Source organism: Lactuca saligna, chromosome 8, assembly GCF_052625555.1.
Source record: "Lactuca saligna cultivar CGN05327 chromosome 8, ASM5262555v1, whole genome shotgun sequence".
NCBI classification, from domain to species: domain Eukaryota; kingdom Viridiplantae; phylum Streptophyta; class Magnoliopsida; order Asterales; family Asteraceae; genus Lactuca; species Lactuca saligna.
Window position 1 is genome coordinate 253,115,323 of NC_136424.1, and position 72,089 is coordinate 253,187,411.

At 36.4% G+C, this 72,089-nt stretch overlaps 1 protein-coding gene, 1 non-coding gene and 1 pseudogene across 3 annotated transcripts; 2 read left to right on the forward strand and 1 right to left on the reverse strand.

The window, feature by feature from the left end:
• Positions 1 to 17,260: 17,260 nt before the first annotated feature.
• On the forward strand, positions 17,261 to 19,318 carry LOC145010608 (flotillin-like protein 4; annotated as a pseudogene).
• Positions 19,319 to 24,558: 5,240 nt separating this feature from the next.
• On the forward strand, positions 24,559 to 31,556 carry LOC145009377 (cysteine-rich receptor-like protein kinase 2). Of its 2 annotated transcripts, XM_078968085.1 has the most exons (8): positions 24,559 to 24,822; positions 28,679 to 29,555; positions 29,714 to 29,827; positions 29,928 to 30,067; positions 30,215 to 30,425; positions 30,502 to 30,736; positions 30,812 to 30,962; positions 31,047 to 31,556. In XM_078968085.1, the coding sequence occupies exons 2-8, from the start codon at positions 28,796 to 28,798 to the stop codon at positions 31,386 to 31,388; spliced, it is 1,953 nt and encodes a 650-aa protein (XP_078824211.1). In that variant the 5' UTR covers positions 24,559 to 24,822; positions 28,679 to 28,795; the 3' UTR covers positions 31,389 to 31,556. The 2 variants fall into 2 exon arrangements, with proteins under 2 accessions (XP_078824211.1, XP_078824212.1); XM_078968086.1 differs by lacking the exon at positions 24,559 to 24,822 and having other exon boundaries at positions 26,359 to 29,555.
• A 32,074-nt stretch (positions 31,557 to 63,630) lies between these two features.
• Positions 63,631 to 63,737, reverse strand: LOC145013589 (small nucleolar RNA R71). Its single transcript, XR_013665139.1, has one exon. It is a non-coding gene; the product is annotated as a small nucleolar RNA R71 (small nucleolar RNA).
• Between the last annotated feature and the right edge of the window lie 8,352 nt (positions 63,738 to 72,089).

The window sequence follows — 72,089 nt, forward strand, 5'->3', positions numbered from 1 at the left end:
TGTGTTTATGTTGTTTAGTGTGTGTGTGTGTTAGTTAGTGTGTGTTAGTGTGTGTGTGTGTATGTTTATTTTTGGATAAAAACCTTGTAATTGTAATTAGCATCAATAATAAAAATAATAGGAACCACCACCGTAAGGTGGTGGCCGCTGCCATCAACCACCACTACCCGAGGTGGTAGTGGGTGGTGCCCTGCTAGCAACCCTAATGGGCTTAGAGATTGGTGTTGGGCCTATTGGGCCATGTTTGGGTGGAAGACCCTAATTGTTAGCATTTGGGCCTTGGACCTTTTTGGACCCACTTTTGGGCCATTGGGATTGGATTGTGAATTAAGCCTAAACTATTCCATGCCATTTATCTAGTAGAGTAAAGAACTTAATAGACTAAGTCCTTAATGGGCTAATTGAGAAAATACTAACATTTGAGAAATTATTCGGACACACACGGGAATTATTTAATAAGTGAAATATTAAATAATAATCATTGGTAGAAATTAATCTAAGCAATAATGGACTTAATGGATTAAGTCTTCGGTGGGTTAAGCCCTTAATGGGTTAAGTGAGAAACACTTAACCCTAATTACTATTTTATGAGAAACCCTAATTTCACTTGGGCTTTGTGTTAAGCTATCCAAGAATAAATAAATGGACTAGAGTAATTAGTTAGGCTCTAAGGTAAGGCCCATATGAAGGATTGGGCCCAATTTAGAAAATTCGGCCACAAATGATGGGACATAGTTTAGGCCTAGATGGTTGTATGATATTGGGCCCTTAGAATCAGACATGTTGGACCAGACCGAGCAATTGGGCCATAAGGGAAGTCCATGTGGAGGTTTGGGCCCAATTTGGAAAATTAGGCCATATGTTGGGCTTTGATCCCTAGTTGACTTTGGCCCTATGGATTGGACCTAAGGCTTGGGTAAGCAAGCTTGGGGTAATGTAGTAATTATCTAAAGTATGTAATTATAGTTATGTAGTGGAACCCAATTATTAATTGGGTGTGATTTTGATGTTGACAGATCGGGAATCTGTCATCTAGCAGCTGGGGTCGAGTCTGCGGGACTTCAGCAGTGTGGGATTGAGTCTGTGGGACTTCAGCAGTGTGAGGTGCATTTCCTTCCAGTAGGAACGGGTCTACGGGCACAATGTCGGTCCGTCTAGTTAACAGTCAGTCCCGGACTTCGGTCCGATGCAGTAGATCAGGGTGCTGGATGTCTTTGTGATTCAAGCATGTCTATGTGTTATGTGTTATGGACTTCGGTCTGATGCAGTATGGAGTATATGTGTTTATGCTAATTGATGTGTTATGCTATGCTATGTTCATTCAGTTCCGGACTTTGGTCCGATGCAGTCAATTCCGGACTTCGGTCCGATGCAGTTAGTTCCCAATCAGTTCTGGGATTCGGCCCGATATAGTTTTCGGACTTTCGTCTGATGCAGAAGGCAAGGCCCTGGATAGTTTCCGGACTTTGGTCCGATGCAGTTTTTGGATTTCGGTCTGAAGCGGTGGGCAGGGCCAAATATGTTCTTATTATTTTATTTTGTGGTATGTCGTAGTTTAGGGGAGCTCACTAAGCTTTGTGCTTACAGTTTCAGTTTTGGTTTCAGGTACTCAGTTTTCAAAAGAGGAGCTCGGGAAGATTGCAATGCACACACCATTTGTTCAGCCTGCGATGTTCATACTCTGATATACTTGACAGTTGTTATAATATTTTGAGATACATTGCGTATGATTTTTATATGAGGTTTATCGACTATGGTTTTTATTATTAAATTGAATGAATTTTTCAGACTGTATTTTTGGGATGTTACAAGTTGGTATCATAGCCTTGGTTTGAGGGATTCGGGCGCACTCCCGAGTGTGTCTGAACTCAAACTAAGGAAGTGGTATAAAGTTTTAAAGAGAAAAACCATGGTTACAAAAGAATTTTTAGAAAAGAATACAATTTTAGAAAAAGTATAAAGAAAAGAGTTTTAGAAAAAGCGAAAAGAGTTTTGAAAAGAGAAAAGGGTGTGGTGCATCCAATCAGCCGAGCTCAAGTAAGTTCTCCCAAATTACCCATGCAAGTTTATATTATGATTATCAATTTCAGTTTCAGTAAAACAACATGCTAGAATAGGACTAAGGATCTAAGAGGATCCCTTATATGCCTGCTATATGGGTTCCAGCTTTACGAGAATTGCATGCTAGTATTGAGTAGACAATAGTAGGATAGCCTGTTTAGGTTATGCCTAATAGTATGAGTTTAAAATTGTATGCTACTACAGTTTCTTGTTATAAGGACAGATTTTCCAGAGTAGTTTCCTATGTCTAAATACTGCTTGCTTTGTGCTTGGTGGCACGCTGAGTGATGGGAGTTAGCCATTAGGTGAATACGTCACGTCACATGTGATCAGGGTTGAATACTCTCAGAGTGCTGGATTTGGCCCTATGGCGCAGCTCTCGTTTGAGTCTAACCGTTGTAGGGACGAGTCTTTTACTCGAACGATTATCTAAGCCTCATCACGTGTGATGGTATTCAGATGATGGCGAATTGGAATTATAAGGAGGCCTTCAGTAGCTGAGGATTGGTTTGGGTGGAGTGAGAGATTTACTTAGGGCAAGCCTAGGATGAGATTAATATGAGCAAAAACAGCGGTAGTAGAAGGGACTTGGAGGAGTCAAGGCAGTTCTTGAGGAAAGTACGGATAGATATGGAAGGTAGTATGGTCCCGTACTACTGAACGCAAAGGATCCATACTCGAATCAAGGAAGGCTGAGATGAAACTAGGGAACTTGTAGTGGGTGACCTGCTAGGTCGGTACTCTAGTTACAGGAGAATTCTATGATTGATGATCAGTGTGAATGATATCTTTGATGTTTGTATATGCCTGTATATGATAGTATGCGCACATGGTTATTTGCTTGTGGTTGGGTTGAGGCGGTCTTGCTTTGTGCTGAAGGCCAATATACTCTATGAGCGGTCCGGGGAGACTGTAGGCCCACGAGACAGACCAGTCATGTCAAAAGCTCAGGATAGATTCAGACAGACTATAGGCCCGGTAGGGTGGTCCATTCAAGTCGATGGCCCAGTATGCATGTAGATTGATTGTATATTACTGATATGGTATTGTTAGTGTGGTATTAGTATTTTGGGGGTAGCTCACTAAGCCCTCGGGCTTACAATTTTCAGTTTATTGTTTCAGGTACTTCAGGAGATCATGGAAAGGCAAAGGCGTGACCGTACCGCTCCTCATCTTTATTTTATGATTTTTGGGACACTCTTATGGAAAATGATTTGAAAACATTTTGTAAACAATGCTATTTGGTTTTTATTTATGATTGAAAAAGTTTAAATTTGGCGTAAATTTTATGGATGTTACAAGTTGATATCAGAGCCTTGGTTAGAGTGAATTAGAGGAACACTCATGTGAATCCAGTCTCAAATCAAGGAGATTTTCGGAAAATAAGTTTTAAAAGGGTTCTCAAAATAAAGGATGGAGAATGCAGAGGGTACGATCAGCCGGAGCCTGTATGTAAACCCCAAAATACCATGTAGTTATTTGATATTCTGATATGTTAGAACAACATGCTAGTGCTAGGCTAGGGATCTTCAGGAATCGCAAGATAGATTTGCCTGATTGCATGATGCCTATTAGCCTAGGGTTTCTTGTATGTGGAATTAACATCATAATTGTAGATGTTTAGTGTATGCATCACGACTGTGCATAATAAAGACCTTGTAGCCTGAGAATGTTGATTCGGCCTTCGGGTAGGATTGGATATTCGAAAGTCTATTGGGTCCAGCGTTATGTGAAGCTAGCATGCACTAGCGTTGCAGGGGATGATGGAAGTTTCATGGATGTGTGAGTCATGATAAGTGGTGAGACTAGATGCGAGATATTTGGTATTCCCCTAGAAATGAGGGTTGAGCACATTTCCTATGTTGATGATATTGTTAGGGCATTGTGGTGATACTTGAGACAAATATGGGTAGGTGTGGAAGGTAGTAGGGCCCGTACTACTGAAAGCACAGGACCCATACATGTAGCAAGGAAATCACAACCCCTAGGGTTTTGGGTTTTGGTCACCCGACATTATGTTATTTATCTGATGGCTCGTATATATATTTTAGTATGGTGGTGACGAGACATGTTGCTTTGGGATCCGGATCAGGATCAGGATCGGGGTCGGGAGACGGAGGGTTGGAGGTGCCGGTAGCACCCGAGCCCGTGGCTCAGATAGGGACCGAGGAGTTAGATGCCAGGATCCGAAAGATCATGCACGATGAAATTGATGCTAGATTCCAAGCGCAGCTGCCAGAGATATTTGGGTTGATTAAGACCACGATGGTTGAGTACTTTGATGAGCGATATGCAGCTCTAGTAGAGACAGTTCCCACTGCAGCCACTTCAGCTGTAACTGCAGCAGGGGTTGGATGAGGAGCTTTCTAGTACCGGGACTTCAATAATACGAAGCCCCCGATGGTTGATGGTACACGGGATGCGATTAGGGCTATGAGGTGGTTATCTAACGTGGAGGGTTGTTTCTTCACGTGCTCATATCCTGCTGACCAGAAGGTCAGCTGTGACCTGAGCCTGCTGAGGCTTGGGGCAAAGGACTGGTGGAGGCTGACGACTGCGTCGTATACTGATGATCAGCGAGCTGCTGTTAGTTGGGAGTAGTTCAGAGATATGTTCTGCACCCGCTACATTCCACGCGTTGAGCGGGAGCGGCTTGCGCAGGAGTTTTTGACATTGAGACTGGATGGGGAGTCTGTGAAGGAGATTACCCATATGATCACGGAGAGGGCTATCTTTTTCGCAGAGTTTGCTTCAGAGCAGTCTCAGATGAGTTGTTATCTGAGTATGCTCAAGACTGATATTCGACAGTTTGTGTCTACACAGCAATGTGATACCCTCCTGGATCTTCAGGAAGCCACGAGGCGACGTGAATTGGAGATAGAGCTACAGCTGAAGGAGCAGTGTTAGGCACCGGCACAGTCTAAGCCAGTGCCTAAGCGGTCTAAGACCGCTGATAAACGGTCTGGGGGTTAGCAGAGCCGTACTTGTGGAACGTGTGGCAAGTTTCATTCGGGTGTTTGTAGAGCAGGAGGTGGGTGCCACAAATTTGGCAAGGAGGGGCACTATGCCAGGGACTGACGTGAGTCCGCCCCTCCCGTAGATATGAGGATTTGTTACCATTGTTATCAGGTTGGTCATGTAAAGACCAACTGTCCGCAGCTCACCACCATGTCGGCGCAGGGTTCCGCGCCCGCTACTGTGAGGATTGGAGATGGGAGGCCAGTCAAGGTGGAGCCTCCGAAGGCTTAGGGTCGCGCCTTCCAGCTTACGGCCGAGGAGGCCAAGGCAGCACCGGATGTGGTTGTCGGTACGATTCTATCCTCTGTCTCAGTTATTGTATATGTGTTATGCATTGATTGTACCTGTGATTAGGTACATTTTTAGTAAATTCTTTGCCCGCTTTGGTATTACTTGACTCGGGGGCGAGTCGGTCATTTGTATCTCAGACCTTCTCTAGAGGGTTCAGTGTACCGATATAGTGAGGGCACCATGTTGGGATCAGGGTTTTGTTCGGCAGCCAGGGCTCGACAGTATATTAAGCACGGGTGTGCCGGTTATTTGGCGTATGTAGTAGATACGAATGTTAGAGAGCATCTCTCAGTTTCTGAGGTCCCGGTGGTGAGGGAATTTGCTAATCTGTTTCCAGAGGAGTTACCCAGAGTGCCTCCGGAGAGGCAGGTTGAGTTAGGATTGATGTAGTGCCAGGTGCGGCCCCTATCGCCAAGGCATCGTACCGACCGGCGCCACCTGAGATGCAGGAGCTATCATCTCAGTTGCAGGAACTGCTGGGTACGCAGTTTATTCATCCAAGTAGTTCACCCTGGGGAGCACCGATCCTTTACATTAGAAAGAAGGACGGTTAACACTGGATGTGCATTGACTATAGGGAGCTGAACAAGTTAACGATGAAGAACCGTTATCCACTCCCAAGGATAGATGATCTTTTCGATTAGTTGCAGGGTACATCTTGGTTTTCCAAGATTGATTTGAGATCAAGATATCACCAGGTCAGTGTAAGGGAGGAGGACGTGGAGAAGATGGCGTTTCAGACTCGTTATGGTCAATATGAGTTCGTGGTGATGCTGTTTGGGCTCACCAACATGCCAGCGGTGTTCATGGATTTGATGAACCGGGTTTGCAGACTGATGCTCGATCGCTCGGTCATTATGCTCATATATGATATCTTGGTGTATTCCAAGACTCAAGAGCAGCATGAGGAGCATCTTAGGGAGCTTTTGGAGGTTCTAAGGCGAGAACGGCTATATGCCAAGTTCTCAAAATGTGAGTTTTGGATACAAGAGGTCCAGTTCCTCGGACATCTCGTTAACCAGGAGGGGATCTTGGTCTATTCGACTAAGGTGGAGGAGTTTATGCAGTGGGAGACTCTGAAATATCCCTCGGACATCAGGAGTTTCTTGGGTTTAGCAGGGTATTATCAGAGATTCATTCGTGATTTCTCCAAGATTGTCGTGCCCATCACTCGTCTAACGAGCAAGGGGATGGATTTCTGGTGGGGCCCTGAGCAGCAGAGGGCATTTGATACCCTTCAGCGATGTTTATGCGAGGCGCCGATGTTGACACTCCCCAAGGGAGTTGAGGATTTTGTGGTATTTTGTTATGCGTCCATCACAGGCTTAGGGCAGTCCTCATGTAGAGGGGATGAGTGATAGCCTACACATCGTGGCAGCTGAAGTCGCATGAGATGAGATACCCCATCGCGGTGGTTTTCGCTCTCATGATTTTGAGGCACTATCTATACGGGGTCCGTTGTACTATATACATGGATCACAAGAGTTTGATACATATCATGGATCAGCCAAACCTGAACATGAGGCAGCGCAGGTGGCTGGATGTGGTCAAGGACTATGATTGTGAGATCCTTTACCATCCTGGTAAAGAGAACGTGGTTGCGGATGCTCTGAACCGCAAGTCAGTTGGGTCCTCTACCCCAGCTAGGTGTATGAGGATAGTGGTGGATTCCCCGCTGGTGGGTTTGGTCAAGGATGCTCAGATTGAGGGTATGAGATCAGAGAACTAGAAGTTAGAGAGGATTAAGGGCAAAAGCGCCCGGTTTGTTCAGGATAGCCGCGGGTTGTTGACCCGTTACGGTCGGGTTTGGGTTCCGATGTTCGGAGGGGTCCGGCAGACAGTGATGGAGGAGGCTCATAAGTCTTGTTTTTCGATTCACCCGGGAGCCACCAAGATGTACCGTGATTTGAGTGCGAGTTATTGGTGGCCTGGCATGAAGCAAGATATCTCTTGATTTGTTGAGAGGTGCTTGACCTGTAGGATGGTCAAGGCCAAGCATCAGAGGTCGCATGGTAAGCTGCAGCCTCTAGAGATTCCCAAAGACGGCAAGGAGGTTTGATGCTATATGGGTCATCGTGGATCGATTGACCAAGAGTGCCCATTTCCTAGCCATACGGGAGAGTTCGTCGGCAGAGAAGTTGGCCGACCTGTACGTCAGGGAGATTGTCTCTCACCATGGGGTTCCAATTTCTATCGTTACCAATCGAGATGTCAGGTTTACTTCTTGTTTTTCGCAGAAGTTCCATGAGAAACTGGGTACGAGGCTGCATTTTAGCATGGCATTCCATCTGCAGACTGATGGGCAGAGTGACCGGACCATTCAGACCCTCGAGGACATGATGAGGGCGTGCGTCATTGATTTCGGTGGGAGTTGAGATTCTCACCTCCCGCTTGTTAAATTCGCTTACAACAACAGCTATCATTCCAGTATTGGTGCCCCGCCTTTCGAGCTTTTATATGGGTGGAAGTGTAGGACCCCAGTCTATTAGGGTGAGGTTGGGCACAGGGTGATAGGTCAGACTGAGGTAGTTCTGCAAACTACCAAGATGATACAACAAATTAGACAGCGACTGCAGACCGCTCACAGTCGGCAGAAAAATTATGCCGACCAACGCCGATCTGAGTTGGAATTTCAGGTGGGTGACATGGTTCTTCTGAAGGTCTCACCCTGGAAGGGTGTGATCCGCTTCAAAAAGAGATGAGAATTGGATCCCCGTTACATTGGGCCATTCAGGATTGTTTCCAGGGTCGGCAGGGTGGCTTATAGACTAGAGCTTTCGGAGGAGCTTAGCCAGATCCACAACATATTTCATGTTTCGCAATTGCGAAAATGCATTACGGACCAGGAGGTAGTGGTATCGTTGGATGATAATCAGGTCGATGAGCGCCTGAACTATGTGGAGAGGCCTATGGCTATTTTGGAAAAGGAAGAAGAAGATTCTGCGGAACAAGGAAATACCGTTAGTAAAGGTACAGTGGGAACAGCGGAAGGGATCCGAGTGGAAATGGGAGTCGTAGGCGGAGATGTGCGAGCATTACCCAATATTGTTTATTCCAGCGGACTTCGAGGATGAAGTCTAGTTCAAGTAGGGGAGAGTTGTAATGCCCCGATTCTCAGGTATAGCTTAAATAAGATTTATTGGGTTAAGCTCTACTTGACGAGTTGTTTGACCTACTCGTCGAGTAGCAGCTGGATGAGATCGCGTTTTAAGTGACCTACTCAACGAGTCCATATTAGGACTCTACGAGTAGGAGAAGGCAGTGCAAACCCTAAATCCCGGGGTTTTCACCCCTATTTAAAGGGACCTCAGCCTCCCTTAGGTCTCTTTACAGATCTAGAGAGTCCTGAGAGTCCTTATAACGTGTGTGAGTGCCTTTGTATGGTGTTTGAATCCTAGAAAGAGAATCTTGGAGGAAGAAAGCTAGGAAGTGCAAAGGAATTGAAGCAAGGAAGGCGTGGGAAGCAGGATATACCTCAGCTAGCATCCTTTGGAGGTATCAAAGTGCCATCCTTACTTCCCTTTTTCCCTTTTGTTGAGTTTCTAGGGATTTTTATAGATTTTCAAGTTGGCATGATGAGCTATGGGCTAGATTTGAGGTTGTAACTTCAGATCTGGACCCTCCTTGGATTCTAGAAGCATAAAGTCACAATTTTGGTTGTGATTAAGGTCCTTCTTGAGCATGAAGTTCCATTAAGAACTTAAAATAGGCATTTAGAGCCTTTATATCCATGCATGCACGTAAAGTTTGCAACTTTATGTGATAAGCATGCCCTAGAAGCTTGGATCTATGAGTTGGAGTCATTGCATGGCTCAAAACAAGTCTGTATGGAAGAAGGAGTGATGGACGCAGCGAGTCACATGAAGATGGCTGTGAACTAGACGAGTTGATGAACAACTCGGCGAGTCCGATGAAGATCATCATAAGACTCGATGAGTTGAAGAACAACTCGATGGGTCAGATGAGTTTTCTCTTGGATATGTAGGAGTGTGTATCCATCGAGTTGCAATGAGGGAACTCGACGGGTGGCCTTAAAGTTTGATCGAGAATTAAAGGAACTCGATGAGTCGCTCCGATGACTCGGTGAGTCGGAATGTACTTCAGGGAACTCGGCGAGTAGACAAGGGTACTCGATGAGTTAAGGTCAACATGGACTGTTGACCTTGACTGAGGACTTTGAATTTGACCAGGGGTTGACTAGTGGGTTATGGAGTACCTTATAAGGTTAAGGACTTATGATTATGATGTACTATAATAATAGGTGGTGGAGCCTGTGTCAAGTGATCCGAGAGTTGGATTTTACCTTTTGTGTCGACATCTGCGAGGTGAGTTATCCTCACTGTATCGATAGGGTCTATGGCACCAAGGCTAGCCGTTTAATTGTTATTGTTAAGGTATGCTACATGTGGTTATGATCTGTTAGATCGGAATCAGGGTAGACAGTATGTTATGCTTTTATGAGCCGTAGGGATTGGTATATTAGTGACCTGCTAGGTCGGTACTCTAGTTATTAGAGAATTCTATGATTGATGATCAGTGTGACATATATGTTTAATGTTTTTATATGCATGTATATGATAGTATCCGCACATGGTTATTTGCTTGTGGTTGGGTTGAGGAGGTCCTGCTTTGTGCTAAAGTCCAATATACTCTATGAGCGGTCCGGGGAGACTATAGGCCCATGTGGAGGACCAGTCATGTCGAAGGCTCGGGACAGATTCAGACAGACTGTAGGCCCGGTAGGGCGGTCCAGTTAGGCCGATGGCCCAGTATGCATGTTGATTGATTGATTATTACTGATATGGTATTATCAGTGTGGTATTGGTATTTTGGGGGTAGCTCACTAAGCCCTCAGGCTTACAGTTTTCAGTTTATTGTTTCAGGTACTTCAGGAGATCATAAAAAGGTGATGGTGTGGGTTTAGGGTTTAGGGTTTAGTGTTTACAATTTTCAGTTTATTGTTTCAGGTACTTCAGGAGATCATGGAAAGGTGAAGGTGTCACCGTACCGCTCCTCATCCTTATTTTATGATTTTTGGGACACTCTGATGGAAAATGATTTGAAAACATTTTGTAAACAATGCTATTTGGTTTTTATTTATGATTGAAAAAGTTTAAATTTGGCATAAAATTTATGGATGTTACAGATGTTGTGACTGCGTATTCATGCGATGATAGCCTAACCCTTACTATGAATTACGAGTCTCGATAATATTGTAATTGCGTATTCATGCGATGATAACCTAACCCTTACTATGAATTACGAGTCTGGGCGATGTTGTGACTGCGTATTCATGCGATGATAACCTAACCCTTACTATGAATTACGAGTCCAGACTATGTTGTGACTGCGTATTCATGAGATGATACTTTGGAAAAATTCCTTAGGAACAAACATATAAGGAAATGTGATGTCAGGAGATGAGAGGTAAATACGATGTAGGAGATGACCCTTAGGATAATTCCTTAAGGAAGGTACTTAACAGATAATTAGAGATAATGGGGATGGGTAATTAGAATGATTGTTTGATGATTGAATATATATATATATATATATATATATATATATACATGTGTGTGTGTGTGTGTATATATATATATATGATATAACATTGTGGGTTGAAAACACTATATGCTCACCAGGCTCCCAAGCCTGATCCACTCAGTTTTCTTTGTATCACAGGTATCAATACGAAGACATATTTCACTGAAAATTTAAAGGAGATGTAAATCATTAGTGTAAATAAATGTAAGTTCTGTTTATGCTTTTGTGTCTGTATCGGAACATGACATCCCGAGATTTTGCTATATAATAAAAATACATTCTCTTTGAGAAACGTTTTGATAAATTCTTATCATATTTTGTTTTGGGAACAAATTCCGCAACAATTTTCTTTAAACATTTACTCTGATTTTAAAAATAAAGCATAAACAAATCGATCTTTTATAGCCATGAAATTGGGGATGTCACAGTAAAAATGGTTGAATTTGTTAACTAAAATACTCAGAACAACACTCTTTAAGGGTGAAAATGTTAAACATGCATGCTTGTTGAATAAAACTACAATAAACCATGTTTAAGGACTATATTTGTCAAACAAACAAAAGTGTTGGGACTTTTTATGACATACACAACTTTCATTAGGACAGAAAGAGTCATTATATTTCAAAAATGAACCTTTATGGACCATAAATGAAAATTTTCTCATAATGGGCCTTTAAATGGGCTTTACGGTTTTCTTGGGCCCAAATTGAAAAATATTGAATTTAGTGGACCAAAAATGTCATTATATGTAATCTTGAGCCTAAAATGAAAAACTCACGATTTAAGGGTTAAAAATGACACTTATTTCTAAATTGGGCCAAAAATATAAAATTTATGGAATATGGGCTGAAAATGTAATTTTTATAAAGTAAGGGCTGGAAATGTCGTTGTTATGAAATAAGGGCTGAAAATTTCAATGAATGTATTTTTGGACCGAAATTATAAATTATTTTATAATTGTGCCGAAAATACAAAGTTTCATAATTTAGTGAGGTAAAATCTTACTTTTATCAAAAAGGACCAAAAATATCATTTTATGTGAAATAAGTCCTTAAATGTTTTATTTAGGTCATAAGGGACCTAAAGAGTCAATTTTGTTGAAAATCAGCCCAAATTGTAAAGTTACAACTTAATGGACTAAAAATTTCCATTATAACAAAAATGAAGCATTTTACGTCTTTTTGATAAATATTTAAACTCAAATAAAAATGACGTAAGGAACAAAAACAAAATACAATGATTACGTGTTTATTGGGCCTAATAACTACTATACATGTTTATTGGGCCTTCATGGTCCAAATTCATGTTTGTTGGGCCCAATTCATTATTTACATGTCTATTGGGCCTTAGTGACCCAATTACATGCTTAATGGGCCGAAATCATCTTTTATATGTTTATTGGGCCCCGGTGGTCAATTTACATGCTAATTGGGCATGGACTATTCATTATATGCTTAATGGGTCTCAAGTGTCCTTTTACATACTTAACAAGCCTGGAAATAACTTACATGCCTAATGGACCACAATTGTCCTTTTCCATGTTGGTTGGGTTTTGTCTATTCATATAAATTCTTAATTGGTATGTGCAAGAATCTAAATTCATATACATCTTATATCATGAAATTAGAATAAATGTACATTAACAATTGGGATCTAGCGAGACATGTCGGTTGACATCACTGGGTGTATGATCGTAGCATGTAGTTATAACCAGAGTCTCCTGGAGGGAGAGCGAGAGTTTGTGTATAGATCTATATGGGGGTGACTCTCCCATACTTGAGTTGTTCGCTACAGTTAGACTAAGCCAGTCTAGGGTGACAACCTAATTCTTTATCAAACCAGCATTTGGAAAATCCCAAGACAGGTGAATTAGTCATTATCAAACATGGTTATAACGACTCACATAGAGATCATTATCATCATTACATTACGGAAATCAAAATACAAATCATGGCAATACAAATCATACAATACATCAATACATGGTCCTTGGGATTAAGACTACAATATTTATATAATCAGAAAATATCGGATTTTCTGGGGAAACACTACTATTCAATTACCTTCTACTTACAACATAAAGAATACAAAGAAATTTGGATTGCATACTTATACATGTTTTTACTATAAAATTCACACATGCATCTATACTCGATTTTCACATTATTTTCAAACTAATTATAGAAAATATCGGATTTTCTGGGTTTTACAAATAATACAAAGATTTTCATTCAAACATGCTTATAAACTCACCAACATTATATATGTTGACCGTTTTCAAAATATATTGTATTCTCATGTAACCGTTAAGCAGGGAAATCTTCAAGTGTAGGAATTTATTTTGGTGTAATGTCAATCATCGTACAATTAATATTTTGGAATATGTAACCTAATACAATGTACTTGACGTGAACAATACTAGTTTTATTATGTAATGTTTGGTGATGATTGTGTTATGTTTCATGTATGTTCATTGTGATGATATTTCAATTTATAGTCACACAAGCCCTCGCACATTTCCGTCATCTGGTTTGAGGGTGTGACATCGAGGTCTTGTATCTCATCACTAGCTGAGTATGGATGGGGTTCCATATGTCATCATTAGTAGAGTAGGGGTGGGGCCCATGATAGGCGAGCCCTTAGGACTAGAGCATATAGTATTATGTATGATTCTTTATGTGCTATCATGATTATATGATATTGTCTGTATGTGTATAGCGGACAGGTCCCAATGACAGGAGGGGCTTGGGAGAAACAAATTTATATACCGAGCAGGGCTCGATGCCAGGCGGGGCCTGATGTCTGACAATGTCCGATGCCGGGTGGAGCCTAATGAAGGGGCGGGGGTCCAATATATGTGATTATGTGTATGGTGTGTGGTAGTATGTGAGACTTACTAAGCTTTGTGCTTAAAAATTTCAGTTTGGGTTTTAGGTACTTCTAGTTGCAAAAAGAAGGGCTCGGGATGACTGCATTGCACACACCATGATGTTTAGCCTGGTATGTTTACTCTGATATCTTGAACTTATGTTTTGATATGGATATACCATTAATAATGTTTTCACTTATGTTTGATGAGATGATTATGATAACTATGGTTTTATTTCATAATTAAAAATGAAATTTTTGGTCATGATTTTTGGGATGTTACATAACTTAAAAAAAGCAATTAGATGTTGGATAACTGATGTAAGGAAGGATGGAAACAAAGATTTGGATTCCTTGAAAAAAAGAATGGTTGAGATCGAAAAGGTGGCGGAATCTAGACTTTTAACTTTTGCATAAATTGAAGAAAGGCCAATTGGAGGAGTCAAAATTGCAGAACACGCTAAAATTATTGCTTTAGACCTGAAGCAAAGAGAAAAAATAAAATGGGAGGTTGAGGGAGATGAAAACAAACGTTTTTTCATGGGTATGTGAACAACAGAAACCGAAAAAATCACATCCATGGGATTATGGAAAACGGAGTCCGGATTACTGATCCACCTGAGATTAAGCAGGAGGCTGCTAAATTCTTTGAACATAAATATAGAGAATGTTGGCAATACATGCCTTTGTTTCGGAGGTCTGGCTTTCGTAAGCTTTCTAAAATAGATACTCGATTCTTAGAAGGTGGATTTTCCAATGGTGAAATAAAAATGCAGTGTGGTCGTGCGGCAATGACAAGTGTCCGGGGCCTGACAGTTTTACTTTCGAATTCCTCAGAAAATACCGAGAATTGCTACAAGACGATATCGTGAGGTTGGTTAAATACTTTGAAATGGGAGGTAAAATCACTAGAGGCTGTAATACTTTGTTTATATCCCTTACCGCCAAGACTAAAGATCCAATTCACTTTGGGGATTTTAGACCTATAAGCCTAATTGGATCTATATACAAGATCATTGCAAAATTGTTGGCACTTCGAATAAAGAAGGTAATTAGCAGTATTATTGATGAGGTTCAATCCACGTATGTTGAGGGAAGAAATATCCTTGAGGGCCCTTTGGTGTTTAATGAACTTTTCTCTTGGGCAAAATCAAAAGGAATGATCATGCTTCTTTTTAAGGCGGACTTTAACAAAGCTTTTGAATCTGTGAATTGGGTTTATCTACACTCATTTATGGAGCAAATGGGTTTTGGAAATAAATGAAGATATTGGATTCGTAATTGTTTGGAATCGAGTCGAGCATCGATGATTATTAATGGAAGCCCAACAAATGAATTCTCTATGGAGAAAGGAGTGAGACAAGGCGACCCGCTCTCTCCCTTCCTATTCATCATTGCGATGGAAGTGTTGAACATGGTGATGAAGATAACGATTGATAAAGGAGTTTTTAACGAAATAAAATTCCCAAATTCTAACATTTGTTTGTCTCATTTATTTTATGCAAATGACGCTTTATTCATTGGAGAATGGTCGAGACATAACCTTGCTAACTTAGTGAGGATCTTGAGATGTTTTTATGTTGTGTCCAGGTTGAAAGTTAACTTTAGTAAATATAAAGTATTTGGTATTGTAGCATCTCCTAGCGAAGTATCGAAGTGGGTTGATCCTCTTGGTTGCGAACCATTATCACTCCCATTCACTTACCTGGGGATTCCCGTGGGTGAAAACATGAACTTGAAAAATGTCTGGCGGCCGATTATTGAAAATTTCGTTCCAAACTCTCATTTTGGAAAGCGAAAACACTTAGCTTCGGAGGTAGATTTACCCTAGCAAAAGCAGTACTTGGTAATCTTCCTACCTTCTTTATATCCATCTTTTCCATTCTAAATGGTGTCATTGAGACCTAGTGAAATTCAGAATGAGATTTATATGGTGAAATAAATTGCAGAAGAAAAGTATCAATTAGGTTGCTTGGGAAACACTTATTGAGCCCCAAAAAGGGTGGGTGGCACAGGGCTTGGATCGATTAAGAGTCTGAACATTTCTCTATTAGATAAGTGGATGTGGCGATTGAAAAATGAAAACTTCGCACTTTGTGCGAAAGTTATTTGACGCATTCATGGATTAGATGGAAGACATTGGTCTATTTTTTCCAACAGATCTAGAACGGGAGGTTTGAAGAATATAGTCAAGATTAGGCATGTGTTAAAGAATCTCAACATAGATCCTAATGGAATTGTGTATTGGAAATCAACTGAAGGCTGTTGGGTCTCCGACTTCATAATTGATAGTAAGTTCTCGGTGAGATTGTTATGAGAACGGATTGAAATGGCAAGTCACATTGTCTGTGATGGACTGTTCGAATGGTGTAAAGTGATACCAACTAAGATCTTATGCTCTATCTGGAGAGAGAAGTTTGGTAGAATCCCATCATCAGTCTCGTTAAAATCAAGGGGAGTTCCAGCTATGATGATGTGTGGTTCATGTAAATTGGATGATGAGACGAGGGATCACATCCTTCTCTTATGTCCATTAGATAAAGCTATCATGAATTCGATTTTATCTTGCGCGTGAAATCTCATATGAAGGATTTGACTTGGCGAGGAATATGTTACTTTTCATATCTCGATGGTCTAAGTGCAAAAAGAAAAGAAGTATGTTGAATGTGATCTTATGTGGAGGATTGTGGTATATATGGTAGGGAAAAAATCAAAGAGTTTTCAAAAACATTCCCTTTGTACCGACGAATACCGTGGAGAAGATAAAATTAATAACTTTCTTTTGGTGTAAACATAGAGGTTCCTTTCAAAACATGGATTAGAGAGTTTGGAATCTTGGTCCTTTTCTTTGTTTGTAAATTTCTTGTTTTTTGTTTTTTTTAAGTATTGTACTTTTCCCTTCGCATCGTCTTGATGTGAGGTGTTATTTTAATATATTTCCCGTTAAAAAAAAAATTCAAAAAAATAAGCAGTAAGCAAACCATATATGAACTTAAAGCTCATTCTATAATAAGTTTTCATAATGACTTAAATAGAAGGGTCCTCGCCTTCACCCACCAAATGATATAGACCATTAAATTCTGGTGAAGGTTATTTAAAATTGAACTTATATAGAATTTTGAGGGACTTGAACCTCGAAGGCGAAGTCATGAGGTCAACAACTTTTCTATGTAAACTATGTCAATTTAGACAAAATTGCAAAAAATACTCCACGTGGTTGGCAAATTTAGGTGTTTTTTGCCCAAAATGAAATGTTGGTGCACCATTGGTCCAAAATTGGATTTTTCCTATTGTTTTGGTCCCTATCAACATAAAAAGACTATTATACCTTTATATTTTTTTTTCAATTTTTTTATATTTATTCAAATGTTTTTCATTAATTAAAATTGAGAAAAAGGCAAATCTATCTCTCTCCCTCTCTTACTGGTGTTTCCATTCCACAAACAGACCTAACAATTCAGATAGTCGGCGGTTCACAATGCTGCTAGTGGGTATCTGCTCAAGTGAGTTCCATTCTTCCCCATTCGTCGGAAAGTTGTCACTATTGAGAATCAAGCTACGATTGATGTTTCTGAAGCTGGACAAGAGTGTTTTTCATATTTAGCACAAAAAAATCCAACATGAGGCTGCAAATCAAGCTAAGATTGATGCTTCTGAAGCCAAGATGAAGGTATTATGTTGCTTATGTTTTGAATGGTAGATACTCAGTTTGTGATTCACAATTGATTGTTGTTTTAGGGTGAAATTGGATCCAAGCTTCGCCAAGGCCAGATGCTTCAGAATGCAGCAAAGATAGACACAGAGATGAAGATCATAGCAACACAATGACAAGGACAGAGGAAGAAGGAAGAGACAAAGGTGAAAACGGATGTGAAGGTGTTTGAGAATCAGAGGGAGGCTGAAGTCGTTGAAGCAAATGCAAAGTTGGTAATGAAGAAGGCAAAGTGGGCCAAGGATTCACAAGTTGATTTTCTATTTGTTTGACCTAAAAAAAGGTACAAGGTAACAAACATAACACAAATTAATCGAATGCGATTAATCACCTATGTTTCACAAAATTGAATTTCTATCTGTTTGACCTAAAAAAAAGGTACAAGAGGAGAATTGGGAACTTTACATAAAGCAGAAGGTAGCTTAAGCAATTCTGTACGAGTTGGAGAAACAAGCGGAGGCGTAGAAGGCGATAACAGAGGCGACACTCTACTCCCGCCAACAAGTCATCGATGACGAATTATATGCAAAACAGAAGGAGGGGGAGGGACTTGTTGCTCTTTCTCAAACTCAAGGTACTTAGATACCGACACTTTTGGGTGCCATGGGAAGTACCTATGGAGCTTTAAGAGATTATTTGATGATCAATGGAGGAATGTATCAAGAATTCGACAAGATTAATGGGGAGGCAGCTAAGGGTTTGTAGCCGAAGATTAGCATCTGGACCTGGACAAGAGTATTTTTCGTATTTAGGGCAAAAGATATATATATATATATATATATATATATATATATATATATATATATATATATATATATATATATATATATATATATAGAGAGAGAGAGAGAGAGAGAGGTTGTGTTATTTTCTTTTTATTTTTTTAATGAAAATAGTAATAAAAAGTTAAAAATAAATAAAAAGAATTATCAAAGGGCATATTCATCATTTTTGATTGGGTCTGGACTAAAAACACACAAAAATGGCAATCATATGGACCAAAACCACACAGGTATCTAAAATTGGACCATTGGTGTATCAACATTTCATTCTGGACCAAAACTACAGAATTTTGCCAACCATAGGGACCATTTTTGCAATTTTGTCGTCAATTTATGTTTTTGAGTTACGAATAACTATTTTAATATAAATTAAATTAGACCTATAGGTTGTTACGAGCCATGTGGGATGATATGAAGTCATACATGTTAAAGATTTTGAGAGTCTTCTAAAATTAGAAAAATGTGAGTACATGTACTAGTGTATCTGAAATTCGGTTAAAAAAATCATTGTTTCAACAGTTGAAACTAAATCAATGGAAAACTCGTCATGTGACTCGAGTTACTTGGAAAAACTATCCGTACATGTGGTTGTCAATTATTGTGGGTTGCTCTATTCGTAGTCTATACCCAAAATACCTCTCATATCCTTATATGAGACAATTTTAGGTTCGAGAAAGGCTGTTCACGGTGCTTGACAATCAAGTTGCCTCGACAACTTGGATCTAGATTGTATGTCTTTGCAATTTTACCAATTAGCTCGAGCTACTGAAGGTTTACATGAAATCGTTTTTCAACTACTAAAATCACATTTTTTTTGTCGATGTTATCCAGTTTTCAATCAGGTTAGTATATCTACCCATATTCGCTAATTTTGAAAGACTATAAGATCTTGAACAACCACTTTAAATTTCTCAAAACTCATACATATGAGAGAAATAACAATATAGAATATGAATATACACTGTCCTTAAGAAAATCTTGATTTTTTTATTATCAAAACACCTTGTAGGATCCCATGAGAAGGTTAGCCGCTGTAGAATAATAATATCTTGAAGTTTGTACGAATGATAAACACATGTATTAATAATCCAATATTTCATTAAAAATATAGAGTACAAAATATGAATATGTAGAACTATTGACAAGGGAGAAATCCCGTTCATCCTCTCTAACTAGAGTGACTTAATTTGTGAGGTGCGATCTAAATGACCTAGTTTCCCTCTCTATTTAATAAAAGAAATATTCTAACATACTTATCACTTATCATTGTAAAACATTTTCTGCTCTAACCATCTCCTTTTAAATGCTTGGAAATGATGACTGATACAAATGAAATGATATATATGGTTAGAGTATATAATATCTGACTATTAGATGCGGTAATAAATTAAAATGATACACAGTTTGAACCAAATATTGAAATTTCTTTAAAATTTGAAGTGTTTTTGATCGCTAAATGTGGACAATGAAATCTATGATGTCAAGTTCTTCTAAGTACCAAGAATTATGCTTGTAGTTCTATGATACTAGAGAGTGAGATCCAAATCCACAAGGTTGATCGGTAAGTTGCTAAAATCAAGTTCAATGTTCCGCAATAATTACTAAACTGAAGATCCCATAATCATATCACACTTTATCTTCATAAGTATGAAACACCTCTTGTGTCACAACTGGAAATTTTGTGTCTTGTAATCACTATACTTAAGTAAAATGTTGAACTAAAAACTTAAGAGTATGTGTGATGCCTTCAAAAACTTCAATAAAATACATCATACAAGTACTTCAAATAGTCAACAAACAATTGGAAACCCTAGAAGTTCTTGTTTAGGTCCATTTTGGACTAGGACTTCCTTATTGGGCCCAAATGGACCAATAAGCTTCCAATTTGACTAGCATGGGCTTAGAACCCTTAAATGGGCTCTAATTGGACCCACATTCATTTATTTCAACATTTTGGGCCATATTGGGCCTAGAATGAAATAAATTAAAAGTTTTGCACCATGATTAACCTAAACTAGCCCAACATAGTGTGAAAATCATATTATATTTTTTTAGGTTAAAACTCATCCAACTTAACTTATACATGGGCTTGAGGGCATTAAAGCCCAAATTTTTCCTTTTCCTTCCAAATTCTCGCCCCAAGGCCCAAATCCAAGAAGAAAGGAGGGGTTTGACTTTCATTGCCACCTCTTTATTCTCTCATGGATCTCCATGCACAAACACATGTTTCCATGCACATATCACTTCACTCACTTCTCTTTCCTCTCTTTCTTTTCCTTTGGCCGAGAGTCTCCCCAAACGCACACATTCCACAACAAAAATCTCTCTAAATCACTCAAGACTTCTCTCTTCTTCCTCTCCATTCAAAATCTCAAAACTTTGCTTGTATTTCAAGAAGATTTCACAAGATAATCATCATCCTTTGGTAAGTTTTCCCATGTCTAAGTTACAAAACTCCCCTCTCATATAAGGTCATTTATTCTAAACAAGTTCCTTTGGTGATCATACTCCTAGAAAACTCCATAAACTCGAGATCTTCATCAAGGGGTGCTAGGGCCAAAAATCACCAAACTTCCTTCCATCTTTTCTTCAAAAACCGAAACCACACCCTAAGGTGAGCTTCATACTCCCTACTTTTCTGTTTTATAAGTTTTATGGGGGGGGGGGGGGGGGAATATAAGTGAAAGTGTAGATCTATATGTGCTTTGTATGCCTTGTATGATTTCTATGCTTATATGTGTGTTTTTGTGTGATTATGATGTTAGATTTAGCCATAAATTCCTAAAAATCGAGATGTATTTTATGTTGAATGATACTAGCATGAATTATATCACGACATATAAAGTATTCCAAGAAAAATAGCTAAGAGGTTTAATAACATCTTCTTTGGGCTAAAAACTCATTTTTTTTTGACACAAAATGTAAATATATATATATATATATATATATATATATATATATATATATATATATATATATATATATATATATATATATATATATATAAAGTTAAAGGACCCAAATTGACATATTGCAAATTCTGATGGATGAGAGTAGTCAAAATAGTTTCAATAAAGTGTTTTCTGGAAATATAATCTCTTGGAGGATTAAAAGTACATATATTTAAAGCTTAATGGGCTAAAAATGACATTTTTGGCCCAATAGGGCCCAATATGCGAAATTTCCTGTTTTGAAGGGCTAAAACTATATTTTTCTATAAAACAGGGGACTACTAGTGTTCCAAATCCTTTTCTAAGGTTGAAAATGCTTTTCATAATCTAAAAGGACCAAAGTTGCAAAAAATTTCCAATTTGGGCCAAAAATGTAAAAATTGCGAAAAAGAGGGGTTACAACTAAGAAAACAGTATTTTCAGGGATTAAAACTGTTTTCAACTATGAATATGCTGGAAAATGTCAATTGCAATAAGTTTTGGTGTTAAAATGCCAAGAAAAATAGTTTAAGGACTAAATCGGAAATTTATTTATTCTATGGGTCGAAAAAGTAAATTTACAAAATAAAGAGGGACTGTAAACAGAAAAATTTCAAAGCTAATTCAATACATCCATCGTGATCAAATATTGGCACTGCGACTATCGACGAATTTCAATACACAACAACACCAAAAATCGTTATCAAACGAATTGATTCGGTCTCGAATCAATAACAAACCCGAAACTACTAACACGACGATAACTCGATTCATACAAGTAATATTTGGGAATTCAATACACACGTGAGAGTGCACAGACGTCGACGCACCATCCTTGGGCCCCAAAGTGTAAAATCTTGTTTGTTGGGCCTAGCTAGCCCAATGACCTGATCTTTAGGCCCGAAGACTTCAATCTTACGAGTTGTTGGGTCTTACACGATCCAACACAGCGTAAAAGGACTTTCAATGGCTTTTATACTATTCGTCCCCAAGGGTCCTTTGGTACTGCTAGTAAAGTCGGATATTCACATGCGAGTCGGGCCAAGGGCCCTTCGCACTCATTTTTATCCCCAACCGACTAATGGAGTTATCGAGGTCTTCGTGCTCTCTTTCTCTTCAGATGTGGGACTACAAGAAGTCAGGGCGGTTGGATTACCTGAATAGTACGGACGACGCCTACGGGATCGTTAGTATAATTGTAAACTGGTCGTTTGTGTAACGCGTGTTTATAATAATTCACCATGCGCAATAATCCGACGGCGCCTGGAATCAATGACTTCACATGCCGCGATGGTACAACAACTACATGGAATTCAAAGTGTTAGGAAAACATCGGGTTTTCCTAGGGTTTTTCAATACATACAGTTTCGAAATGTACACAAGTTTAATGAACACTTTTTACAACTATAGAAACAAACAAGCATACTCATGGATCTTCACAAACTTTTTCAGAAACTCTTTTAAGAAAATATCGGATTTTCTGGTGATTTTCAAAATAATACAAAACGTTGCTTTTCAAATACCGCTTATGAACTCACCAACATTTCATAGGTTGACGTTTTTCAAAATACTTGTATTCTCAGGTAACAGGTAAACCGAAGGAAATGTATTCAGTGATGATTTGCAGTTTGTTTATCTATGATCGAACAATTTTATTTTTGGGAATGTAATATTAAAACAATTTACTCAGTGTAAACCCTATCAGTTGTACTATATTAATGCATGGTGATGAATGATGTTATGTTTCATATATATTCAATGTTATGGTATTAAATTAAGTCACGACAGCCCTCGGACGTTTCCGCCGTCTGGTTCGGAGGTGTGACATCTTGTTCTTGAATCATAATAAGAAATTTAAATAAAAAATATTAAACATCTTATGTTAGAGTTTGAATAATAAATAATCTGAATCCGAGACATATATAATGAGACAATAAATTTGATCAACGATGACTAAAAATCGATGCCACATCATATCAGTAAATAAATCATAATCTTTAGAGGTCTCGAAAATCTAAGCTCGAAAACCATAAAATCGGATAAGGATGCTCACATAATATTTCCCTTATTTTTTTTATCACCAATACAATAAGATAAAAAAATTAAATAAATTGGGCTGAAGAATGTCAGATAATAGGAGCTTCATAGGCTCCCTTAGATGTAAAACAAAGATGAAAGTAAAATAAATACTTTCAGAATATCTATAGCCAGTTGATTCTATTGTTGACCTATTTGAACAAATACCAAAATACATATAAAACTCAACTGAAAAAATCTCTAGTATGTTGAAAATTGTTGATGTACTCAAAATGTTGAGCCAGAATCTTAAGGCAGTCTTCTATTGAGAAAGTATGCTTTACCAAGATACTTAGTTCGCTAATTATCGATTCGAAGCTACGAATCATAAACATCTCATAAAAGCGAAGTTTATGAACAACATTGTTGGTCAAACTTAGTTGTTGATGTAAACCTATTGAGAATGGTTTGATGCCCGGTCTGTGATGTGGAGGAGAATTGGTCCTAAGATAACTTATCCAAACACGTCTTGTTAAAGGACCTTGATTATAGATCCGGTACAGCCTTGGGCTGACAAATGAGTTGAAATAGACTCGGGGTTGAAATAGACCCGATAAAGTCTTGAGCTGGCATATATGTATGTTATGCAGTATTTTGGAGAACTCACTAAACTTCGTGCTTACGGTTTTCAGTTTATGTCCGAACACCCCCAAGGCCAACTTAAGGTTTTAAATGTTTGTCTGATTTCCATAAACAGATAATTGTATTATTTATATACTTGAATTATTGGGCTATTTGCGATGTTTACTTTAGAAAACTCTTTTTAAAAAAACCGTACAAATTATCATCCGAACCAATTTTGTAAATGTTGAAAAAATGCATACATGTTATCATCCAAACTGATTTTGTGAATTTCAAATTCGATTATTGTCCGTTGAAATGATATAAAAAAACATAACTTTAAGATCACTAAAAAGATTTGATAGTTATATGCTATAATATTTTGTTATATGTCGATATAATGGATGAAAGGAGTTATAGATGAAAACGATTTAGAATTTATTTTTTTCTCAAAAAAGACAAAAACGCCCTTAGAAGGTTGATATGTGCAATAAGCATGCGTGATTTAACGGTTGTTTACAATGACGTTTGGGCTAGAGACTTGAAATTGCAATAAAAAGTTTTGAGTTTTTGACAAAAAAGAAAAAACCATCACTTTGCAAAATAAGGTATAGTCTAGGGACTATTTCTGTAACTTAATAAAAAACGGAAGAAAAGATATCTAAGAATGGCCTCACGCAAATTCCAAATCCCATAAATTTGAAGTGACAATTTATGCAGCGCGTATATACTACTTGAAACTTGAAAGTCAATCTTCATCGCAGAATAACCATCTTCCATTGTTAGCTTCATAGATTATTCTTCCACTTTCTTCTCCTTTTTGACCCAGTCTATACGTACATATCCTGTATATGCAAGTGGTGATATATCACCTACCCTTAATCGTTCTATAATAATCCAGAAGACCACAAACTGAAGAAGGAAGCGAAAATTTAAATCCGCCTCTAGCTAGATTTCATGATTCAAATGTAGTCAACAGGTATGAAATCCGATCTGTAATTATTCTATTTGTCTTTAATTTTTCAGCGCATTTAATGCTACTATGATTCGAATGTTATTTGTCAACAACGAATTTGATTTGCTTCTCACTACTCGATAGAACCAATCGTTAAGTAATTCATATGCTTTCATACTTCATTTCCAACCTTTCTTCATGTTTTTCTAAAAACAAAGGTCGGTGTATGCAAGTTTTTTTGTTGTTTCTCATCGTTTTTCTTCCATCGGGTCTCATTTCTAGAGTTCATTATCCAGTCGTAACTGAAGCATAAGAATTTTGACCTGAAATCATTGTTATATTGCTTTTTTTATTGGAAATATCGCTTTTATGATGGAATCATTGCGTTTTTAGTTAGATTTTACTACTTAGATTGATGAGTGTCAACTGTGCATGATTGATTCTTTAAAAACTGTTTTCAGGAATGTTATAGAACCAATTCGATTTTAGAAACTTGATCGTTTTCGTATTAATTCCTAAAAGTGGGAGATATTGTCTAATGTCTAATAGTATTAATTGCTTTGATGTTCTTTGAACTGTAACTGATCATCATCAAGTTCTTCAAATCTATTCATCATAAAGTTGGAATATAATAAGGTTATAAAAAATTAAAAATAACGTAAATTTATTGCATTTATTTTGATGCTTCATGTTCCAGTATTTCTTCTTTCTAATAAAAAACTATTTAGCGTGTAAAAGTCATTCACATCTGAAGTCGTAGTAATGAGTAATCTGAGGGTAAATCCTTGTTTCTGTAATTTATCTATTGATATATTTGTTATTATAATATTAATTTTTAGCCTATATGTCAAACACATGCCCCACAACCTTTTGATAATAAAAGTAGGTAGTTGAAGTATAAGGTGCAATGTAATCTGAGTATGAACTTAGGCCCACTCATTAAATTCAAAGACACATCAAACTAGTTGAAAGTAACGTACAAGATATATATATATATATATATATATATATATATATATATATATATATATATATATATATATATATATATATATATATATATATATATATTATGCTAAACGATAAAAAATATTATTTATTGATTTTCCTTTAAATATATAATTAAAAAGAATCCTCCTTAATAAATGAAGATTTTTTTGCCACTTATCAATCGCTCATGAGTTTTGATATTTATCATTTTGTCGTAATTTTGAAATAAATATTATCTACTTGTTAATTTTTTGTTTGTTTTAATTTTTAATTAAAGTGATATACTTATATATATATATATATATATATATATATGTAAAATATTAAAAATCATATATATAATATTAAATTGTAATAAATATGTTTCTTTTTTTCTTATTTTAAAGTTATATGTTAAAAAATATTTTATTTTTATACTTTAAGTTTAATCATTTTTTAAATCAAACCGTATATTATACGGGTCTCACATCTAGTATAAGATTATAAAAGTATTTTTTTTATCATTTACATATATATAATTAATAAGCTTCTTATGAGACATTGTAAAAAATTCAATATGTAATTAATTAAATTTGTTTTAGAAAAGATAACCATAATTATAATAATTATAAATTGTCGGTACCTATCCTTGACTTTATTTGCTACCTACGAACATGAAAGTAACCCAACTACTATCGAACAAAAGTAGCCGATTAGGGTATTAAAACTTCACTGACTTTCCCACTTTCATACCATTTATATTTATATGCTTTTATTTTGTTCCAACATTTCAAGAATCTCTCATATTGCTTGTTTTCTAGAATAACTGAGGATGGCGTCCATTGTTAGAGATTCTTGGATTATGATAATTAGAGATAGAACAAAACAATCCAAAACTGAAAATTCGTTATATCCAAATTCGATCTTAGAAAAAGGCTGGGTTGATTAGGATCAATCATATTTATAGACTAACTGTCCGTTAATCCTTAAATAGTCTAACCCTTCGATTTCAAGAATTATTAAAGTTAGGAGTAAATTGGTGAAATCTTTCGCATGGTTGGTTAAAATTGTGAATTTGGTCTCTAATATTTTTTTTTTGCACTTGGATTGTCCTTGTAGTATGATTTTGTTGTATTTTTTCGTCCATGGCATACATAAAAAACTATATTGTCATTTTTATTTTATTTTTTAGTTTTTTTAACTTATTAATTAAAAAAATGAATTAACCTGGTTTAAAGATAGAGTCTCACCACCAATAAAATAACCAACAACTACCAAAACCTCCTCCCATGATAAAGGAACTGACAACCACCACCAAGAACCACAATGATTAGCAATATGGATGTTATTTGGGTCGGAACCGGATCGAACCGATCTGAACCCGAATAACCCGAAAACCAAATAAGGGTAATTGCATGAATCTAAAAACAAACCGATTAACCAATACGTGTTCGGTTCGGTTCGAGTATTAATCGTTTCGGTTTAGTTATTAACCGAATAACAAGTATAAGATGATTAAGGACCCAATATAACCGAAAAAATCTAAATAAACCATATTAGGGTTCAAGAACCCGAATAATAGAATAACAATGTGTTTTTATACATCAACATAAAACATTCAAAGACTAACATAACACAATAACACATTTAAACAAGAGGAATGATCAACAGAAGTGATTTCGAGTGTGGAAATAGATTAGAAGATTGGTCAGTATATGAAACGATGAGAACGAGTGTAGGGTTTTTTTTCCTGTTATGAACGATGAGGATAGAATTGTTAACCGTAATTTATGATTTCTATTGATCAGGGAATGGGAGGATGAGTGCTTATTTGGGTCGGGTATTTAGAACTGAATAAGCTTTTATTTGGGTAACCCGAACCGAATAAGCATAATATAGATATCCGAAACCCGAATCGAATTGTTTATTCGGGCCTAATTCAGTTCAGTTCGTTTTGGTTTGGATTTCTGTTCGGTTTTCATCCCTAATCAGAAACATGAAAACAAATCTAAAATCAAGAACAAACATAATGTAATTAAAACAAAATACAAACTGCTTGTAATCAAAATCAAAAGATGTAATCGACATCAAATTAACCAAAATCAAGAACAAACCTAAAACCTATTTCTAGAAACTCATCGGGGTGGCTCTGCTAAAATCAAAGGAAAGAAGAAGTTGGATGATTTAGGATTCATGAGAAAAAAGACAAAGATACCAGGTTTAGAATAGAGAGGATGGGTTAAAAAAGGACGGTAGGGTTTGGGGTATGGATGAGCTATACGATTTAGGATTCATGAGAAAAAAGACAAAGATACCAGGTTTAGACGGTTTAGAATAGAGGATGGGGTAAAAAGGAACGGTAGGGTTTGGGGTATGGATGAGCCGTACTTGCAACGGCTTTATTAATCATATACTTTTGACCTAATTTCTACATTTTATTAGGTAGGGATCATTTTTGTAATTTTGTGAAACACATGGACAAGTTCAATAACTTTGCTTAAGTAAGGACAAATCTATAATTTTATGAAATGTAAGAACTATTTCATAAAACCGTAACTAGGCAGGGCCATTACTCTGATTTTGTAAAAGATACGTATCATTTCTATAATGTTTCTATAAAAGAGGGACTTATTTAACTTTTTAACCAAAAAAAAAAAAAACTCACCGACTCACCCTGAAAAATACCGACCAATATGAAAGACTATTTTTTTTCCTGGTGTCCTTGATTTCACACAGCGACAAACAGTACACACAAAAGTCTGGAATAGTAACAATCAACACGCCTTCGTATTTTTTTACTTACTTTTATAAGTAAATTTCAATTTCAATATTCGCTATAACTGTTCGTTTGACTTTTTTTTTTTTTCCTTTTTTTTTTTGAACCGCAAAAAATCGTACATTATATGACAAGATCACCGATGACGTGGCAAGATAATCAATGCTGAAAACAACCAAACTACAAGACTTCCTGTTAAACTCCCATTTTTAACAGAGCCTCTATCAAGTCAATCAAACCATATACTACAAGATGGTGAAATCAACACATGCACCTTCAATTCTGATTACTTTAATCGTAATTCTATCGCTACTAATTCGATCAAAAGGAGACGCAAGATCCAAAATCATCAACATAACATGCGATCGACAACTAGAAAACAACATGACGCAATTCATCCCAAACTTCGTCCGTACAATGGAAATAATCGGCACACTATTGCGAACCTCCCGCAACGGCACCGCCGTCACCGGCACCGGACCCGACAGCAACTACGGCCTCGCCCAATGCTACGGCGACCTTTCATCTCAAGACTGCATCTTATGCTACGCCGAAGCCCGTACAGTTCTCCCCAGTTGCTTCCCGAACAACGGCGGCCGGATTTACCTCGACGGTTGTTTTATGCGGGTTCAAAATTACAGCTTCTATCATGAATACACTGGCCCGAATGATAAGTTGGTTTGTGGGAATACGACGGCGAAGAGTGGGTTGTTTGGGGCGGCGGTGAGGCAGGCGGTGGGGAATGCGGTGGTTGAGGGTTCGAGAAATTGGGATTATTTTGCGAGGGGGGAGAGTGTGGTGAATGTGAATGAGTCGGTGTTTGTGATGGCGGAATGTTGGAGGAGTTTGACTCCGGCGGAGTGTAGGGCGTGTTTGGAGAATGCTTCGGCGGCGATTTCGAAATGTCTGCCGTGGTCGGAGGGGAGGGTGTTGAATACGGGGTGTTTTATGAGGTATTCTGATATGGATTTTTTGAATCCTATACCAGTTGCAACCGGGTCTAGCAATCGAGGTAACCAATTATAATTTATATTATAGATTTTCTCGTATATAAAATTTTCAATTAAAATATAATTTATATTTACATATAATATATAAAATTTATATTATATTATCAATTTCACTCTGTATAGATCTCCACTCATCAATTTTTATTTATGGTTTTTACAGGAAAGATAATAGCTATCGTGGTTTCTGTTGTTAGTTCTGTGGCAGTTCTCACAGTTGCTCTGATGATAATTTTGTATATATGGAAACAAAGATATGTACAAAAGAAGAGAAAAGGTATAATATAATCCATTCATTTATTCTACTCCATTTTGGACTTGTTAAAATTTTAGTGTACGAGTTCTCAAAACACACTAATGAGTGGTTAATATTTCAGGTTCTTATGATGCAAAGAAACTGTCAAAGATGCTTAATGATAGTAGCTTAAACTTTAAATACTCAACGGTTGAAAAGGCCACGGGAAATTGGGACGAATGCAATAAGCTTGGACAAGGAGGATTTGGAACGGTCTATAAGGTACTACCTTATACTATATGCTCGGTCATCTGACATTAGATGACTGACTTTTAATCATCTAAAATCAGATGACTGGCCATGTAAAATTGGTCAGTCATCTGATATTTATATAACAACTAATGTGAAGTGTGAGTATCTATCTCTCAGGGAATTCTTTCAGATGGGCGAGAAATAGCTGTGAAGAGGCTCTTCTTCAACAACAAATTCAGAGCAGCGGATTTCTATAACGAAGTTAACATGATTAGCAGTGTTGAACACAAAAACCTTGTGAGGTTGTTAGGATGCAGTTGTTCAGGCCCCGAAAGCATTCTCGTATACGAATATCTTCCCAACATGAGCCTCGACCGCTTTATTTTTGGTAAATTTCAAAATTCTTGATGCTTAGATTGTGTTTTGTATAACGTATTTATGAAGAAGTTGTGAATTTTCTACAGATGCAACAAAAGGGAAGACCCTAAACTGGGACAAAAGATTTTTGATCATAATTGGCACAGCAGAAGGCCTTGTCTACCTTCATGAAAACACCAAGAACCGAATTATTCACAGAGATATCAAAGCTGCTAACATCTTGTTAGACTTGAGACTTCGTGCTAAAATAGCCGATTTTGGGTTGGCCAGATCTTTTCAAGATGATAAAAGTCACATCAGCACTGCCATAGCTGGAACACTGTAAGTATTTTCATTTGTGCCACGTCAGCTTTCTTTCTACATTTCTAATTTTAAGTTTTATTTCAACTTCACTAGAGGATATATGGCTCCGGAGTATCTAGCCCATGGTCAGTTAACCGAAAAGGCTGATGTCTATAGCTTTGGTGTTTTACTTTTGGAGATAGTCACCGGTATGGAAAACAACAAAAGCAAAACCACAGAATATACCGACAGTTTAGTGTCTATTGTAAGTATAATAATTTCATCCGGTACAAAAAAATTGAACGTATTTTTTAAAAAGTAATATTATTTTGATAATTTAATGTTATAGGCATGGAAGCATTTCCAAGAAGATACAGTGGAAGAGATATTCGACCCGAATCTAATGATGCATCTTTATCCCAACACTAATTATCACAAAGAGGCTAAAAAAGTGGTACAAGTAGGACTTCTTTGCACACAAGAAGCTCCATCTTTAAGACCAACAATGTCGATGTTACTAAAAATGTTGGCAAAAGATGATGAACCTTTACCCCTCCCTTCCAATCCTCCTTTCATAGATGAAAAAACCATGGAATTGAATGACATTTCAGAAAAGTTACAAAATTACAGTTACACGGATAGTTCTAGTTCCATTGCTACAGTTTCCCAGAGTCATTTCTACCCGAGGTAATGAAAAAAAAAAAAAACTTGTTTTCCACATTTTTTGAATTTTATTTATATTTGTTTAGATGATTTACGTGTGTTACCTTTTGATTTGCAAAAGGGCTATTCGTAATACATAGGTTTTTTTTTTTGTGTATTATATAACATTATTAATTGATTTGAGGATTCATGGTAATGTTCAATCCAATGATTTGACGTAAATTTCATGTTTTAAAATTACTAAATCATTTATAAACATTGTCCGATGATAATTACCTTGATTATATTGGTCTTATATTTTAAGTAGCGACACCCTACTTTCAAAAATAACAATTCACTTTCGGTTATGTAAGGTTACTATGTGTTAATGTTAATAATCAGTACTATTATTTACTAACTAACCGTTATCATTACCTGATTCATAATCACCCTTTGACAATTTTATAATGATTTTACCAACCTTAAATGCTACGATTTGAATAAGTACATATCATTCAAAGTTAAAACAAAACACCTAATATTTTAGTAACAATTTATGATAAATGATAGACACGAACCAATAAAACAAAGCAGCAAGCTTATCTTCATTATCTATGAAAATTGTAAACCCAACGAGATTTACAACTAAGAGACTTTGAATTAAGAAAAGGAGGTGGAATGGAGGCAATTAGAGATTCTAATGATACAAGGACTGTCTAATCCCAAACCGCCTTTCTTTTTGTACATACACTGTTCGATAGATTTAGGAAAACTTTACAATTTAACAATCAAGTTAACCCAAAAACTTTTAATTGATTACTTCTAATTAATTAATCAATTGGATTTTGTTAAATCAACCATTTTTATTTAATTATTAAATATATTGTATTATTTAATTTTCATTATTTAATAAATAGTAAATAACCAATTATTTTGTTTAGTAAAAAATATGTGTCACTTATACATATAATGTTAATTCTTATATCTTTTAATACACTTTATATGTAACCTCGTATCTTCATATATCATTACATGACCAATATAGTAAATTGTTTAATGTTAAGTACTAAATCTTATAAACAGGTTAGATGAAAGGTTTTGAATATAGGATATATCCTGTTGTATAGATACATCCTAATTATAAGGGATCATTGTTATCTTGTAATCATATTCGTATATATGTATTCAATCAATCCCACTGGGATCTGTTACGCCAAATTCTCTGTTTTACTTGGTATCAGAGCCAAGATCTCACGCTCCAAACAAAACCTACCTTCCATCTTCGGTTCTTTGGTCTTCCTCGCCAAAGGATATCTCTACAATGTCTGCTCCCGTAAAATCTTCCACCATTGCCAATGTTGTTTCATGTAAGTTAACTCGCACCAATTTCTTACTATGGAAAGCTCAAGTTGTTCCTATCTTACAAGGTGTTCATCTCTTTGGACATCTTCATGGAACCATACTTGCTCCTCCTGAAAAGGTAACTACGGGAACTGGTGATGCTGCCAAGGAATCGCCAAAATCAGGTTGTGGTTGGAGGCCTGCTTTCCTCGATGACAGAAGAGGTTCTCCCTCAACTCATCCGTTGCATTAATACTACAAAGGAATTGTGGACAACCATCAACACCATGTTTTCTACACAACATCGAGGAAACTCTATTTAGATCCATACTCAACTATCCACAACAAGGTAAGGAAACATGAGTGCGGCCGAGTATTATCAGAAAATGACAGGTTTTGCCGACACCATGGCAAACATTGGTCAACGTATGGGTGGCGAAGATGTGATTGGTTACATACTAGCCGGCTTGGGGCCTGGACACAGTGATCTTTTTCAATACTAATACTGTTATAAGCAATGAGTGGAAGGTAACTCTTCCAGAGTTCTACTCTTATTTAATTGCACATGAAGCACAAGCAGCCTCTATGAACACTACAGTGGAGTATACTTCATCAGCCAACAATGCCACTAGGCATGAACCCAATGCCCCTCGTCGTAACAACAATAATGGGCATAATAACTATAACAACCCGAAATTTCCATTCAGTCAAACCCTAAAAGTCAACCACTTCGTATCATAAGTCAATGTCATTATTTCTTATTTTTAAGAAATATAAAGTTCGTTTGATTATTTTAATATTATTTTTAAACGAACGGGTGAAAGAAAGTGCCGTCTCGGGTTTTGAATTTTAAAAACCGCGAACACTTCGCGTATTAGAAGCACCCGACCAAACTTTTATGTTTTGGGTTGAGAAATCACCCAAAACCATGAACTCATACCTATGTATGAGTTTACTCCCCAAAAAGTTAGTCATTTGTGTTTACTCCCCAAATGTCCAAAGAGTAAACTCCAAAATATCCTCTCAAGTATCATCCAAGTTTTTATTCAAGATCTTCAATCTATTTCCAAAAACACCAAGAACACACACTAAGTGTTATTGGACTTAAAGTTCATTTCAAGCTTCCTCTATGTAAGTACTTCTATCATAGAGTCATTTTAAGCTTGCTATACATGTTTATACCAAGGAAAAGTCCTAAGAACACCAAGAACAAGGTGTTCACGGTTTTGGGAGGCTCCCAAAACCGTAAACACCCAATATAGTGCCTTAGGGTGCTTTAGGGTGTCTAAATGCTTCACAATGCCTTAGGGACTTGTGTAGATCCATCCTTGATGGGTGTATCACACAAAAAGCACCAAAATCATATATTTTTATGTGTTTACGGTTTGGGGAGCTCCCAAAACCATAAACACCTCAAATGAGGTGTAAAAGTCCCATAAATGTCCCATGGTTGTTCCTTATGTCTAAATCTAACCTAGACTATTGCCATGTTTGAGCTAAGGACTAGAAAACCGCCAAATACCAAACTTATGAGTTTAAGGTAGTAAACTTATGAGTTTAAGGAAGTAAACTCATGAGTTTAAGGTAGTAAACTCATGGAGAAATGGTCCTTAGACCGTAAAGTCCATTTAGGAGTGTTTTGATGCCACACAACACATCCGAAGGCTAAATCATGAAGTAGGAATGCTTAGACTAGCTTAGAAGACTTCAAACCAACAAATGGTCAAAAGGTTAGGAGTTTACGACCGTAAACTCAATAGTTTATGACCGTAAACTCAAGGGGTGTTGGTCCTTAGGGAGTAAACTCATTTTAAGAGTGTTCCTTGAACCCCAATCATACTAGCCTTTCCCTACAACACTTAGATGCACTCCTTAGCACTTATAACACTTATACAAAGTGTTTGTCATGCCTTAGAGTGTCTTGACTTTGTTTATTAGTTGTTTAAAGACTAATTGTTTATATACATATATCCTTATATGTTATTAGGATCTTTGTGCGTGTCTAAGTCTTCACTTGACACCAAGCACTTATCCGACACTTCCTTCCGATCCACTTGCTACAGGTGAGTTCATACCCCTTAATCAACGTTTTAACTGTTTTTAAATGTTTTATGGGGGGGGGGGGATACAAGTAGAATTATGCTAATTATTATATCAATCACATGTGATTAATAAGCAGCATTTAAATGATTGGCTACTCATTAGCCGTTTTACCAAACAGTTTCCTTCAAATGTTTTTCATAAACACTTTATGTGTTTAAAACTCCTTATTACACTGTACATTTTACTCTGTATGTTACATTTCAAACTTCTTTACAATTGTGTTTCAAAAAAATGTTTCTTTATACTAAATTGTTTTATCAAACCCATGCCTTCAAACCGTTTTATAGATTGACATCACGTCGATCTTTTCTTAGATAATAATTATGTTCAAAGGTTTTACAAAACTTACTTTATGCTTTTATATTATAAATTGCATGCCTATATATGTATATTTATATAAGGAATGTTCAAAAGACTTAGGAAGTCTATCCACCCTATTTCCTTTTCACGCTTGAGATGTGGTCTGGTGGGATATCAGGTACCCGTCCGAAGGTCATTTAAATATTAGTTATATATATCATGTGTACATATATAGTCATAAAGTTCCTTCTAGTTCATTCCAATGCCCTTGGGTAGCAAGGGTATACATCCATGTCCATACGTACCAGTTAGATTACTAGTAAACTACCATATAGGTAGTTTAGGAAGATACTAGAACTATTACTAGAACGCAATATCATACAATGAGTCAGTTCATTCATGAGTCAATACTTTCTATAACATTACAATACATTACCATACTTGCTAGATAGAGAGAGCATACATTACAGCTAGAACATTACAGTACATTTACACGAATATGTTTACATATATACGCTTACATGACTCATTTACATAGATACATCTACATGAGTACATTTACATGAATATGTTTACATATATACACTTACATGACTACATTTACATAGATACATTTACATGAGTACACGTACACGAATTACTAGTACATTTTATATGTATAGATTCTATTATATAATCCTCATTCTTATCTTTACCTTGTGACTCAATCACATAATCGACGAGATAGATTGGATTTAATATCCTAGTACAAAAGGATACGTTGCGGGATTAACCATTCCTAGAATCTATGTTAGCTACAGAGGTAAAAGCACATCCACGGATGTCAACGGTTGATACCATTACAGGTATACTTTAAGGGACTAACTATTCCTATACCCAGCTGTTAGCAACAGAGGTAAATGTACATCTTCGGATGTCTTCAATTAACATTGTTAGTTACCCTAGTACCAAAGGGTAATACTAAGGCTACATTCAGAACAGTCGGGTCTTGGTAGAAGGCTACATTCAGAACAATCGGGTCTTGGTAGAAGGCTACATTCAGAACAATCGGGTCTTGGTAGAAGGCTACATTCAGAGCAGTTAGGTCTTGGTAGAAGGCTACGTTCAGAGCAGTTAGGTCTTGGTAGAAGGCTACATTCAGAACAGTTAGGTCTTGGTAGAAGACCCCCTTTTATAGTAGCGGGAATCATAGGGATTTCTAGGGTTTTTCAAACATTTACATTTGTTCTACAAAAAATTTTCATACTTACAGTTCATATACATTTTCAAGACTTACAGTTCATATACATACAAATACTTACATACAAATTAAGACACTAAAATGCTTATGATCTCACCAGCTTTAAAGCTGATACTCTCTTTCAAAATAACTTGTATCCTTAGGTCAACGATAGACAGGTACCGATGCAAGGTTTAAAGAAGATGGAGCTCGATCAAGACTCATCTTTCATTTTGTTTATACTATAGTGTCTATTATGATTTGACAGAACACTTGTATTAAAATTATATTATTAATGCAATGGATGATTTTGTTGCTTGTTTACTACTTTTCATTGTTGTGATACTGTACATGACGTCCTCCGCCCCCATAATGTTTCCACCATTCTTGGTTTTAGGGTGTGATAATAACTCCAATCAGCAAAATAACTATCGTGGTGGTAGTGGTCGTGGACGTGGCCGCGAATGTGGCAGAAATAATGGAGGCCTATGATGTCGGGTATGTAGCATACCAGGTCACATTGCATTGAACTGTTATAACAGGTTCAATCATGCATATCAAGTTGAGGAGTATTGTAGTGGAAATAGTGTGACCACAGGAGGGTATAACCCAAAATCAAGCTGGTACATTGATACGGGACCAACAAATCACCTTACAAGTGATCTTGATCATCTGACTATTCAAGAGTGCTACCATGGGAAGGATTAAGTTCAAGTAGCAAATGGAGCGAGTTTGTCAATTTCTCATATTGATCATCTATAATTCCCGGTTTAGGTCGATCTCTTGCTATCAAAAACATCTTACATGTCCCTAATATCAACAAGCATCTTTTATCTGCTCATAAACTCACTTCCGATAATAATGTTTTCATTGAGTTTTATCCTACTTGTTTTTTTGTTAAGGACATGGTCACGAAGAAAACGCTTCTACTCGGTAGAAGCAAAGGAGGTCTCTATCCAGTACCAGTCAATCACTCTTTTTCTAGTAATTCTTCAAAGTCTGCGTCAATTGTTAAAGTCTCACCATCTCAATGGCATCGGCGTCTCGATCATCCTTCTCCAACAATTGTCAAGTCAATTTTGAAGTCAAATAAATTAGAATGTGTTTATAATAATGAGTCAACTATTTGTGATGCTTGTCAGTGTGCTAAGAGTCATAAACTCCCTTATAGTCGTTTTGTTCGTGTAACCACTTCTCCACTTGAACTTGTTCATACCGATGTTTGAGGGCCTGCTGAAACATCTAGTGGAGGTTTTAAATATTATGTTAGTTTTTTAGATGATTTTAGTCGTTATACTTGGATCTACCTTATTAAGAATAAGTCCGATGTTGAGAAATTTTTTTACAATTTTCAAAATCATGTTGAGCGATTGTTAAATACTGAAATTCGTGCTGTTGAATCTGACTAGGGAGGTGAATACCATAGACTTCATAAATACTTTCAAAACTCAGGAATCACTCACCAAGTCTCGTGCCCTCACACTTCTGAGAAAAATGGAATAGCAGAGCGTAAACACCGTCACATTGTTGAAACTGGTTTAACTCTCTTAGCTCATTCATCTCTTACTCTTCATTTTTGGGATGAGGCTTTCCTAACTACCTCTTATCTTATAAACCGGATGTCTCTATCCAGTACCAGTCAATCACTCTTTTTCTAGTAATTCTTCAAAGTCTGCGTCAATTGTTAAAGTCTCACCATCTCAATGGCATCGGCGTCTCGATCATCCTTCTCCAACAATTGTCAAGTCAATTTTGAAGTCAAATAAATTAGAATGTGTTTATAATAATGAGTCAACTATTTGTGATGCTTGTCAGTGTGCTAAGAGTCATAAACTCCCTTATAGTCGTTTTGTTCGTGTAACCACTTCTCCACTTGAACTTGTTCATACCGATGTTTGGGGGCCTGCTGAAACATCTAGTGGAGGTTTTAAATATTATGTTAGTTTTTTAGATGATTTTAGTCGTTATACTTGGATCTACCTTATTAAGAATAAGTCCGATGTTGAGAAATTTTTTTACAATTTTCAAAATCATGTTGAGCGATTGTTAAATACTGAAATTCGTGCTGTTGAATCTGACTAGGGAGGTGAATACCATAGACTTCATAAATACTTTCAAAACTCAGGAATCACTCACCAAGTCTCGTGCCCTCACACTTCTGAGAAAAATGGAATAGCAGAGCGTAAACACCGTCACATTGTTGAAACTGGTTTAACTCTCTTAGCTCATTCATCTCTTACTCTTCATTTTTGGGATGAGGCTTTCCTAACTACCTCTTATCTTATAAACCGGATGTCTCTATCCAGTACCAGTCAATCACTCTTTTTCTAGTAATTCTTCAAAGTCTGCGTCAATTGTTAAAGTCTCACCATCTCAATGGCATCGGCGTCTCGATCATCCTTCTCCAACAATTGTCAAGTCAATTTTGAAGTCAAATAAATTAGAATGTGTTTATAATAATGAGTCAACTATTTGTGATGCTTGTCAGTGTGCTAAGAGTCATAAACTCCCTTATAGTCGTTTTGTTCGTGTAACCACTTCTCCACTTGAACTTGTTCATACCGATGTTTGGGGGCCTGCTGAAACATCTAGTGGAGGTTTTAAATATTATGTTAGTTTTTTAGATGATTTTAGTCGTTATACTTGGATCTACCTTATTAAGAATAAGTCCGATGTTGAGAAATTTTTTTACAATTTTCAAAATCATGTTGAGCGATTGTTAAATACTGAAATTCGTGCTGTTGAATCTGACTAGGGAGGTGAATACCATAGACTTCATAAATACTTTCAAAACTCAGGAATCACTCACCAAGTCTCGTGCCCTCACACTTCTGAGAAAAATGGAATAGCAGAGCGTAAACACCGTCACATTGTTGAAACTGGTTTAACTCTCTTAGCTCATTCATCTCTTACTCTTCATTTTTGGGATGAGGCTTTCCTGACTACCTCTTATCTTATAAACCGGATGTCTCTATCCAGTACCAGTCAATCACTCTTTTTCTAGTAATTCTTCAAAGTCTGCGTCAATTGTTAAAGTCTCACCATCTCAATGGCATCAGCGTCTCGATCATCCTTCTCCAACAATTGTCAAGTCAATTTTGAAGTCAAATAAATTAGAATGTGTTTATAATAATGAGTCAACTATTTGTGATGCTTGTCAGTGTGCTAAGAGTCATAAACTCCCTTATAGTCGTTCTGTTCGTGTAACCACTTCTCCACTTGAACTTGTTCATACCGATGTTTGGGGCCTGCTGAAACATCTAGTGGAGTTTTTAAATATTATGTTAGTTTTTTAGATGATTTTAGTCGTTATACTTGGATCTACCTTATTAAGAATAAGTCCGATGTTGAGAAAAATTTTTACAATTTTCAAAATCATGTTGAGCGATTGTTAAATACTGAAATTTGTGCTGTTCAATCTAACTGGGGAGGTGAATACCATAGACTTCATAAATACTTTCAAAACTCAGGAATCACTCACCAAGTCTCGTGCCCTCACACTTCTGAGAAAAATGGAATAGCAGAGCATAAACACCTTCACATTGTTGAAACTGGTTTAACTCTCTTAGCTCATTCATCTCTTACTCTTCATTTTTGGGATGAGGCTTTCATGACTACCTCTTATCTTATAAACCGGATGCCTAGTCGTCTCTTAAATAATACTACACCCATAACACGTCTAGTAAACATTAATCCCAATAATTCCTTTTTGCATACTTTTGGTTGTGCCTATTGGCCATCTCTTCGAAAATACAATACTCACAAGCTTGTGTTTGGTCAAAGTTATGAGTGAAACATCCCAAAATACGACCCAAAAATTTTTGTTTAATAAATACAAAAAAACACCATGATAATATCATAAGGTAAAACTCGTACGTCAATATTTCAAAAACAATAGCAAAGTGTTATGAGTAAACTGTATCAAGACTGTATCAATCACATCTATGAAAACCAGAACAACTCCTAGGACAGCTGAAGCTGTGGTGTGTGCGATGCCATCAACCCGAGCTCTTCCCTTTGCTTGCGGAAGTACCTGAAACCAAAACTGAAACTGTAAGCACGAAGCTTAGTGAGCTCCCCCAAACTACCACATACCATATAATACATATAAACACATACTGGGCCTTGCCCACTGCATCGGACCGAAGTCCGAAAATTGCATCGGACCAAAGTCCGGAACTAACCAGGGCCTTGCCCTCTGCATCGGATCGAAATCCGGAACTACTGAGGCCTTGCCTCCTGCGTCGGACCAAAGTCCGGAACTAACTGCATCGGACTGAAGTCTAAAACTAACTGCATCGGACAGAAGTCCGGAACATACTGAACATAGCATCACATAAGCATATCAACTAACATGAGCACTTAGATAGCATACTACATCGGGCTGTAACCCGAAACACATAACACAAAATCTTGTCTGAGCCACGAAGGAATCAAACATACTAAAATCTGCATCGGACCGAAGTCCGGAAACTACTGCTAGCTAAACGGGCCGTCATTGTGGCCTTAGACCCGTTCCTACTGAAAGGAAACTCACCTCGTGATTTGGCTGCTGAGTGTGTGGCTCCGGGAACTATCTGCTGCTGCTCCGGTATCTCCCCGGCTACAATTCCACAAATACCCTCAATCAAATTACTAATAACTGTATTGGGGTAAAATGACTCTTTTACCCCTGGCTAAAGTCAACTCTCCTGGTCAAAGTCAACTTTACAGTTGACCTGACTCGCCGAGTTGGGCCGCCAACTCGCCGAGTCCCTACTCTCATTTCTCAACCCTGCTCGCTGCTACTCGTCGAGTATGGCATACACTCGACAAGTTCCCGCTCTATATCAACACTCAGGTCATCTGCATCCGACTCGTCCAGTCGTATGAACAACTCGACGAGTTGTTCTTGAATCATAAGAAGATTGCCTTGGACTTGCCGAGTTGTATGAACAACTCGTCGAGTCCCTCCATCACTGAGTCTGCCCTCCAACTCACTGAGTTCACTCTACTAATCAAAGGTTCCCACTCGACATCACTCAAAAGGGGGAAAAATCAGGACTCGCGGCTTGACTCGCCGAGTCTCATCCATGCAGCTACTCTAAACTCGATTCTGCTTGAATCCAACGTCTAAAACTTATAGATCTGGGCTTCCTTAGTTCGATTAACACATAAAGATTCTATCTTTATGTGTCCATAAGCATCCAAGAAGATAATAAGGTTCAAAAAGCATGATAAAGGCTCGATCTAGGGTTCTCATTCAAAGCAACTTAAAAAAGGCAATAGATCTGGGCTCTACAACTCCCAAATGAATAGATCTAAGGATATCTCGACCTATTAAGGCATCCATACAACTATAAGGTTGGAAAAATACATCAAACTAGCCCTAGAAATGTTCTAATGGAGATTTTAAGCATAAAACACGAGGATTCTGAGAAATACCTCAAAGAACTCTGATTCTGACCTTGGATCTTTGCTCTACACCTCTTCTCTTTGTTCCTTTCTTCTTCTTCTTCTTCTTCAAGCCTTCAAGAATCCACACAAAAACACTTAAATCAATCAAGGGATGGGTTTAGGGTTTCTCACAGCTCTCTGAGGGTGAAGGAGGCGAGTTTGGGGCTGATAAGGTGGTTTAAATAGGGTGCAAACCCGGAGATTTAGGGTTTCTACCTGGCAGGCCGACTCGCCGAGTCCTGAATATGGACTCGCTAAGTCGCCGATCTATAAGCTAATAAAAAAAGCGACCCTACTCGACGAGTCGGGACATAGACTTGCCGAGTTCCTCTACAAACTTCAAAAATCAATACTAAAAAGCAACATACCAGAGACGGGTCGTTACAATGAGTCTTTCTTGGGTATAGTTCCATGCATAAAGGGTACAAGTGTCTTGATAGAAGTAATATATGTGTGTGTGTGTGTGTGTGTATATATATATATATATATATATATATATATATATATATATATATATATATCCCGAGATGTCATTTTTGATGAGTCTCATTTTCTGTTTGCTAACTCATCATGTTTCACTACACCTCCCCCATGTCAAAAGCAGATTCGTTCCGTCAAATTGAATCGACCATTGTAAATGATCATATGCAAAATTATGACCTGTCACTTCTATTGTGTAACAATTTACATGCAGCCACAGCACCGAAACAGCATGTCTTCCCATCACAGAATTCGTAGCCTGTCACTAATCAAGACCAACCTATTCCAACTATACGAGTAAATGATCATGATTTGGCATTATCTCCAACCGTGCATGTCACACCATATCTGTCACACCCCCGAACCAGACGGAGGAAACCTCTGGGGGCTTGAGTGTGACTCCATTGTTGTAGTATCATCACAGAGTATATAATTGAAATATAACATCATCATCATCATCATCATACTTGCAATATAACAACATCCATTGTTTACATCGAGTATTGTGTTTGATTATTACACGCCAAAATAGTCAAAGTATGATGGAACAAAATATAAAAAAATATCTAATAGTTTGTTCCGCTCAACCTGCTTCAATGGTTTCCTGAGAATACAAGTTTATTTAAAAAGGTCAACATAAAAATGTTGGTGAGTTCATAAGCGTATTTGTGAAAATGATTTGTACAACTTTGAAACCACCAGAAAATCCTATATTTTCTAAAAACAGTTTAGTATTTTTGTATTTGATCTTGTATAAATGCATGTGTGTTAATGTTAATTAGAATGTATAAGAATAATACTAAAATTGTAAGGAGAGTGTAACGAGAATGCCCCAGACAACCCGATGTTATCCATAAAAGAGAAATGCTGCGATACCAACCCCCAAGGTTGAGTACCAATACGAGTAAGTTCCTGAGTAATCCAAAGAGAAAAGAGAGTGGTCTCCCGTAAATTTATAACGTTAATTCCTCTAAGTGAGCCACTATAGCTATACTTTATTATGACAATTCCGCCTGTCTTGACATCTGAAAGACGCCGAATTGTTTAAGGTACGGCTTGTCACCCAAGACTGGACTAGTCTAACTGTAGCGAACAGCTCAGGTGTGGGGCGTCACCCTCGTATAGATCTATACAAAAACTCACGCTCTCCCTCCAAGAGACTCTGGTTATAACTACAGGCTACGATCATACACTTAATAGGTGTCAACCGACAAATCTCACTAGATACTTAATCAAATTTACGCAAAGAGAAACATATAAAACTTATTCCAGACCCAAATGAACCATGCAAGTGAACCACTAAGGCATCGCTAAACATGTAATTCATTTCAAGGCCCAATAGGAATGGGATTATATAACATGGGCCCGAAATATATGTAAAAGGACAACTAAGGCCCATTTCACATGTAAGGTATTTACAGACTCAAATAGCATGCAAATAGTATCCACGGTCCGTCGCACATGTTAATGGGTCAATGAGGCCCAATAAACATACAAATAGTATTCAGGACCCATCAAACATATAAATAGGCCACTAAGTCCCAATAACATGAAAATGGAAAAATTAGCCCGTTTATTATTGTATTGCTAGTTTTAGCCAAATTATTTACCAAAATAGCATAAAAAGCCCACTTTTGTAAAAATGACCTTCTTGGCCCAATAAGGCCCATGAAAATGATATGAGAGATTCTAGGCTCATTATGGATCAAATGCTATAGTTTAATGAATGTGCATCCAATTAGAGCCCAAATAGGGTTCCTAGGCCCAAAGTGGTTAATTTGAAAGTTTATTGGTCCATTAGGCCCAATAAGAGAATCCTAGTCCATATTAATTTGAACGGGGATTTCTAGGGTTTTCAATCCAAATGAGATGTATTGTATTAGGTTTTGAACTTAGATCAAGAGTTTGGATACAAATGGATGGTTCGATTAATCATAGAGTATGATTTTCACTTAGAGTACATGCCTTACAATAGATGTGTTTACATGAGTATAGGATTTCCTAGCTAAAATGCGAGTTGTGACAAGATCCGCTGTCACCCTCTATCAGCATACAAACGACCACACCGCCACCTGTTACATAAACTTTCTCTCCTATACCACCGGTTACCACTGATATTTCATCCACAACTCCTGATTCGTCCTTACCTAGTGTTACTACTTAAGGACGAGCTGATTCGTCCTTAATTATCATGCCATGATGAGCTGCCCTTCTTTCCATGAATGGCCAATCAAAAAAGTCACCATTGTATGTGACATAAATACCAGGTTTCACCTCTTCCATATGAGCAAAGCATGATTTGATAAGTTCTTCCTGCAAAGAGACATTAAATTCTTGAATCAGAGGATGCATATCAGGTACAAGATAAAATATGAAGGAATTTTCAGAAATCATTCCTCATTCTTCACATTTGTCACATTAAAGTATCCTTCAAATTCAGCTTTTGGTGTATATTCTAAATCTTCTATATCTTCACCAACACACTGTAAGAAAACATTAGGAGTGAATATCATACATCAGAAAAGTAAAAAAAAAAAAAAAAAAAGATAATAGCATGCAGATGTACAGTACACTTAAAGCGTAGTAAGTTAAGATGTAATCCAATATGAGAATCTTGTATCTTCTGGGGAAAATGTAGAGCCAGCTTCAAAGGCTTATTTGGCAGTCTGATATATATATATATATATATATATATATATATATATATATATATATATATATATATATATATATATATATATATATATATATATATATATCTATTATACCCATGCCTGTTATTTTACGACCACTGCCTTCCCTTGCTTTCCTTTCTTCCGTTTCCTTCTTCAGCACTTTATCACACAAAAGAAATTATTATAATAAAAAAACCTCCATGTGTATAGTATATATTTAAATCAAGCAGATGCTAATTAGCATAAGAATCAAATATAAACAGAAAGCTAATGAAACTTAAATGCAACATTTTCTTTAACACGTTGACGCCTTGCCTCCAGCATACCCATCTCCTAAAAACAAAATACTCTACTTTATGTTCTTTCTTTAATGATATAGTCCTTACATACTTTTTTAAACAGATAAAAAAGATCCATATAGTCAACCCAAATGTTTGGGTCAAAGATTGGAACACCTCTGGAGTTGGATCTATCTTTTGCTGCCCATTCAGCCTGTTGGAAGAAAGAAAGACTTAAACAAGAAATTCTGGTACAGAACAGGGAGAACAGGAAAAAACTTAAGAACAATTTGCTGTGAAAAGATCTCTTATTCAATATTCTGCCCACATTTGATTGAGTACACAGCCATATAAATATCAAAAAAAAAAGAAACTGACAAAGCTAGAAATAAGCAACTACTAATACTAATTTATGGGTAATCATAGACCACTTATTTGAAATAAAGTAATAGCTACCAAAACAAAAACTGAAATCTTAAATGCTAAGTAGTGGGACAGAAACTACTGGAAGTTTTGAGCACCATTATTCAACACACCCCCTTGCTTCAAAACTTGTTACTCCCATACGGAACCTGAAGAAATTATGCTTGACACTTGGAAGAGACTTTGTGAGCACATCTGCTACTTGCTCATTAGTTCCACAATGTTTCAAAATGATTTCTTTCTCAGCAACTAAATCACGAATAAAATGATAACGGATGTCTATGTGTTTTGTCCTGCTATGGAAGTATGGATTCTTTGTCATTGCAATTGTTGCTTAATTATCACAAAAGATTTCTGTTGGACCAACTTGCTTTTGGAGTAGATCAGCAAGTATCCTTCTTAACCACACTGCTTGACAAGCTGATGATGTTGCTGCAATATACTCTGCTTCTGATGAGGATAGTGCTACAATATCTTGCTTTTTTGAGCTCCATGAAACAACACCTGAACCAAGAGAAAAAACATAACCAGAGGTGCTCCTTCGATCATCCAAACAACCACCCCAATCACTGTCAGTAAATCCACATAATTTTGGATTAGGTACATTTGAGTACCAAATCCCAAACTCAACTGTTCCAGCAATATAGCGAAGAATCCTCTTTGCTGCTCCTAGATGATGAACCGAAGGACTGTGCATAAATCTTGAAACTTTGCTAACCGGAAATGCAATATCAGGTCTGGTGTGAGTTAGGTAGTTCAAGCCTCCAACTATACTCCTGAAGTGTTTCACATTCGCCAACTTTGTGCCATCGTTTGCAACAAGCGATTCATTAATATTCATTGGCGTTAAGCACAGATTCGCATTCAACATACTGAATTGTTTAAGCAAGTCGGTAGCATACTTTTTTTGACAAATAAAAATTCCATCATCACGCTGATTTACCTCCATGGCCAAGAAAGTAACGTAACAAGCCCATATCTGACATCTCAAATTTTTTAATCATCGAAGATTTGAACTCAGCAACAATAGATTCACACGACCCCATATAAATAATGTCATCTACATAGATGCAGACAACCAGAAAATCAGCTTCACCTTGCTTTTTCACATACAGAGTAGGCTCACTTTTACTTCTATCAAATCTGTTTTCTTGAGAGTATGAATCTATCTTGCTGTACCACGCTCGGGGGGCTTGCTTAAGCCCGTATAAGGCTTTTTTCAACCTGTACACTTTGCTATCATCGCCACATGAAAATCCTTCCGGTTGCGAGACATACACTTCTTCTTCTAGCTCTCCATTTAGAAACGCCGATTTAACATCAAATTGGTACACTTTCCATTTTAATTGTGCGGCTAAGGCAAGAAAAATTCTAACCGTTTCAAAACGAGCAACCGGAGAAAAGGTTTCTCTGTAATCGACTCCGTGTTGCTGAGCATACCCTTTCACAACCAAACGAGCTTTATGCTTCTAGATTGTACCATCGGCATTGTATTTTGTACGGTACACCCATTTGAGGCCTATGACATTTTTTTCTTTGGGCAAATCAACCAAATCCCAAGTCTCATTCTTTCGAATAGCTGCAATCTCATCTTCCATTGCATCTTGCCACACCTGTTTCTGTGCCGCATCATCATAAAAGATAGGATCAGGATTAGATGCATATAATGCAAAACTACATGAGGCATAGATATCCTCCAGTGATCGAAACTTTTTTGGAGGACTTTCAGATGAAGAGCTTGGAGGTGAAGAAGATCCTGATGGTGAAGAAGGTGGAGTTGAAGGTGGTGCAACATTATCTCTATTTTGAGAATTGCTTGTTTCTGGATCTGTGAAGTTATTGACCTCAAATGTAACAGGAACAGATTCCGGTGAGGCTGATGTTTCTGTATTCTTCCAACTCCATTGTTCTGCTTCATTAAATTCAACATTCCTGCTTATAATAATTTTTCCACTAATCGGGTTAAATAACCTGTATGCTTTTGAGGAAGTAGAATAGCCAATGAAAATGCATTTTTCTGACTTTTGATCAAGCTTGGTGCAAGATGATGTGACTAATGCATAACCAATGCACCCAAATATTTTTAAGTGACTTACTTGCGGTTTTCTACCTTTCCATGCTTCATAGGGAGTTCGATTTAGAACAACCTTCGTAGGTGAGATGTTCAAAATGTATACAGCAGCTGCAACACCTTCAGCCCAAAAAAAATTTGGAAGATTTCTTGCCGCCATCATGCTTCTTGCCATGTCACCAATGGTTCGGTTTTTCCGTTCTGCTACTCCATTCTGTTCTGGAGTGTGCGGTGCTGTAAATTCCCTATGAATACCATTAAACTCACAAAATTCATTAAATTTTCGTGAGGTAAATTCACCACCATTATCGGAACGAAGAACTTTTATGTTATTCCCATTCTCTTTCTCTACCAAAGCCTTAAATTTTTTAAAGCAATCAAAGGTCTCTGACTTATTTTTTATGAAGTATACCCAACTCATGCGACTCAAATCATCTATAAACAATAGGAAATATCGACTTCCACCCAATGAATCAACAGTCATTGGACCACAAACATCGATATGCACTAATTCAAGACAAGAAGAAGCTCTCCAAGACTTACCTACAGGGAACGATTTTCGAGTCTGTTTCCCATATACACAACCTTCACAAAAATCCACTGTATCTATTTTTGGCAGCCCTAAAACCATATTTTTCTGATGTAACAATTTCAACCCGTTTATATTTAAGTGACCATAACGTAAATGCCAAATGCTCGACTCACTAGTAGCAACTAAAGCACACTTCTCCATGGTTGAAATTTTAAGTGGAAACATTCTATTTTGTGTCACTGGAATGTTAGCAATGGGCTGGCCAGATTTTTTGTCTCTAATTAAACAATACCCATCATCAAAAGTAACTGAAAATCCAGAACACATTAATTGCCCAACACTTAGCAAATTATGGGCCAATTTAGGAACATACTGCACATCATGAATAAGTTTTGCATTACCTTGAGTGGTTTTGATGGAGACTGTACCTTGTCCTTCAATTTGTAATGCATTGTCATCTCCAAAATAAACTGCACCCTTTTGAGTCTCATCAAGCTCTTTAAACAAAGACTTTGTCCCTGTCATGTGATTTGAACATCCGCTGTCCACAAACCACACGCCATTAGATGTATCAACTGTGGAAGAATGTGCCATGAATAGCTTGCTTTCCTCTTTAATTTTTTCTGAAAAGTTTGCATGATTTTGTTCTTCTCGTTTCTTGGTCCAGCAATCAACTTCTTTGTGGCCAAGTTTGTTGCAATATCGACATTGAGGGTTCTGTTCTCTCTGCTTGTTCCAACAATCAGCTTCTCTATGGCCAAGTTTGTTGCAATGTTGACATCGAGGGATGTTTTTTTGTTGGCGTTGATCACCAAACTGAACTCTTCCTCTGCCACGACCACGAAATCCACCTCTTCCCCGTCCACGTGAACTTTCTGCACTTCGTTTATTCTGATCCCCAATTGCTTGAAACGCCTTCTCATCAACTTTCTCACAACACCTGTTCATCCTATCTTCATGAGCTATCAAAGAACTCATTAGTTCATCAAAAGTATAAGTGGACAGGTCCTTTGTTTCCTCGATTGCAGCCACGACATGATTGAAATCCTTGGTCAAACTCCTTAAAACTTTACTGACTATGGTTTCATTGCTAACGTTTTCACCGTATGACCTCATGTGGCTAACAATTTCAGAGACTCTCGAAAGGAAAGCTTGCACCTTTTCCTTCTCTTTCATGCCCAAGGTCTCGAATTCACGACGAAGAGATTGTAGTTTGACATTGATGACTTTTCGATCACCAAGAAATTCTTGTTTTAGAATTGCCCATGCCTGGTTCGATGTTGTTGCTTCTGCAATACGTGGAAAAAACGCATCATCCAATGCTGATTGGATGAAGAATAAAGCCTTTGCATCCTTCTTTCGAGTTTCTCGTAATTGCTGATCTGGTTCTGCTGGTGCCGGGTTTGGTTCTGCATACCCATTATCCACCACATCCCATAGCTCTTGGGACTTCAACATTGTCTTCATTTTGAGACTCCAAAGGTGGTACTTCTCCCCTTTGAAAACTGGAATCAATGGTTGTGCTGTAGAACTTGTACCATTGCTTGTCATTGTACCGGCTCTGATACCAATTTTGTTGGAAGAAAGAAAGACTTAAACAAGAAATTTTGGTACAGAACAGGGAGAATAGGAAAAAACTTAAGAACAATTTGCTGTGAAAAGATCTCTTATTCAATATTCTGCCCACATTTGATTGAGTACACAGCCATATAAATATCAAAAAAAAGAAACTGACAAAGCTAGAAATAAGCAACTGCTAATACTAATTTATGGGTAATCATAGACCACTTATTTGAAATAAAGTAACAGCTACCAAAACAAAAACTGAAATCTTAAATGCTAAGTAGTGGGACAGAAACTACTGGAAGTTTTGAGCACCATTATTCAACATAGCCAACATATCCATTCAACTACAAACAAAATCGTACAACTCTTAAATATGAAAGCACAATTCAAAATAATATAATTTCAGTTAATCAGACATAACTCATGGTAATTATCCCTTTTAGCAATCATACTTCAGAAACTTAAAGAGTTTTGACTTACCTGGTGAAGTCATGAACCAACAAAATTAGAAAAGTCATAAAACATGGCCTTATATGGTTGATCCTTACCCCTTGTCCCAAAAAATTCTAAACTTTTTGTTAACTTGTGTATCCAGGAGATGAATGTCAATTTAGAAAAACAAAAGACCAAAAGTAGATTTTCTATCAAGTTTTATGATATGTCCATATATATACACATTTTAAGCAATATTTATTTACATTTTTGTTAATATCTTGGTTATTTGCATAGAATTATGATACTTACAAGGTTAAATTGTAATTTGCAGCCAAAGTAAGGCAATTTCGAAGTAAGGGACTAGAACTGACAATATTTGGAACTTTGGAGGCTTGAAGGAAAGGAGGATAAAAAACCCCAGCAAAAAGATGTGCTCACGACGTGAATATCTTGATGTTCACGACGTGAGTCGAGTGTTCCAGAAGATATGCATCCGGTGGAAGAATCCTTGTCGATTAAAAAAATATCGCATTCACAACGTGAATCCTTATGGTTCACGACGTGAACTTGGGAAATCAGAAAACTATAAATTCCCTTGCCCATTATAACTTGGGAGTTATTTTTTGGCTGATTGAAAGGTTACCTAAAGACGATTTTAAGCGGAAGAAGAGTTTTGGAAAGGGCTTTCAACATCAAAAGGAGTAAAGGTTCATAATTAGTTAGTTAGTTTGATAGTTATGAACATGTTTGATAATTTGATTTGTTTTTGCATACTTGTTACTATGAGTAGCTAAATCTTGAAGCTCTTGTCTAGCTAGATGAAGCTTCTGAATTATGTTTTAGCTTAATGACTATTGAATTTGATGTTGGATTAATGTCTAAGTCCATAACTATAATTGGTAAGACTTGACCCGACCCGACATGGTCCATATGGGTTGCATGGCATCATGCATTTGGATGGACTATAATGAGGGAAATAACATTTAAGGTTGGTTAATATATTATAAGTTCTAATATATTAATAAGATTATTTAATTAGTATTGATCAAGAATTAATCTAGGATTAATTAAGTGATAAAAAGAAGTCTAATTAAATATATGGGTTGATTGTGTAAGTCATCCATACTTATATAGTGGGCTAATGCTCCATGGATTGTCAAGTTGGGCTAAAACCCATAAGATGCTCCATGATGTATTTGTACCCATGGATCATGGAAATGAAAGGCCATGACAATTAGGGTTTACATGGTGTAACCCTAACTATATAATGATCTTATTCTTGGAGAAAATCGGCGACTAGGGATAATAGAAAGGGCTAGCTGATTTTCATGAAGTGTGAAGTTCTCTCAAGTCATTTCATGTGTATTTGGTGTTGTGTGAACCATTTGAGGTGTCACACTTGGGGCACTAGGCACTCAAGCTTCATGAAGACAATCTATATCAAAGAGGTTTGTAATTCTAAATTGACATATTCATTTGAGTCAATGTTATTATGCTAGTTAGGATGAATACCTTGGAAAGTTCATATATGCATGTATAATAGAGAAAACATAGATCCAAGGTATTTAGGGTTGCATGTACACTTAGGAATGTTAGAATGCTCAAAACCCAATAGTGGTATCAGAGCCTAGGCTTGCTTTTTCTTATACTTGATGCAAATACATTTTTCGAAGCCAAGATGCTGTCTAGACAGAAAAATCGACGAGTTTCTTCAATAAACTCGACGAGTTCATTGTTTAATGCATGAACTCAACGAGTTCTCTATAGAACTCGATGATTTTTGGCCCATGATAGCTTGTCTTAATGTTTTTTTTACTGGAATTGGACTAGGAACATTACCCTAAGCTGTTTTTGAACTTATAAACTTATTTTTGATGTGGTAATGTTCATGCTAATCCAATTTCAAAGATAATTGTCAATGGATTCATGTTTTGTATTAGTTTAAAAGTTATGCTAATTACATGAAAAAGTTTGATGTGAATTATCTTTGTTCATATGAGTTGCTTAGATTAATAGATAAGTTAATTGATTATGTGTTTTCAATCCATTTTAATCTAAGAGATGATTCTAAAATGTGTTTGTGTAACTTGTCCTCAAGTTACATGAAAAGTCACATTTAAGTTTCATAAAACTCATAAAAGTTGGCAATGGTTACAAAAATGAAGAGTCTTGTCCTCAAGTTATGGAGGTTCAAGAGTCACTTCATTAAGTAACAAAATGTGTAACCTTAATTAATTACATAAGTTACAAAATAAAGAAAAGTTACATTCTTTTATTAGTTTAAAGTCTTCCATAACTTGTGCTCAAGTTATGGAACTTGAAGAGTATTTTAATTAAAACTACTTTAAACTCATAAGTTATGGAATTAATTAGTTTTGAATAGTTTTCAAAACTTGCCCTCAAGTTTTGGAATTTGAAAAGTTAAAATTCAACCCTTATACTTTATAATATTATAAGTTAATAATATATATATATATATATATATATATATATATATATATATATATATATATGTAACGACCCGTCTCTGGTATGTTGTTTCCATGTTATTTATTTAGAAGTTTTCAAGAGGGACTCGGCGAGTCTATAGCCCGACTCGTCGAGTAGAGACGGGATTTCATGCACGTGTAGGTTGGCGACTCGACGAGTTCATATTGGGGACTCGGCGAGTCCGCCTACCAGGAAGAAACCCTAAATCCCCGGGTTTGCTCACTATTTAAGCAATGTTTTGTGCCCCAACTCGCCTCCTTCACCCTCAGAGAGCTTGTGAGAAACCCTAAACCATTCCTTGTATGATTAAAGTGTTTTGTGTGGATTTTTGAAGGATTGAAGAAGTAGAAGAAGAAGAAAGGATCAAAAAGAGGAAGTGTAGAGCAAAGATCCAAGGCCAAAGTCAGAGTTCATTGAGGTATATCTCGGAATTATTCTGTTTTGTGCTTAAAACCTCCATTAGAACACCTCTAAGGCTAGTTTAATGTATTTTCCAAGCTTTATAATTGTATGGATGCCTTGTTGGGTCGAGATATCCCTAGATCTGTTCATTTAGGAGTTTTAGAGCCCTCATCTATTTCCTTTTTCTAGTTGCCTTGCATGAGAACCCTAGATCTGGCCTTTATTATTCCTTTTGAGGCTTTTAATCTTCATGGATGCTTATGGGCACGTAAAGATAGAATCTTTACGTGTTAATCGAGCATAAGAAGCCCAGATCTACAAGTTATATGAGTTGGATTCAAGCAGAATCGAGTTTTTAGTAATTGCATGCATGCGACTCGGCGAGTCGTTCTTCGGACTCGACGAGTCGAGCCGCGAGTCCCCGATTCTTCCCCTTTTTAGTGATTCCGAGTGGGGACCAGTAAGTAGTAGAATGGACTCAGTGAGACGGAGGTCAGACTCAGTAATGGAAAGACTCGACGAGTTGTTCATACAACTCGGCGAGTCTAAGGCAATCTTCATAGATTCAAGAACAACTCGTCGAGTTGTTCATACAACTCGGCGAGTCGGATGCAGATAGCCTGAGTTCTAGAATCGAAAGGGAACTCGTCGAGTTGATGCCATACTCGACGAGTAGCAGCGAACATGGTTGAGAAGTGAGAGTAGGGACTCGGCGAGTTGGCGGCCCAACTTGGCGAGTCAGGTCAACTGTAAGTTGACTTTGACCGGGAGAGTTGACTTTAGCCAGGGGTAAAAGAGTCATTTTACCCCAATGCAGTTATTAGTATTTGATTGAGTGTGTTTGTGGAATTGTAGCCGGGGAGATACCGAAGCAGCAACAGATAGCTTCCAGAGCCCTACACTCAGTAGCCAGTTAACGAGGTGAGTTTCCTTCCAGTAGGAACGGGTCTAAGGCCACAATGCCGGCCCGTTTAGCTAGCAGTAGTTTCCGGACCTCGGTCCGATGCAGTAGTTAGTATGTTTGACGCCTTCGTGGCTCAGACAGAATTGCGTGTTATGTGTTGTTGTGCTAGTTGATATGTTTATGCTATGCTATGTTCAGTAGTTCCGGACTTCTGTCCGATGCAGTCATTTCCGAACTTTGGTCCGATGTAGTCAGTTTCGGACTTCGGTCCAATGTAGTTAGTTCCGGATTTCAGTCTGATGCAGGAGGCAAGGCCTTAGTAGTTCCGGACTTCGGTCCGATGCAGAGGGCAAGGCCCTGGTTAGTTCCGGACTTCGGTCCGATGTAGTTTCCGGACTTCGGTCCGATGCAGTGGGCAAGGCCTAGTAGTTGTTTTATGTTTGTATGGTATGTGGTAATTTAGGGGAGCTCACTAAGCTTCGTGCTTACAGTTTCAGTTTTGGTTTTAGGTACTTCCGCAAACAAAGGGAAGAGCTTGGGTTGATGGCATCGCACACACCACAACTTCAGTTTTTGTCCTGGGAGATTGTTTTGATACTTAGTTTGATTTGATACAATTGTATCACGACAATTTATTATGGTTTGAGATATTTGACGTATGGATTTATGATATGACGTTCAACATATGATTTTATTATATATATATATATATATATATATATATATATATATATATATATATATATATAAATTTGAGTTGTATTTAGGGATGTTACATATATATATATATATATATATATATATATATATATATATATATATATATATATATATATATATAGGAGTAGGATCAAATGAGAACACCTAAAAGATGAGAACGCGAGAACAGATCTCATCCATCTATTGTCTTAGATCTAGGGCTCTAATTAAATAGAAATTTTTTATTATTAAAATGTTTAAATTAAATTAATTTGAATTAAAAAATAAGAAAAGGGTATCATGGTAATTAATCATTTCCTTATTTTAAACAACTCCTAAAATCTCTCAATCTCTCTCTGTATAAAGCTACGACTTCATCATTCACTCCTCCATTTTCGACTTCATCTTTCTCTCTATACCTAGGCCAAGCCTCCCTCATCTGTACATCAGTTTCAATAGATCCGTCTAAATTAGACCTTCCTGGTGGTTATTCTTGGCAGCGAATGAAGTACAACAGAGGGAAAGAAGAGGAGGTGAAAAAAAGACCACCGGTTCTCGGTTTGATTAAAGAAGAGGAAAAGGATGGAAGCAACAGAAGGAGAAGAAATTAGTCAAATTAAACATGATCAGGCTATAGTGGGTTTTGTTGATCGGGAATCAACGAGACACACACACATATTCAATGTGTGTCGATCGTGGGGGTGAGCACAATAGATCCTGAGAGAAATTAAATGTAGTGGGTTATTAGACAAAATTAGAAGATGCGGGAAAGAATGGGTGTGACTAAAAGAGAGATCGAGAAGGAGGAGAATGTAGTAGGGGTGGCTATACGGTGATATTAGGGTAGGGCAAGGAGCCAACGGTGGACCTGGTCGTCAAAAATAGTTTGTGTTCCTACTGTTTCTTTACATACAATTGAAATGCATTCAAGAAGTGAAGGAATCTACGGGAAATCGATGGGAGTTCTCCCTGTTCGTGTTGCAATTGGTTTCCGATGACAAAGCTTCGACATTTGGTTGTTTGGTGATCGAGAAGGGCTGCACCGATTCAACAACAAGTAAGGGCTCCTCTTTTTTTATTTTTTTTTATTTTTTTTAATTTTTTTTTGTTCATGTGGGTGTTTGTTTGATTCCCTTTTTTATCTTCTGTTTTGGCTGAAATTTGTGGAGTTTGATGTGGGTTTTTGGGTTTGCTTTTTAACAGAAATGGATGAGCTTAATCAATAGATTTTGGTGTTGTTTTGTTGCTTGAAATGAATATGAAGAAGATGAAGAATGCAATATTTTTTGAGTTTAATCGTTAAGGAGGTTTACTTCTTTAGTCTATAAGAGGCGTTTGGAATGTGATTTATTCATCTGTGCATATTTGTTTTTTTGTTTGCTTTTTAATATAGATTTATTTCTTGTCGATGATTATAATCGTTCTTTATTAATTTTTGATTAAAACTGTATGTGGTTAATGAGTTAAGCACTTTGTTTACAATAATACAAAAAATTTGTTTGATTTCTTTTAGATGGGTCGAGTAAATACGGATGATCTAAATGATTGTAATGACAAAGGATGAATAAACATCTTCAACAACTTGGAAGGAATAGAAATGTATTTTATTCAACAGGTAAGGGTTCCTTCTTTTTATTCTTCTTGTTTGATTTGGCAGCGAAAGTAAAGGGAGTGACAAGAAGGAAGCCTTCAATCCACCTTGGGCTACGATGAACTCAATAATACCGATTCACTCTTGATGTCGCTGTAGTCGATCAACAATAAAAAATGGATCATGAAGGTGGGGTGCATGAATGTTTGTATTTATTTTTGAATAGCATGTGTATTCATTTGAGAATAACGTTGTAGTTATGTGCGAATGATTGTATTCATTTATTAATAGTAGTGTATTAATGTGAATGAGTGTATTTATTTATGATTAGATGTATTCATTATATGATAGAAAGTGTATTAATTTATAAATAACAGTGTATTTATATGTAAATTGCAATGTATTCATGTGTGAATTATTGTATTTATTTATGAATAGTAGTCTATTCATGTGAATGAGTGTATTTATTTATGATTAGAGGTATTCATTTTATGAAGAAATGATCATTTTTACACTATTTTTATTTTCAGTTGATGAAAAATGCATTGAATTTTTTGGGATTGGATTTCTATTACTTTTTTTTTTTTAAAAAAAACAAAAACATGAAATATTAGAAAATAATAATTTTTTAAGATTTTCTTTTCATATTTAAAATAAAAGGAAATATTAATTTTTTTAGGTAATTTTTTTGAAACCGTCACAACTTATTTTTGGTAAAAATCATAAAAAAATATATTTATATATTTCATTAACTAAAAGGAAATATTAATTTTTTTAGGTAATTAAAATCATTATCCCTAGATTTTAGGAAATCATTAATTAATATTTATATAAAGTTACTAATATACCCTTATAAAATGATTTGTCAAGAATTGTTCTCGCGTTCTCAACCTTTTAGGTGTTCTCATTTGATCCTTCCTCTCTCTCTCTCTCTCTCTCTCTATATATATATATATATATATATATATATATATATATATATATATATATATATATATATATATATATATATATATATATATATAGATTAAAAGTATTAATGATAAATAATAAGTAACTAAACCTTTTATAAATACCCAATCTTAGTTACTTAGGAAAAAGTGAATAAGGTGCTAATCCATGAAATTACACTTTGCACTTTGTTTAAGTCGGTTAGTGGAGCGTGTGTGGTTAAGCGGCACACTAACTCGTATTTAACAAGGTAGGCAAAGGGTAACTTAATATTTATCGTAGTATCGGTTTAGCGTGTGTGGTTAACCGGCACATCGATTAAGTGGTAAATATTAAGGGTACCAAGTATATTTGCATGGTTACTTCACACCTTGTTTTGTGATCCTCGACATCCCAGTCACAAAACCTGAAGGGCACACTCGAGATTGAAAAATTCCATTGAAAAGTTCATTGAATCTCAAAAGAATCTAGGAGTTTCAAAACCAATTAAAACCTAATAATACATTTCGTTTATCTTGGTGGAAATTGGTGAATCATCATTCACCTACCTTCAAATATTTTATAGCTTGGATTATGGCTTCCCTCTTCCAAGTTATACAAGTATTGTGTTGGTTCCTAGCCTTAATATTTCATATTGGGTGTCATATTAAGGACTTTAAATCAATTATCTTGAATATCTCCGAAAAGATGTCTGGTTTAGACATTTATGATCTTCCCAAATCTCTTGAAACAAGCTTTCCTAAATGAAGATGATGTCCCATGGAAATCATACTTCTTTCACCTCCTCCAATTATTCTCCCTAACCCACAAGTTCTTGAAACGTTTAAGGTCATTTAAGCCCTATTGGCAAGTAAAGGTCTATGTGTGGTCACATCTTGGAGATGTAGTCACATATTGACAAGCCGGGAGAGTTAGGTGTCAAAGTCTTGAGAAAGTTGGTGGTTTAATCACCTTCTAAGTCACATAGTGAGTTCCTTTGGGAATCCTATGAAACAGACTATGACAAGACCCTTAATGATCTTATCTATTTGCTAAGATCAACTTCCTAAAACTTGTGGACATTGACAATAATGACATTGGATATCCAGTAAAGCTCTCTCTTCCCAATGGAAAGGGATAAGCCATAGTCAACTCGGTTGACCAAATGGTAAAGAGAAAGGCTAAGTCTGTGATAGTCCCATGTTCCATTACCAAAGCATCCATATGCTAAATTGCCAAAGGAAGGAGCATTGGTAAGTTGTGATGTTTTTGATAAAACAAAGACCAATTAAGGCCAATTGTGTGAAGTGTTTGTCTTGATTAGAATCCACAATATCTCTTGAATATCTGAAAAGAAAGTCTTATATGTCAAGAGGACAGTGGGAGACTTAAAGGTCTTGAAAGTCTCAAGAACTAATCAATAATAAAACCTGAAGTTCTTCACTAGCACACGATAGGTTATGACATATTATGTGCCCATTCCAATTAAAGTTGGCTTTGCATATGAGTTCATAGAGTTCTCAATTGGTTGCACAACAACTTTGAAGTAATGGAAGGCCTTTGAGCTGCCAGGTGGCAAGAAATTAAGATTGATTTTAGTCCATATGAGTTTGGATTTGTCATTATCCTTGTCTTGTGACTATGGTTTTGATAATTCACATGGATAAGAACACATACACCATTAAATCTAAGTGTCATAAGGTTTCTCTCCGATGCATGAAAATTATGGTGAGGAAACACTTTAACTAAGTAGATTTTAGCTAGATAGCAATTGTGATATTTGCATTCTCAAAGTCGTTAGTGGAGCTTGTGTGGTTAACCAGCACACTAACAAGGACTTGTGAGAAGTGGAAAAGGTCTAAACAATCGAGACTATGATTACGGCATCCCTTTTCATAGTTCTTAAAATTGTTTAGACACACATGTGAGCTATCTAAGATAAGGTGTATGATATTGATAAAGTTTTATCAAAGTAATCTAGTATCAGGAATATGAACTTTGGTAAGAAAGTCAATAAAGTATTGATTTCTAGAAGTCCAGCTGATTTCTGAGTACATGTTAAAGCTAGTGGGAGCATAAGTGTTATGCTAATAATCATCATGTTAGTGGGAGCATGATAATTATGATAAAGGTTGCAAGTTAGCAATGTTAATTATAGAAAACAAAAGGTTTCAATTGGGAAAAAGTTGTTTTGCTATAATTAAGGGAGAGGAAATTATACTTCATCTCAAATCTAAAAGCTTAGATTGAGGTTTTAATCGTATTTAGTCAAGTATATATATGAATGTTATGTTGGAATGACTCAACATAAGAAAATTCTAATATATGGGTCCATTATTTGCGTTCTAAAATTCGATTATGATTACTGCATCCCTTTTCATAATTTGAATTATGAGAACTTGGCAAATTGAAATGGAAATATTATAGCAAAAGACCGGTTTAGTCTTTATGTGAGACATCATGAATCGTGTCCTATATGCTTAAGATATAGGATCGATTACATGTGCTATATTCATCCTTTCTAAAATTTCCCAAATGCCTGGGGCATTAAGAAGGGAAAAGGTCTAGAATTGGATATGGTTAAAAGGATTAAGCAATTGTTGAGGACAATCTAAGGTTTACAAAAGATTGGTTGCTCAAGGACAGTTGGAAGTATAATGTTAACTTTGGAAGGACCATATTGACATAATCTGTAAGGAGGCAACTCTTGTTCAGAAGTGATAGTCAAAATGGAATATGGAAATGTTTCAAAGTTAGAAATTATTCAATCTGTGTAAGATTAGGAAACTTGATGCAAGAAGGATGTTTCCAAGGAGCTGATCTCCTTTGGAATGCTCTGTAATGGTTGTTGTCAAGTCTTTCTGACTTTGTGCATAATCATTTCAAGAGGGTCAATGCATATAAGTTTAGAATCTAACATATTTCACTAAATGGCATGAATTTGGAATTCTTACATTTGCAGTAAGGATTTGGGACTGTGAAAAGAGGATCATTGGAGTTATGTTCAATTGATCTAATTCACAAAGTAAAGATCATAGACAAACATAGTATGCATACTTGGTGTATGGCATGACTAGTGTTTAGAAAAACATAGTGTACATGCTTGGAGCATGGGACAACTATTGTTTTAAATTCAAGAATAAAGTTGATAGCTGAAACAGTATACAATGAATAATGTGTAATCATATGGTAATAAATAAAAGGTGTTTTATTTATGTTCATAGGTTTTTATACCATATTAGATTCAATTATTCCTGTGTCTCATTTTGCATGTTTTGACTTCCAGAATAAACTAGGTTATTCTTCCGGAATGACTAATTTATTCAAACCATCCACAGTTGGTCATATGTTGGGAATAGATATGAATCAAGACTGTCATGGGTTGGCTTGTAGAGGTCTAAGATGTTGGACAAAGGGCTACAACACTCATGAGTGATCATAAGTTGTGAGTATTGGATTCAACCCGCAGTCATTGGAATCACTTCATGGATTTTATCATGAGTGATCATGAGACGATAATATCTTATATTCTTCAAACCTATAGATATGAGTTGTTACTATGAGTTGGTTATAAATTGATTGCATGAAAACGCATTTGATAACTCGATATTATAAAATGTGTCTTTGTGTATGATTCAACAAGTAGTAGAACAATCCATATGAGTCAAAGTTTACCCATTCCTTTTACCTTCGGGATAAAAGCGATATATGTGGGCCGCTCAATGATTTGGTGATGACAAATGTAAGTGCTCGGCCGGGCAAGGACTGATTTGATTTGTTTAATCAATCAATCGTCATAAATCGGAAATCGGGAAACAACAAATGGACAGAGAGAATGATTATAATTCATGTCTCAGTCCATATGATATTTAGAATAGAGGAATATATGATCCTTTATCTAATGGACAAGTCATTGACAAAGGTGAGAGTTCATCTACAAGGTCAGAGTTCGACAAAAGCTTTTGAGAGTTACGATTGCTAGTCGGTTCTTGAAGTCATACTTGCAATAATAGTTTTAGTCTTATCTAAGTGGGAGACTGTTGGATTAATGTCTAAGTCCATAACTATAATTAGTAAGACTTGACCCGACTCGACATAGTCCATTTGGGTTGCATGGCATCATGCATTTGGATAGACTATAATGAGGGAAATAACACTTAAGGCTGGTTAATACATTATAAGTTCTAATATATTAATAAGATTATTTAATTACTATTGATCAAGAAGTAATTTATGATTAATTAAGTGATCAAAAGAAGACTAATTAAATATATGGGTTGATTGTGTAAATCATCCATACTTATATAGTAGGCTAATGCTCCATGGATTGTCAAGTTGGGCTAAAACCCATAAGATGCTCCATGGTGCATTTGTACCCATGGATCATGGAAATGAAAGGCCATGACAATTAGGGTTTACATGGTGTAACCCTAACTATATAATGATCTTATTCTTGGAGAAAATCGGCGACTATGGATAATAGAAAGGGCTAGCCGATTTTCATGAAGTGTGAAGTTCTCTCATGTCATTTCATGTGTATTTGGTGTTGTTTGAACCATTTGAGGTGTCACACTTGGGGCACTAGCACTCAAGCTTCATGAAGACAGTCTACATCAAAGAGGTATGTAATTCTAACTTGATATATTCATTTAAATCAATGTTATTATGCTAGTTAGGATGAATACCTTGGAAACTTCATATTTGCATGTATAATAGAGAAAACATAGATGCAAGGTATTTAGGGTTGCATGTACACTTAGGAGTGTTAGAATGCTCAAAACCCAACATTTGATTAGTTGGTAAATTGCTTGTGCTTGACTATCATTACCTAGCATTTTATTTTAGTTTCTTAGTTGCTTAAATTCATGTTTTGTGTAGCTTAGTGACCATTAAATTACATGAACTTGAAACATAGTGATTTAGTGAACATTGAATTGCTAGAGCTAGGATCAACCAAAATCTTAGATAAGTGATAAAAGTAACTAATTGAACTGTGCTAGAGAACATAATTTATGACCATAATTGTGTTTATTTAGAGAAATCTTACATAGCTCACTTGTAGTTAATAACTAATTTCGTGTTTTGCTTATGTGTGACCATACTAGGTAGTTCATGAATTGGTAAAAAGATTAGTAAATTTGGACTTGAATTTCTAATAACTTAATAATTGGTGACCAACTTTGCTATTCCATAATATTAGCTAAACATAAAAAAAGAAGTGGATTCAAACTAGACAGGAGTGTTTTTAAAACCCAAACTTTTCTTTAAAAATTAGGTTAATTTAGTAGTAGATAAATTAATTAGTCAATACCGTTCCCTAAGATCAACACCCGACTTACCCAACTATTATTTAATTTTGACTAGGTATACTGCCTAGGTGCAATTAGTTAGTTAAGGTAGTTAGGTTATAAATAATAAAATTAGGTGTAGCTATTTGCATTCATCAAGTTTTTTGTGCCGTTGCTGGGGAACAACTTATTTGATTTGGGATTTATTTGCTTTAGGTTGATCGATCCTTTTTGTGGGGTAAAACCTGCAAAAAGTTACTTTTTCAGCTTAGTTTTTTTTCCAGTACTAGGATCACGTCGTGAGTTTAGATTTTTTTTTTTTTTTTTTTTTTTTTTAGATTTTCTGTTAGTTTTTCTACAACAACACGAGGTGGTAGCCTTTACCATGTCGTGGTGGAGAGTCTGTAGGAAACTTTTATTTAGTTTTTGTTCAGTTTTACATTTTTATTTTGTTTGTTTTGCAGGAGTTCATGACTAGAGGATCCAACACACCTTTGGTACCACCATTTGACGATCCAGAGTCTGCACTTCACAAAAAGACTAATAACAAGACACCTTTACAAGAATCAAGCTAGTGTTCTCAAAGAAGTCGGGGAAGAAAATTGGGGAGTCAAGTTCATCTTCAAAGAATAAGAGCAAGTTTGAAAACTTAGATCAAATACCCATCCAAACCAAGTCCGAATACAATACCGAGCCTGAATTTGAATTACATACAAGTGAACCTGAGAGCGAGCCAAGGAACGAGATGGTGAATATTGAAGAGATGTCTATGGGAGCTTATAGAAAAAGAATTCGAGATGATGTTGGTCCAGACTTAGTATAACCTGCCATTCCTGCCACTGCCACATTCGAGCTGAAAGTACATATCCTTTCTGCACTGAAGGATATCCCATTTATGGAAAAGATCATGAGGATGCGTTCAAGCACTTAGATGAAGTCAATGACATTGCTGATTCCTTTGATGTCCCGAATGTTAAAAGAGATATCATCTTGCTAAGGATGCTGCCCGTTACTTTTAAAGGAGCTACTAAGGATTGGTTAAAAGGACTTCCACCTGGTACAATCACTACTTGGGCTCAAACGCATGAGCAGTTTCTAGACCAATTATGTCCACCATCCAAGATAGCTAAACTCAAGAAGGCAATAGCTTATTTTGAGCAATACCCAGGGGAGTCACTTTACGAAGCACAGGAGCGTTACAAAGGGTTGTTAAGGAATTTTCCACAACATGAACTTAACATTCAACAAGAAGTGTCCATATTCTATGACGGGGTCAATGTGATGACAAGACAACTCCTTGATTCTCAAGGACCACTTACAAAGAAAAATCCGGGTAAAGTCAAGGAATTAGTTGAAGAATTTGCAAAACATTCTCATGAATACCACAATCCAAGGAATGAAAGCGTGAAAGGAGTTGCGGGGTACACAAACTAAAGAGATGGCTTCTGTAATGGCAATGCTTAACACTATGGATAGGAGAGTGACCCAAATGGACCAATCAATTCATGCAATTCGAGTTGGTTGTGAGAGATGTAGTGGCCCACATTTGACAAAAGATTGCAATATGGATGAATATGGAAACAAGAAAGCTCAAGTTTTCTATTCGAGTGGGGACAAATACGATGAAGATTGGAGCAAACCAACGAAGGAGTGGCTGCCTTACGATGAATACAAGAAGCAAAAAGAAGAGAAATTTAGGCAAACTGGCCGGGGCTTTAACCAAAGAGAGCGACCACCAGCTGAGAAGAAAGTTGATCTGGAGACCATGTTAATGAAGTTTATGGAAGCTTCAGAAAAAAGGCATGATGCTACTGATACTGTAATGGAGCATCAAAGAACTATGATGAAGAATCATCATGCTATGATGATTGACCAACAATCATTATTAAAAAGTCAACAAGCTTCCATCAATAACCTTGAAGTTCAACTTGGTCAACTTACTACTTTGGTAAATAAAAGATTGTCTCTGCAAGTTCCTGAAAAAAAGACCCAATCTCACGTCATGGCCATTAATATTGAAGAAGAGGCGATTTCTGAATTCCTAGAAGCTTTAGAAGTGGAGCCAAAGCCATCTGAACCAAAGCCTAAGAAGACAAAACTCGAAAACGAAGAATCTGTTAGAATACCCAGTTGACGTCGTGAGCCTGCTATACTCACGTCGCGGGCTCGGTCTGGTTTGAACAGAAGAATTCCATATCTGTTCCAGCTTATAACCTGCCTTTTCCATTCCCATCTCGAGCACATCTTAGCCCACTAAAAAGGGAACATCTGGAGTTTATTCAACAAATAAAGGGTATTCCGATTCATACTCCTTTCATTGATTCATTATCCAAAATTCCTGAATACGCGAAATTCCTCCATGATTTAATAGACACTCGTCAAGAACTAAGGAAGAATTCCAAGGTCATTCTAAGTGAACAAAGCTCAAGGGCTGTATTGGGAGAGTTACCTAAAAAGATGGGAGATCCTGGATGCCTCACTCTTCCATGTGAGTTTGGAAATAATTTGAAGACATATGCTTTAGCCGATTTTGGGGCTAGCATAATTTTGATGCCATTTTCATTCTATCAAAAATTAAATATTCAGAAGATGAAGGCTACGAAGATGACAATCCACATGGCATACCGTTCAGTGACTCACCCAAGAGGGATAGTATAAGACATCCTTGTAAAAATTTGGAAAATTGTTTTCCTAGTTGAATTTGTAGTGATTGACATGAAAGAGGATGTGAATGTCCCCATCATTTTTGGTTACATCAAAGGTGATTAGCCTAGTGGTGAAGGAGGAGAAGGATATTATGAAGCTTAAAAATGATGAAAAATTGAACACTCAAGGAATCAAACGCAAGCTCGATGGAAACGAAGACAAGGTTAAAAAGGAGAATTCAAAAAAGGTGTATATTTGTCGAGTACAAGCTTACAAGAGGCGTTTCAAGGAACAGAAGATCCTGATGGTGGACTCTTCTGACGAGTCAACATAGGATGCACAGAGTCCAACTCGTAGGCTCCTAAAAAAGAAGCGCTTCTTGGGAGGCAACCCGAGTTTGGATTCATGACATGAGTAGGATGAGTGAGTATCGAGGCCAAGGAGGAGATGGGGCAGGCACTAATGGAGCTCGATATGAAGAGGAAGATGATTGATCACTACTTGCTAAGGAGTCTTGGGAAAGGAGTAAAGTCGAGTCAAGAGTCGTGATCGTCTAGTCAAGGGTCGTTACACATCTAGAGTTAAGAGTCGAGACCCATAATTAAAAATAAGTGTGGGGTGAATCAAGAGAGAGGATGAGATTATCAAGAAATCATAGAAATTCTGCATTCAAAAGTGTCTTTATCAATTTAGAAATTGGAATGGGATGCCAAAATTAATAAGAATGGGCAGTTTCATTTTTTTGTTGCCTAGTGTTGACGATGTGAGCATACATTATTCACGTCGTGAGTTGAGTTATTATAGATTCCAGATCCCGCATTCCTGCGACCTCACGTCGTGAGCCTATATTATTCACGTCGTGAGTTTCCCATTTTCACTATATTTGGGGTTTCTATGACGCGCATTCTGGCTGTTTCCTCTACTATACAAAGTGGCGTATGCTTTCCCACATTATTCTATACACTTTGAAGACTTACACCATTCTTATGGGAGATTGAAGTTTCGATTCATTGCTTTTTTTGTTGGCTCACTTACATCTTTCGCGAGTTCAAGTCCAAGTTCTTATTTAGATGAAGTTCCATATTCAAGATGCACATGTCAACTACACGTTTGGAGTTCGATCTTGCCACTTCTATCCTAGGGGAGTCGATTCTTTTTCTCCCTTTTATTGCTTTTAATTTATTTTATGCATACAATGAGGGCATTGTATGTAATAAGTGTGGGGTAGAGGGTCGAAAAAGTAAATTGCTAGAAATTATATGAAATTTTAAAATTTTCATAGGTTTGAAATAATAATCTAATTAGTTCTAGTAATAATAATTTAAACTTAAGTTGCTAATATTGCATTAGGATGATTTGATGAGAGCGCAATTGTTTAGTTAAGCCGATATACATTATAGTGAATTTGTGGCCTCCTTTATTCTAGTGAAATCATGGGATAAAATCACAACCTCACTTAGTTTGAGGATCGCAAAATGTTTAGCAGCCTAAACCTGAAATGTATGTAGGAAAGCTATGTCTTAACCAATAAAGGTTGAAGTTAAGCGCCCCTGCTTAAGCATGTAGGTTTTTGAGTGATATATATAAAAAGAAGTGAGGACATGTAAAAAAAGAGAGAAATTACCAAAAGTAAAGAAATTGAAGAATTTTGGAGCATAGAAGTATCAAAGTATGAAGATCAAAGATCAAAATTCTAAAGTCTCAAAAGTTGAAGATACGAAAGTTACACAAAAAGGTGGCGAATTCAAAGAAATCAAAGATCAAATATCAAAGAAAAGAAGAATTCAAGAGCTCCAAGTTGTGGTATCTTCTAAAAAGTTGTAATTCTCTAGTTTATGCATGCTTGGGTGGCTTTACAAAAATACCTTGAGGTTAGAAAGCTTTCTGAGGATGGATTCGGAGGGTTGCATAAAATGAGTGTTGTTCAAATGAAGTGGGCGAGTGTTTATGAGGATTGTGAGTATTTAGAATTGAGGGGGGCTACTTAGGAAAAAATTTAGACACAAATGCATGCATTGAGGTCTTAGCATAATGGCCAAGCTTGAGTTGGAGCGTTCTATGTGATATTGGTAATGAAGGTTTGAATTAAATACTTAGATTTGCTTGAGGGAAAGCAAAGAACAAGTGTAGGGTATTTTGATATTGCCATATATATACACATTTTTATGCAATATTTATTTACATTTTTATTAATATATTGGTTATTTGCATAGAATTATGATACTTATAAGGAGAAATTGTAATTTGCAGCAAAAGTAAGACATTTTCGAAGTAAGGGACCAGAATTGACAATATTTGGAACTTTGGAGGCTTGTAGGAAAGAAGGATGAAAAACCCAGCAAAAAGATGTGCTCACGACGTGAATATCTTGATGTTCACGATGTGAGTCGAGTGTTCCAGAAGATATGCATCCGGGTGGAAGAGTCCTTGTCGATTATGAAAAGATCGCATTCACGACGTGAATCCTTATGGTTCACGACGTGAACTTGGGAAATCAGAAAACTATAAATTCCCTTGCCCATTACAACTTGGGTGTTTTTTTGGCTGATTAAAAGGTTACCTGAAGACGATTTTAAGCAGAAGAAGAGTTTTGGAAAAGGCTTTCAACATCAAAAGGAGTAAAGGTTCATAATTAATTAGTTAGTTTGATAGTTATGAACATGTTTGATAATTTGATTTATTTTTGCTTACTTGTTACTATGAGTAGCTGAATCTAGCAGCTCTTGTCTAGCTAGATGAAGCTTTTGAATTATGTTTTAGCTTAATGACTATTGAATTTGATTAGTTGGTAAATTGCTTGTGTTTGACTATCATTACCTAGCATGTTATTTTAGTTTCTTAGTTGCTTAAATTCATGTTCTGTGTAGCTTAGTGACCATTAAATTACATGAACTTGAAACCTAGTGATTTAGTGAACATTGAATTGCTAGAGCTAGGATCAACCAAAATCTTAGATAAGTGATAAAAGTAACTAATTTAGTTGTGCTAGAGAACATAATATATATAACCATAATTGTGTTTATTTAGATAAATCTTACATAGCTCACCTATAATTAAGAACTAATTCTGTGTTTTGCTTATGTGTGACCATACTAGGTAGTTCATGAATTGGTAAAAAGATTAGTAAATTTGGACTTGAATTGCTAATTACATAATAATTGGTGACCAACTTTGATATTCCATAATTATTAGCTAAACATAAAAAAAAAAAAAGTGGATTCAAACTAAACATGAGTGTTTTTAATTAATTGATTGAATTCTGTGATTTAAGTTCGTCTGGGCATGCAAAATGAGATAAAACCCAAACATTGATTTAAAAATTAGGTTATTTTAGTGGTAGATAAATTAATTAGTCAATCTCGTTCCCTGAGATCGACACCCGACTTATCCAATTATTCTATAATTTTGACTAGGTACACTGCCTAGGTGCAATTAGTTAGTTAAGGAAGTTAGGTTATAAATAATAAAATTAGGTATAGCTATTTGCACGCATCAAGTTACATACCTAAAAAAACTTTTGACATCATATTGCCTTGATCAATAGAGATGTTCTTCCGACCTTGTAATAAAAAAAACCAGAAAAATGGCTTAATTGACATCAAGTCATCAATTTACTTCAATGTCAACTATACATATGCAAACTCGAGGAGTTAAGAGGGACAAACCCATTGTCAGCGATGATTAGGTCTTTAAGAAGCATAGAAAGACAGGAGGCCATGTGTTAAGAACTTGAATTTCTCCATTTTCATCTCGATGATAAAACAAAATTGGAATCAAAACATGAAGGAGAGAGATGAGTCAGAAAAGATGGGTCGAGATGATGAGATTGGAAAAACTTACCAGGTAAATGTCGATAACGACTGAGGTGTTGCCGAACCGATTTATTGCGATGTTGTTTGTTACGAACCTTAGTTTTTTCTGATAACGGAAAGATTCCCTTATCGAGCGTAGTTACGTTCGATCCGATGAAAGTGGATGCGATTTTGTAAATATCTTCGGTAATGGTGACGCCTATTACCCCGACTTCGTCTTCTTCCTGAAATATGCAGTTGTACGAAAGGTCGAAACTTGATATGTTGGTGTGTACAACGTGGAGGAGTTTATATTTGCATTTGTGATGATCGGAGGGACGGTTTGAGAGGAGGATCGGCGTAACATGATTTAGGGTTTGTCGATAAAGACGACTAATTTAAGGTTTTTGTGAGTTATGGCAAGTCTAGGTGCATTTGACGTTAATTTTTTTTTTCTAATGAACAGCTGTAGTGGATAATAAGTTGTACATGAGGTAATATGTATTGTACCTTTAAATTTTCAAGAAAAAGACAATATATTTAATAATATAGTATATATATATATATATATATATATATATATATATATATATATATATATATATATATTTGTTTCAAATATACATCTTTTAGTTATTTATTAGTTTGCTTAATTGTATTTTTAAATAGATTAGATAGTATTATCCAATAAAATATTTCAATATATATTTTTTAATAGTTGTTTAAAATTTTAATTCTCACCAAACAATTTATGTTAAAGTTGATTAATATTATTGAAAAGCGAATTGTAATATTATTGAAAAGCGAATTTATGTTAAAGTTGGTCTAGATCGGATTTAAATTTAGTTTGAACTATTCAGATTCACGTTTTGGAAAAAAAAAAAAAAAAAAAAAAAAAAAAAAAAGCTAATTTGGATTCACCTAATTGGATCGGATCAAACCGATACATCCAAACAAACACCCCTATTCTTACAAGGTGCATAAGATACTTGACTAGATGAGGAAATTTCGTAAGAGATAGTTCCTAGAAGGGTATCTAGTACTAACACTTAGGTATGTGTTGTAAATTATGAAAGGTATGTAATTTTTTATTGTAATTATGTTTCCATCGATAAAAATAAAAACGAACTTTTTTATAAAAAGAAGAGAACCCATAATAGAAACATGTCTCATATTTACCAAGTTTTAGTAAAGCTAACTTAACTTGGGTGTTAAATACATACAACGATACCATCATACATACTAGGGGTGGAATTGGTACGATACCAAGTTTTTTTTCTTTAAACAGTGTACCGTACCAACTATAGTTGGTATAAGATTTTAACTACCAAACTCGTACCATGTATACTTTGTACCAATTAATTTGGCTACCAACAAATTTGGTTGGTACATATTGGTATTTGGTATATACCAATTTTTTAACTAATATGTACTATACATGAATATAACTTGAATTTGTGGACAGTTGGCCGTTGCTTCACTCGCTTATGGTAGTATTTTTTCTGGAAATCACTAAAAGGATTAAAAGATGTTCACCCCTAGCAAGTTGCTAGAGGAAACAAATGGAAACATTTTTTTTTGAAACCACTAAAAGGATTAAAAGATGTTCACCCCTAGCAAGTTGCTAGAGAAAACAAATGGAAACAGTAGAAGGAATGAGAAGTTAGTATTCATTTTTAAGTTTTAGTGTAAGTATCACCAATCTCGTGCACATCAAAAAATAAGTATCAAGAAATTTGTCAGTCAATGTGTTAGTTTAGTAATTCTAAGACTTGTTAGTTCTTATTCTAATTAAAACAAGATATGAAAACTTATATTTCTTTGTATTTATGAATTGATATATATATATATATATATATATATATATATATATATATATATATATATATATATATATATATATATATATATATATATTGGTTGGTACGGTACAACCGTGGTATTCAAAATTTCAAACCGTTACCGTACCAAGACTACTTAATTGGGATGATATTACCAGCCAAACATATTGGCTACCAAACAACTTGGCTACCGATAACATGTTGGTTGGTTCTCTGTGTTACATATTTGCCAGCCCTAATACATACACCAATGTGCCTTAAATTCCACATATTTATTCTAAAATTGTTAGTAGGTGTTTGTTTGAATGAGGTGTACTTTTTCAAAACATAACATTCAAGGTTGGTAAATGATGTCCACAATAGTACCTACTTGTAGGGGTGGTATTCGGTCGGTTTTTCGGTTTTTCGGTTTATACGGTTCAGTTTTATCCGTTTTTTGACATCTTAAAACTAACCATAACCAAACCAAATAATGTTTGGTTTATCGGTTTTGGTTAATTTGGTTACAGTTTATTCGGTTTGGCTTACCGGTTAAACCAAATAAAACTTTGCATGTAAAAATAAACACTAAACTAACAAAAAAAAAACATACTAAACTTTTACCAAATGAAAAAAAACACTAATGCATAACATATTATATTCGGTCTTTCATGATATGTTGTGTTAAAGTATCGATGTAACCACATAACTTCTAGATGCGGGTTAATATAACTACTTTTAGTTAAACTAAGAAACAATTTAACTGGGGTTTTTACTGATTTTGCTAGATAAAAAGAACTTGAATTAAACTATCAAATTACCAACTAAACAAGCAAAGAAAACGAAATTTATTTCAAGAATTAAAGAGTACTTCTGTTTAGTTCCGATTTTACCTTCTCATATGGTTGATTTCTAGTGGATGAAATATATTGATTACCAATTTTATGACAATTCATCAAAAGTAGGGGGCTTCGTGTTATCGAAGTCCTTGTACTGGAAGCCCCGACTGGCTCCTACTCCTCCTCCTGCCGCTTTTACAGCCAATGCAGCAGCAGCAGTAGCCATCTCCGCAAGGGATGCGTATCTGTCATCGAAGTACTCCATCATAGCGGACTTGATAGACCCAAAGAACTTTGGAATCTGACCCCAGCCAATCTCGACCACCTCCTTACGGATGATCTCCCTAAATCGATCCTCTGTCAACACTGGCCCCTCCTGGCTTATAACCTCAGGCATTGTTGAGGCCTCTTAATCGCACTGCCCTGATCCCGATCCAGATCCAGTCACAGAACGCCTCGTAACCACCATACTGAAAATATAGCAGGAAGAT

Excerpts from the sequence above, each read along its gene's own strand:
- LOC145009377 (XM_078968085.1), top strand. The coding sequence starts at position 28,796 with ATGGTGAAATCAACACATGCACCTTCAATTCTGATTACTTTAATCGTA. Across the intron at positions 30,737-30,811 it reads ACTGCCATAGCTGGAACACT|AGGATATATGGCTCCGGAGT; the intron begins GTAAGTATTTTC and ends CAACTTCACTAG. Across the intron at positions 30,963-31,046 it reads CCGACAGTTTAGTGTCTATT|GCATGGAAGCATTTCCAAGA; the intron begins GTAAGTATAATA and ends TTAATGTTATAG.